The 72089-nt window shown below is 32.3% G+C and overlaps 4 protein-coding genes and 1 pseudogene across 4 annotated transcripts; 3 read left to right on the plus strand and 2 right to left on the minus strand.

Annotated features, from left to right (window-relative positions):
- The first annotated feature begins 2758 nt into the window (after positions 1-2758).
- Positions 2759-4237, plus strand: LOC114745684 (1-aminocyclopropane-1-carboxylate oxidase-like; annotated as a pseudogene).
- An 8921-nt stretch (positions 4238-13158) lies between these two features.
- Positions 13159-16317, plus strand: LOC114745688 (1-aminocyclopropane-1-carboxylate oxidase 1-like). The gene is made up of 5 exons (XM_028933851.1): positions 13159-13201; positions 14835-14894; positions 14983-15208; positions 15333-15664; positions 15965-16317. The coding sequence occupies exons 1-5, from the start codon at positions 13159-13161 to the stop codon at positions 16315-16317; spliced, it is 1014 nt and encodes a 337-aa protein (XP_028789684.1).
- Positions 16318-30616: 14299 nt separating this feature from the next.
- LOC114745685 (1-aminocyclopropane-1-carboxylate oxidase-like) lies at positions 30617-31579 on the minus strand. Its single transcript, XM_028933848.1, has 2 exons — positions 31245-31579; positions 30617-30914 (listed from the first exon to the last, which is right to left on the minus strand). Exons 1-2 carry the CDS (start codon positions 31569-31571, stop codon positions 30636-30638), a joined length of 606 nt encoding a protein of 201 aa, XP_028789681.1. The 5' UTR covers positions 31572-31579; the 3' UTR covers positions 30617-30635.
- An 87-nt stretch (positions 31580-31666) lies between these two features.
- On the minus strand, positions 31667-32408 carry LOC114745689 (1-aminocyclopropane-1-carboxylate oxidase-like). Its single transcript, XM_028933852.1, has 2 exons — positions 32304-32408; positions 31667-31897 (listed from the first exon to the last, which is right to left on the minus strand). The coding sequence occupies exons 1-2, from the start codon at positions 32406-32408 to the stop codon at positions 31667-31669; spliced, it is 336 nt and encodes a 111-aa protein (XP_028789685.1).
- An 8923-nt stretch (positions 32409-41331) lies between these two features.
- On the plus strand, positions 41332-42988 carry LOC114745686 (1-aminocyclopropane-1-carboxylate oxidase-like). Its single transcript, XM_028933849.1, has 4 exons — positions 41332-41436; positions 41524-41750; positions 41843-42176; positions 42701-42988. The coding sequence occupies exons 1-4, from the start codon at positions 41332-41334 to the stop codon at positions 42986-42988; spliced, it is 954 nt and encodes a 317-aa protein (XP_028789682.1).
- The last annotated feature ends 29101 nt before the right edge of the window (positions 42989-72089 follow it).

Here is a 72089-nt window from a genome sequence, read left to right on the forward strand (position 1 = left end):
ATGTTTTTTTTGTAGTGTTATCCACATTTGTAAAAGTTGAAGTAAATTTAAGATTTCATGTCGTTATATCTACAGCCAACATAAAAAGTCTTTGTTGCAAGTAACAATAAGTCAGAAACCTCTTCAACTTTCTACGTTCTTATGGAAATGGTATAGTTTCCTTTTACAACGTAGGTTATTTATCAAAACGATGTGTATGTAGTTCTCACGATGGTTTTGATAGTTTTCCATTTTTCTTGTTTCACTCTGCTTCCCATCGTGGCTCCCTACCTCACTCCAAACTTTCTTTTCCCTCACATCACCGTGTTTCTCCCAAGTTTCCGGCATCCCACCATAGCCCTCCGTCACTGTCGTTGTCATGTCGTCGTCAATATTGTGAGTGTTTTTTCCCGTTTCTTTATTCTTTTTGTCGCATCTCGATTGTCTTTTTTTAGGATGTTTGGTTCATTGAAACTACAATGGATGATGTGGGTAATGTTTTCTTGAGTCAGAGACATGATTTTAAAATCTATTGGATGCTTTTATGGGTTAAAATGTTTGTTGGGGATTGTTTGATGCAAATTTTGACTATATGACATTGGAATTTGAATTTGTTGTTGTCGGCATGGGAAAAAAAACCTACTTTTTATTATGGGGGTGATTGAAATAGTCGTGAGAGCTTTAGTTTTGTGATTTTTTTTTTGATGTTTAATGCGTTTTATTTTATTTATTTTTGAGATGTATCTTTCGAATTTTTGAATATTTTTTATTTGAGCAATGCGAAATCATTTAATTTGGTTAGTTATTTGTTTAGCTAAAAATTTTGGTTCTTGCATGCAAAGTTTTATAGTTAACTGACTTTATTTGAGTTACTATTTTGAAGTCGAAACTTTGACTCTAAAAAAAGGTTTTATTTTAAAATAAAATCGTGAAATTACAATTAGTGTTTAATTATAGAAATAGAGTCTATAGGATTGGAAAACTTAGTTATTTGTTATGGTGATTTTTGAAATATTGTGGACTTAGGTTTGTTGGATTGGAAGGAAACTTAAAGTCATTATTTTGGAGTTGTATTGGTATAACAATATGAATATAATTTAGCTTTTAATTGTTGAAAATAGTCTCTTATTTGTTACTATTAGTTTCTAGTTTATTTGTGTTGAAATTTTGAAATAAGTATTAGTCAATAAATTGACTTAATTAATTAATAATTAATTATTTGATTCAAATAAAATAATATTTGAATTATATATAATTGAGCCTAACAATTAGGCTCGTTAGCTAGGTACTAAACAAAGTAACATGGATGAAATATAGTAAAATTAGCAAGGAGTAAGAGGATCTAGTTGAAAGATTTTTTGAATTCGTTCAATAAAATATGCCCTCATGTGAATTATTCAACCAAGAGCCGACATAATATTCATGTGATAAGGGATATCTAATTTGTGATAGGATAAATTCGAGGTATATAGATTTGATATAATATGGTAGGATTACAAGGATTTCTTTGTCCCAAAAGGAAAAAGTTGTGAATGATAACATGAGTAATAATGGAGGATATGATTAAGAGTCCTTCATGCAGTTCTCTTGGATATTTATGAGATGTATTATTTACTCTTGGATATTTTAAAGTTGGCGAAAAAAATTGAAATTTAGTAAAATGGCCCAAAATCCCGCATGATAGTTTCAGGACCGAACTTTAAAAAGCATACCACTTTTAAAATATACCGGCTTTGCAAATCAATCACTACGAGCCAAATTTAGTGTAAAAAAAAAATTAAATAATCGAATAAATCACTTTCTTACGTACCGCACTTGAAGATTTCATCGAGGGATGATGAATATATATTTGCGCCATGTATGAAAAGATTTCACCAGCAAGTACACTCTCGCCCTGTGTATGGGGCAGTTTTTAGAAGAAAGCTGTGATTCTCAATAAAGGCATGTTTTATCTTTTCATCAAAGAAGAAAAAAACTAGACCGAACTGGTCGGTTCAACCGGAAAATAAGTAAACAAGCTAGTGGTCTGGTTTGGCTTGGGTAATAATTTGTCCAGGAGTTGAATTGGTATCGAATCGGTAAAAACTGGCGTGAACCAATAATAAACCGGTTTAAATGGTTATGTTGTTATTTGTCTTATTTTTTTCCTATTTAGCTCCTAATATCTCAGTCACGATAGATTTGAATGAACTTACATGATAATTTTGGTATAAATGATTATTAATTTTAGTTATTGATGAATCATAAATATCAAAATTCTTAATATTGTTGTACTTTGTTATTATTACAATCAAACTATTGTTATATTTTCTTATATTCTGTTATTAATGGTTATTAATGTTATTGTATTTTGTTATTTTCAATTAAATTATATTATTTTAATATTATCAATTTGATCTCGAGTTAACACCAGCCTGAACAACTGATCCTTGAATTACTACTTAATTGGTTTATTATCTAGTCCAGTTTTTTGTTTCTTGCTTTTGATGCAGTATTTAATGTTATTTGGTACATGTGAAATGCCCTCCTAGGTCCTAACCAACATTCCCATATAATGTAAAATCATTTTAAAATAACGTTTGTTATGAGATAAAAATAGAAAGTGACACAAATGCAAAACAATTTTATTATTCTTCCATCTTTTAACTAACATATATTGGTTTCAACTTTTAAATAGAGAGCAATGGCTTCCACTAACCACGTACAGAACATCTCAAGCGATAAACACGAGGAATCAAGTGAGCTATAAGCTTGTATTTCTACCTCTCAAACCAAGCCAATGGCTCTCCGTCAATACACCTTACTTTCAAACGCTACTCTCTTCAAAAACAAAATCGTTCCTTCGCTTTCAACAATAAAGAGCTCTTGTGTTTCTTGTTCAGTCCAACGCAGGGCTTCTTACATTATCGCTTTTGGTCAAGATAATACTTCTCGTCGATCTGCAAACTACTTCCAACCTTCAATTTGGAACCACGACTATATCCAGTCGTTAACAAGTGATTTTGTGGTATGATATGTACTTTATAGCATTCATATTATTTCCTTGTTTTATGGGTAATATATGTTTATATAATATAGGTTTTATAATCCTTAACAATGAAAAAAATGTGAACTTTCATTTTACAGGAAAAATCATATGCGGAAGAAAGTGACCTACTAAAAGAGGAAGTAAGAGTAATGCTCTTGAAATTGGAAGATTCAACGGATCAACTTGAGTTTATTGATATCTTGCAAAGACTTGGAGTGGATCATCATTTTGGCCTTGAAATAAACAACATCGTAGAAAGTATCTACAAGAATAAGGACCCCTTAGAGCAGGTCAACAATTTATATGTTACGGCTCTTGAATTTAGACTCTTGAGACAACATGGCCATGATGTGTCATCAGATATTTATTTCATTCTGAAATCACTAAGTTTTATTAATAATATACTTGTCTTTATATGCCATTAAATATTGTTTTATTTACATGGGTGTCTCCAGAAGTATTTAAAAGATTTGTTGATGACAAGGGCAACTTTCATTCCATCCTTTTGGCACAAAGGTTGCCAACTACCCTTCTTGCCCTAACCCTAATCTCGTGAAAGGTCTTCGTGCCCATACCGATGCCGGCGGCATAATCCTTCTCTTCAAGGATGATAAGGTTAGTGGCCTCCAACTTCTCAAAGATGGCCAGTGGATTAATGTGCCTCCCAAGCGTCACTCCATCGTCATCAATCTTGGAGAACAAATTGAGGTAATAAATCATACGTTCCCTCTAATATTTGATATAAGAGCTAGATAAATAACAAATTTTTTTAATATTAAGAAAATTGGTTAGATTAGTTATTTATATAATAGACGTATATTGATTTCTCTAGAATACTCTTTTTAGTTACGTGCATTATAACTATAAAGTTAGTTGTATCTTTTTTGTGCAATGCAGTAACTAACTTTGATCCTTGATGGTCCTTTTGTTTTTTCTTGAACAGGTAATCACAAATGGGAAGTACAAGAGTGTGGAGCATCGTGTGATTGCACAAACTGATGGTACTAGGATGTCCGTAGCTTCATTCTACAATCCAGGAAGTGATGCCTTATATTTCCGGCACCATCATTGATGGAAGGAAAGGAAGAAGAGACCAACGGGCAGATTTTTTATCCAAAATTTGTGTTTGAAGATTACATGAAGCTTTATGCTGCTCTCAAGTTTCAAGCAAAAGAGCCAAGATTTGATGCCATGAAAGCTATGAGTTCCAGTACCACCGCAACAGCTTAAGGAGGGAAATCACTATTTAGTGATTTGGGAATGGGAAAATAATTAAGGAATAATATACACAAGAATAAAAGAAAAAGCTTAGAACCTAGACCTTTTAATTATTCACATTCTTGCTATTGTGGGTGTTGATTTTTGATTGCTTGCACTTGTGTCAGTGATAAACTCAGTCAATAGAAATTGCAATCTCTTTCTTTTTTGGTTGGTCAAATTAAGAGCTCGTCTAATGAATATAATAATCTAATAAAAATTTGAAGTTATGCTTCTAAAAGATAAACATGTTTTCCCTACATCGAATGAGATTTTGAGGAATTAATTGAGATTCGGTTCATCTACAAACTCATCATATTTGAACATGTTGACTTGCAACGCGTGTTCCAAGCAGCTTTCGAAAGGAATGTTTTTAAGTTTTTTGGAGGTTGGTCACTTTCATAACATTTTGTTCCAAACGAAGGAGAGAGAGTGCTATTTTTCACTTAATTTTATTGATCCAAAATGTGGGCAAACTTGATGGGAAAAGTTTTCATCACTTGATGATCTCTCTTGCAAATGACATCTTCATAGCCATGGGGATTGGGAGTCTTAATGTAATGATCACCCTCACTAATACAACGAATAAAGAATGGAAATACTGGAGATTAAGCACAAAAATGAAACTAACTGTAGCCCTCTATAGAAATTCATGAAATGAGCACATACATTAGTAGCTCATATAAGCTACAAGTCTAAAATTTTTCAACGACTTAGGCCTCTATAGTTTCTGGACCCATTCCTTTCCCAACCCATATTTTCTATGGGCCCATAATAAAATTTGGGATCATTTATCAAACCAAAAAGGCGTTAGTTTGCTTTCACATTCTTCATGAAATCTTCCCAAATTCTGCAAAAGGAAAACCACTTTTAAGATACCTATAATTTTCTTCAATTTTTAATTTGATGCCTGTGAGCTTTTCTTTTCATATTAAATCATTCACTTTTACTTTCTTAACACAATTAATTTTTGCATATGGTCTAATAATGTTAATAGAGTAAAGTTATAGAGATTAATGGCGTTAAAAGAGTAAGATTAAAATATTAAATAAGGAGTAAAAACACACAGATACTAAATTAAAAATGGAAGGAAACGATATATGCCTCAAGAATAGTTTCCCCTGCAAATTTTCCCATTATCTGTAGAGGTGCTAGAACTACAAACCATAAGTAGGTTTGAGGCAGTTGTTAAAGCTCACAATATACATATACTGGTTTGATGGTTTATAAGCAGAAATACATTTCATAAAAGCCCGAATGAAAAACTCGAGGACTTGACGAAAACGAAAGAACAGGAAAAGAGTGGTGAGGGAAATAGATTGAACAACTTCGTTTGGTTCTAATAAAGAAAATAATGTCAGAAATTGTTCAGAAAACTTTGGCCAAAACCCCAAAAAAAAAAAAACTACTCAATTCGATTCTCTTGATATTTATTCATGTTCATTACGTTTTCATTTTGTACGGTTAATTTTTCTTTTACCATTCTTCAAGTTGACTACTCTTTTCCCAAGTTGCCTTCGTTGAGTGGATGCTCTTTAAGTAAGTCCGCATCTTATTTGTTCGGCTCCCCACTCTCTCAATTAGATCAAATCTTTCTTGGTTTTTTTGTTCGTTTGTTTTTTGGGTATGTATTTTCAGCGCATCTGCTATTAAATGCTTGGTTCAGTGAGTCTTCGCTCAATATGTGAAGTTTCAAATTTGCCATCTCTATTATGAATTTGATTTGACTTGTGGGTCAAACAAAGAATATCGTGATGATTTGAAATTTAAGGGGCTGTTATGGTTGGTCGCAGGTGTGCGATAGTAATCCTCAATGTATTATCATAAATAGTTTGTTTGGTTGGACTTACTGATAGTGAAAAAAATTACATTGGTAATAAAGATTGCATATTTTTCGGTATTGTCTATTCACAGGAGATCTCTAATGAATACTCTATGCAGGAATGCAACCTTTATGTCTACTTTGTCCTTACTAAACTAGGTAAAAAGACAATATTTTACCCTCAAAATAATAAATTGTGAATCATCATCAAAAGCCCTACTACGCAGAAGCTTCACAGGGAGGTTTATAAGCATTTTCCCAACGCATCTAATTTCAAAGGATTTCATCAGAAGTCGATAAATTCTTCCCCCCCCCCTGGCGGAGCAACAAAGCTGATAGCTTGTCACTATCCAAACTTCATATGAATGATACAAAAAGCCTATCAAGTTGCAGAAATGCGAGAATAGGTAAACCTGGAAACAAAAAAGGAGCAAAATAGCAAGAAGGAATAACACATGAAAAAATCCATAAAGAGACAACTTTGAATTTGATAATGATGAAGTACAAAGATGCATATTGTCTTAGCGAAGAGAGAGGAACTTTACCAGGGTACTCCTTTCTCTCTCCCTCTTTTGACTCTTCAGAGGTGGTGGGAGCTCCTCTCGTCAGTTGGGCAAGCAGTTTTCAAGGGATCTCCCTCCCCGGCTCTGACTGGGGGAGGACATGTCCATCTTTGTGTTGTTGTTTGTCTTTCTTTGCATCTCCTTGGATTTTTGATGGCGGTATCTTTGGTTTACGTGGTATTAACCAGGCCTGGGGCCTCCAATGGCATGAGATCTCTCATGGTGGCTTTGATTCGTGTTTTTGGGGGGTTGGGTTCAGATGATAATGATCCTACTCCTTTATTGCTACATCTTTCAGAAGATCATTTTCCGTTATTGGTGGCAACGAATTCAAAGGATACACGACCATTTTGTTTGCTAGGCAATCGTTGGTAAGGAGCTCCTCTCCTTTTTCATCCTTTTTGCTGGTGGTTGTGGGTGTTTCTGCTTCTATAAGGTCTTCTCATGGAGATTCTTCTTCAAGCAGTCTAGTTGTGTTCTTGCAAACAAGGGGTGGGTCCTTTATGGGTGGTTCTTTGAAACCCTACCATTTTCCATGGAGTTGCTGCCGGAGATTCTTTCTAAGTTTTCTTTGAATTTTCTTGTTCTCTTGGGCATCTTTCCTTTTTGCAAACCTTTGGTTGTTATTGGGCTTTGTACTTGTCTCTTGGATATTAATGAAAGTTCTGCTTTCTGGTTAAAAAAAAAAAAAAACCTAAGAGAGAAGAACCATAAAGCGAGAACCCATAAAAAACAAGGGCAGACCATTAATTCCGTTAGAAAATTGTCCTCCACTAAGAGAGGAATTATGGAGCTGGGTTGAAATCTTGAAGAAGCTTTTCTGAACATTTAAGGGTTTGAATTATTACTAAGGGAAAGTACTTTTACAATATATTAATTTTAGTTAATTATTAAAAAAAATAACTAATTGCACCCCTCTTAAAAAACATACCAAGCAGTATCCTTGTTATTAATATTACATTACATTTTCATTGCATTGCATTACATTGCTAGGCGCAATGGGATTGAGGGAAACGGACCCTAAATTTGGCTATTCTTTATACATTTAGCTCATTAACTAGCAACAACTAGTAATTCATTTCTTTTTAAAAAAAAATTGCAACGGGAAAATCTGACGCAAATTGAATTTATGACGGATTTTGCTGGCGCACCGGCTGCTGATTTTAATGCGTTTGTCACAAATTTTCTTGCTACGGATTTTATGAAACATCATACTTTACACTTTTTTTTGGACAAAAACATAGTTTGCTGTTTTTGGTAGGTTTTTCAGTTTATTTATTTTAAATTCAAATTGTGATTTACCTAGGTGGACCCGGAATTTGGCAAGACAATGCAACTTTTGTTGTTAAAAAGGATCAAGAATGCAATTTTAATTGTTTACATTGATCGCCTTCCATGTTTGCGTTTGGGAAAGTATACGTGTTTTCTGATTAGCTGTTGTTTAAAATTATCCCATAAAGAAAAAATAGTAATAATTTCAGGTTTCAAAATATAAATGACTGGGAAAACATTCATACTTCAAATTTTTTCAGACAGATACGTTAACATCCACTTTTTTTTTTAATGAAAAGCAAAAATGATATTAGTAATTAAGCACAATTAGTTTCTTCATATATGATATAAATTGCAAAGGAATTATATATATATTAACTGCTCTCTTATTATTAAGATTTTTTTAATAATTATTTTATGAAAAAATTAATCTTTTGGTCCTTCAAATTTTAACCCAGTTATAACTCAGTCCCTCAACTATAATTTGGTGTAACTCAATCTATGAACTTTTACTTTGCTTGTAACCCAGTCTTTAATCTTTTCACATTTACTAGTTTAATTTTGATCCTAAATAATTTATTTTTAATCCTTAAATAATTATCCTACATGGAAAAAATATTATTTAACACCATTAAAAATTTCACACATGTCATCCAACTTAGCTCATATGTGTTTAATTAATATTTTAAGGGGGAAAAAAATCAGCTCATCGTGTTCTCCTTCCTCCTCACCGTTCCAGATGAATTTAGATGCTATACATTTGCATGTGTGTCTCTGGAAAGTTAATGAGGAAAAAAAAAAAGACTCCAGGAGAGAGGGAATAAGTGGATGTGACTCTGTCTATAATTGAAAGATTAACTTATAAGTGAATTAAAATTAAAAGGACCAAAAAATTAAAATTTTTTTCTTTAAGACCTCATAATAATTTTTTGGTTCTATTTATAGGTATTGAGAGAAATTTTTTATATGGATGTACAATTTTACCCCTCATTTATTATTGTGTTAACTTTTTTTACATGAGGTATAACGTATATTAAATAGGAATAAAGCTGAAAAGTTATTAAATTTTAAATGAGAGTTAATGAAGTTTAAGATTTTCCTTGATTTATATGAAATATGCTAGAAGTGTCTTATAAATAGAATCAGAGGAGTATTTCTTTGGAATAGTAAAAAAATTGGTTTATAGGTGCATTATTATACATTAGTTACCCCCACCGAAAATACATTTATACGTACATATATTAATTAATTATGCAAATTCAGATAGGCAGGACGCAGGAGTTCTAAAGAATGAACGTGAAGGAAAAAAGTGAAGAAACATAATAATATATAAAAGAATCTCATGTCCCTTGTAATAGAAATCTAATTTGCACAATTAACTAGTCAGAAAGTACTGCGTGTTCATGTCATTTCATCACGTCTTCTCATAAGAAGTTGTCCAATAAACACGAAAATTTCCAAGATCATGATCTCCTCCCAAGTTTACTTTTCTTCATATAAATTGAACAACTGGGGAGTTATTATCCAGAGGATAACACGTACATTTTATTGAAAACGTGTAAGTGGCAAATAAAATACTTTAATTAGAGGGAAACTTAATTATTATTATCTTTTTAAAAAATAATAATTTCATAAAATCGTTGCATATTTAAACAATTTGAGCATTAATAGATCCGCTTCATATTAACTGTCATTTCAGAAACTTAATTATGATTTCTCAAAAATAATAATTATCTCTTTACTACACTGCACAAGAATACTTGAAAAGCAACATTCAATGTTGCAGAATGTGAGTGGCCTATGGAGGAGGAAAATTATTGCGCTGGTCAACTCTTTAACAGCAACGAGGCGTTCAATTTGTATTACCCAACTTTTTATAAGTTTTTCAACAACATCTACCTCAAAATTTTAAAAAAATTCTCATATCAAATATGTATGATTTTTTAAATCTGGTTCAAAATCTAAAAAAAAAAAAAATCTAACCCTTACTCACTATTTTGATCATAACTTTAAAATTACACATCATTTTTCAATAGATCTCGTTACATTATAAATTAGACTCAAGGAGCTTAGGCTAATTTGAATTTAAGTTGAGAAAGTTATATCTAATTGAAAATTACTCTGTTTAGTGTATCCAAAATAGAATGTAACAGTGTGTTTGAGTAAGATGCAATAAAATTCAAATTTTGTACGAAAGTTAAAATGTATCGTGCATGAATTCCAATTTGTTTATACAAATTCCAATTTACATCAATAAATCCATAGTTGAATTTTAAGCTACGACAACAAAATGAGTACATTTAAATTTGATGCAAGTGAATTTACATTTTTTTTGTTGTCTAGATTCGAATTTGATAGAAGAACATTTGAATTTTCAGCATCAAAGACAATTTTGCTTACTTCTTTCCTAATCATATTGAAGCTTAAGTTTTATCAGACATAACTTTATCAATTTAAATATAAATCAGGCAAATGACCTATCACTAAAAGGCTATTTAACTCTGGTTTTCAATGAAATAAAAATCCATTCAAAAATTTGAATTTGATCTACCTCATGGCTTGGAAATGAGAAGTTTTGAGTAGAAAGTGAAAATCCAAATTGGTAGAGGTGACGAGAAATATAATGACAAAAAACAGATCATTAGAAACATTCACAATTACAAGCATTTGAAAGGAGTTGCTACCAGAGAATATTGGAAAGAAGTATAATGACAAAAAATAAACGTCATATTTGCATTTATATTTATATTATTTATTACTGTTATTTATTTTTTTGAAAAATTAATGTTTAGAGTATTTTTTATGAAAATATATGATGATTTTTACATTTATATTGATTATTTATATTTATTTATTTAAATTATAATTCATCATATTTTTTATTAATTTAAATTTTTGGATTATTGAATTTTTTAATAATATTAGTATTCTTTATGTTAAAAAGCATTTTTTTTTAATAATTTTTTTCATTAAGGGTAACTTGGTAAATTGCATAATTTTCTAACCTATTTTCATCCAACCAAATGTAAAATTTTTCATTAACCCATTTTTTATTCCAATGCTTACCAAACATGCAATCATTCAGAAATTTTTCATTCCATTCCTTTCCATTTTAACCAATTCTTCCTACCAAACAAGCCCTAATGTCTCAAGGAAGGAATATAATAACTGAAAAGTCCTATAATAGCTTAGTAGCATGCCATAACAAATTTCAATGCAGAAAATCATAATAGATTTATGCTGCTTAGTAATTACATTTCTTTGTTTAGAGAACTCATAGTAATTCTCTCTGTAAAGAATAAAATTTAATTAGATGAGGCATTATGATTAGTAATTTAAAGCAGGGAGAATTGTTGTAAAGTTTGCGAAAGAATATAATTACTAAAAAGTTTCAATAATAATAGAATAGTATGCAATAACAAGTCATAGTATAGGAAAATGACAACTACTAACTTATTATTTAACCTTTTTGGTAATTATCTTTTTCTTAGGACTTTATAGTAATTCTCCTTTTAAAATAGTAAAAAAAAAATTTGGTTAATAGGTACTACTTCTGATCCTTGATATAAGGGCTAGTTGATTAAATTGAATAGATTAAGAAAACTAGTTAAGTTAGTTATTGATAATAAACATGTGTTGTCTTCCATAAAATACCTTTACTAATCATGTGTATTAGTTATAACTACTATTTGATGAAACCTTTAATATGTACAACTATTACAAGGATTGCTTTCAAAAAGAATTGACAAATATTAGACATAAAATGAATTAAAATCTTATATTTAAGATCAAATTGAATGTTAAAGTAGCTTTTATATTAAAAACTGAAAGTAATATATTATTATATACTTCTCTAGTTCTTAATGTAAGACCTATTTAACTAATTTGATTAGATTAAAGAAGTTAGGTAAGTTAGTTAATTATAAGAAATTTGACATGTTTTTTTTTTAAAACACCATAATTATCTTTCTTAATATCCTCTTTATCTCTTTTCTACTTGATTATGGTTGAGAGAAATCTATAGGGGTAATTTAGAAAAAATTAATAAATATGATAAATAAATCTTATATTTAAGACCAAAATTAATTTAATAATTAAGTCTTTATGTTAAGGATCAGAAGTGTATTAATTTCCTCTATCAAAAATACATTCACACGTACATATATTAATTAATTACGCAAATTCGGATAGGCAGGAGTTTCAAAGAATGTATAAGGAAAAGGAAAAGGTGAAGAAATATCGTAATATATAAAAGAATCTCATGTACCTTGTTATAGAAATCCAATTTGCACAATTAATTAGTCAGAGTAAACACAGCGCGTCCATGTCGTTTCATAACTTCTTTTCATAAGTTGTCCAATAAACACGAAAATTTCCCAGATCATGACCTCCTCCCAGGTTTACTTTTCTTCATATAAATTAAACAACTAGCGAGTTATCCAGAGGATAATACGTAATTTTTTTTAATTATCATTATTTTAAGAAACTAATAATTTCATGAAATCGTTACATATTTAAAGTTTTAAACAATTTGAGTATCAATTGATCCGTTTCATATTAACTGTCATTTCAGAAACTTAATTATGATTTTTCAAAACTAATAATTATCTCTTTACTACACTGCACAAGAATAAACGCGTTAAACAGTGAGTTCCTGAATTTATTTGCGTGTCAATGTATATTCAATTTGGTTAGACGTGTGACCACCAAAGCATTGACCATTAAACGCAGTATACGAATATTTAGCATTTCACTTATTGTATTTAAGATTTTATATGACAAGACCCTTCGAAGGATAGTGACAGTTCAGATTATCGCTTTAACTGTTTGTGGCCTTTAAGAATCGTGACGCATCACGTACTAATCAAGCAAAAGCAAAGCCGGAAACGAACAAACCGACACACAGTAACAACAATCATTAATTCATTACAGTGAAAACTCATAGAACATTGAATCAGAACCCAAATTACGAGAAGAAAATTCAACAGCGTAAAAAGACGCTCTCCCTTGGTCAGCCAAAGCATTTAAGTCATGCTTCATGTTTTTTAATTCTTATCTATTTTGTTTTATTTTTTGCTCATGTTTTTCGTGTCTAACGCTGACCCTGAGCTGCTATACACACACACACCCACACATGGATTGCCAATTCGCATATAAACCAAGAAACATTTCTTAGAAAGGAAGAAAAAACAGAGAGAGAGTGAGAGAGAGAGAGTTTTTAATTTGAGTGTTTTGAAATGGAGAACTTCCCAGTAATCAACTTGGAGAAACTTAACGGCGAAACTAAAAAAAAAAAAAACAGTAAATTACCAGCAGTCATTATTTAGTGGTTAAAAAAAATCGCTACAAAACTAAATATTTTTAATGGTTATAACACAAATAGTAAGAAATCTACAGTGTTTTGACTAGAAATGATGTTGACCCCTATATTTCTAACGGTTTTGACACACCCGCTAGAAAATGACTGCCACAATTGTGGTGCAATTTGGCACGAAATTGGCGCTATATTTCTAGCATTTAATTTCTAACGGTTTTGTTACTAGAACAATTAGATATACTTTCTAGCGGTTTAAAAACCACTAGAAATTTCATTAAAGTTTCTAGCAGTTGTCCTAGAAACCGCTAGAAATAATTTATTTTTCTCAAGGATTTTTCATAGAACCACTACAAATATCACAAGAAATTTTAAAATTTCAAATTCAGATTTCCCTCATAGTTGACAATTTCTAACGGTTATTAACCGTTAAAAAATTCTTACCGTTACCCTCTTTGAAATTCAAATTTTTCTCTGACTTCAACATTTCTAGCGGTTATTAACCGCTAGAAAATTCTTACCATTACCCTTAAATTTGGTTTAGTTTTTTAAAAATAAAAAAAATTACAATTTGTAGTGGTTACAGAACTGTTAGAAACTAACAGAACTGCTAGAAAAGATATAAAACCATTGTAAATAGTAGACAACTGCTAGAAAATTCTTGCTGATCTCCATAAATACCATCTCAACTCCTCATTCATTTACTCCATTTCTTTTCCTTCCTCTCCTCTTCTTCTTTATAATTCTCTCTTTTCTTCTTGCTCTCTCACATGATAGTTTTTCTCTCTTATTTATATGGTAAGATGATATTTATTTTATAAATCCTAATTTCTTTTGTTTATCTTTATTTATAACTTACTAACATATTTATTTATCTTTTTCTTTCAGATTTTTCTTCTTTATATTTGTCATGCCCTCCTCAACTAATTCAACCACTTTTCAACATAAAAGTTAAGGTTCAACACTACAAACTATCCTATCTCCAATTCAACTATCTTATTAAATTCAATTCAATTGACACAATTATAATTTAATTACTTTTTATCTATCACAAAATTGAAATATATAACATGTAATACATTGGTAAATATACATATTAACATAATTCTCTAATATAATATATTTAATGATTTTTTAATTAATAATATTATAGTTTATAATAATGAAGATTTTGAATTTTATTTTTTTCATCTGGAATGAATTTTGTAGCGGTTCAGAAACCACTAGAAAAATATAAAAAAAAGCAGGAAAAATTTCACAAAATTTAAATTTGGTCCACTTGGCGCCAAATTTCTAGCGGTTAATAATTGCTAGAAAGGTTTGGTGACAATTTGAAAATTTTGTTTCCTAACAAAATAAAATTTCATACACAACTTTCTAGCAGTTCTGTGAAAATTTTCTAGTGGTTTTGAACCGCTAGAAATTTTCTAACGTTTTGACCATATTGTGTAACAGTTCCTTTAACCACTAGAAAACTATTTTTTACACTTGATTTTCTGGCAGTTTTTCTAACCGCTACAAAGGTTGTTTGTAGTTGTTAAAACCGCTAGACAAGTTGTAATTTAACTGCTAGAAAATACACATTTTTTTTGTAGTGCAAGGAGAGACAGGGCACAATGGAGAAAATTAATGACGCTTGTGAGAGTTGGGGATTTTTGAGGTACACATACACCTTGGGATATTTATTATTATTATTTTTGGTTAATTTTGGAGGCAATTATTAAATAAATCTGATTGTTTTTCTTGTAGTTGGTGAACCATGGAATAGCCCATGAACTTTTGGACACAGTGGAGAGGTTAAATAAAGAGCATTATAGGAAATGCATCGAAAAAAGGTTTACAGAGTTTGTAGAAAGCAAAGCCCCAGATGTTGAAGCTGAAGTCAAGGACATGGATTGGGAGAGTAACTTCTTCTTGCGTCACTTACCTGACTCAAACTTGTTTGAAATCTCAGATCTTACCGAAGAATATAGGTGAGGAATCAAACTAAAGGAAACAAGAATGTGTTATATATATATATATATATATTTTCATATATTACTATATACACGTGTATGTATATATATTTTGAACTATATAAATTCAAATTAAATGCAGGAAGGTGATGAAGGAATTTGTAGAACAAATACAGAAGCTTGCAGAGGAACTGCTGGATTTGCTTTGTGAGAATCTTGGACTAGAGAAGGGTTACCTCAAGAAGGCTTTCCATGGATCTAGAGGACCAAATTTTGGTACAAAGGTTGCCAACAACCCTCCCTGCCCTAACCCTAATCTTGTGAAAGGTCTTCATGCCCACACTGATGCCAGCGGCATCATCCTTCTCTTCCAAGATGACAAGGTCAGTGGCCTCCAACTTCTCAAAGATGGAGAGTGGATTAGTGTGCCTCCCATGCGCCATTCCATAGTCATCAACCTTGGCGACCAAATTGAGATAATAAATCATATACTTCATCTGGATTTTAATATAAGAGTTGAATAACTAATTTTCTAAAAAATGAATAGATTAGTTGTGTAACAAATATATATTGGTTTTCCTATAATTATATCGTTTCTATTCATGTGCATTTTAACTACCCGTTGATAAAAACCCATTAATTATGTGCAATCACTAGAGACTTATTATCATGTTGTTTCTCCACTGGCATAGACTATAAAGTAATTAGTTGTATCAAATTTGGGCAATGCAGTATCTAACTTTGATCGCTGGTGGTACTTTTGTTTTCTTGAACAGGTAATCAAAAATGGGAAGTACAAGAGTGTGGAGCATCGTGTGATTGCACAAACTAACGGTACTAGGATGTCTGTAGCTTCATTCTACAACCCAGGAAGTGATGCTGTTATATTTCCAGCACCAACATTGATGGAAGGAAAGGAAGAAGAGACCAACGGCCAGATTATTTATCCAAAATTTGTGTTTGAACATTACATGAAGCTTTATGCTGCTCTCAAGTTACAAGCAAAAGAGCCAAGATTTGATGCCATGAAACCTACGAGTTCCAGTACCACTGGAACAGCTTATGGAGGGAAATCACTATTTGTTGATTACTTACGTACTTGTGCCAGTGATAAACTCAATCAATAAAATTTGCAATATCTTTTTTTCCGTCAACTTTAGAGCTGATCTAAATTTGCAATGAGATTGGAGCTTGGTCTCTTTTTCAATGGTCATTTGAGTGGGTTAAGAGCCGAGCAAAATTCGTTGCCTCCTTCCATCATGACTTGGGCCTCGACAGTTTCTCGGCCCATTCCTTTCCCAACCCATAGCCAATAATAAAATTTGAGATAGATATTGACTGATTTTGCCAACGCTTTTACGAAGAATATACCTATAGGCCAATAATAGTCGCTCGCAACTGGACAAAGCAGATTCAAATTCTTACTGAAAGAAGTATCCGCATTTAGTACTTAATAGTGTCTTCAATAGGAATGCTTTTAATAGAAAACATCTATGGCTAAAAAAACAGCCTAACATTAGCTAGAGATTGTAGGAGATCAGACCATTTATCCAACCAAAAAGACATGCTATTTTGCTTCCACATTCTCAATGAAATCCTCCCAAATTCTGCTAAAGTCTTTCCATGTCTTTGAAGAAGTGCTGGAACTACAAACCATACGGATAGTAGGTTTGAGGCAGTTGTAGAAGTTCACAATATATATTTATATTGGTTTACGAGCGGAAATACATTTCATAAAACCTTGAACAAAGAACTCAAGCACTTGATCAAAACGAAAGAACAGAAAAAGAGTGGAGAGGCAAATATATAGATTTGAACAACTTCGTTTGGTTCTAATAAAGAAAATAATGTCAGAAATTGTTCAGAAACCTTTGGCCAGAACAAAAAACACAAAACTACTCAATTCGATTCTTTTGTTATTTATTCATATTCGTTACGTTTTCATTTTGTATGGTTATTTATTCTTTTACCACTCTTCAAGTTGACTACTCTTTTCCTTTCTAAGTTGCCTTCGTTTTTTTTTTTTTTTTGGGTATGTATTTCAGGTCATCCTACTATTAAATGCTTGGTTCGGTGAGTCTTCGCTCAAAATGTGAAGTTTCAAATTTGCCATTTCTACTCTATTATGAATTTGAGTTGACTTGTGGGGCAAACCAGGAGTATCATGATTAGAAATTTAAATTTGGCTATTCTTTATACATCTAGAATTAATTAACTAGGTATAGCTAGTAATTCATTTTTCCCAAAAAAATTGCAAGGGGAAAATCTGTCACAAATTGAATTTATGACGGATTTTGCTGGCGCACCTGCTGCTGATTTTAATTCTGTTGTCACAAATTTTTTAACTACGGATTTTATTAAACATCACATCGTTCACACTTTTTTTGGACAAAAACATAGTTCACTGTCTTTGGTAGGTTTTCCAGTTTATTTATTTGGAATTCAAATTGTGATTTCCCTAGGTGAACCCGGAATTTGACAAGACAATGCAGCTTTTGTTTTTTGAAAAAGATCAAGAATTATGTTTTTGTTTGGGCAAGTATACGTGTTTTCTGGCTAGCTTTTGTTTAAAATTATCCCATAAAGAAAAAAAAATAATTTCAGGTTTCAAAAGTATATGATACTATTTGATTGCATATAAATGACTGGAAAACGTTCATACTTCAAATTTTTTTTCAGAAAAATACATTATTATCTACATATATTTTTTATGAAAAGCAAAAATGACATTAGTAATTAAGCATAATTAATATCTTCATATATGACATAAATTGCAAAGGAATTATATTTGTATATTAACTACTCACTTATTATTAACATTTTTTGGTAATTATTTTTTTTAGGACCTCATAGTAATTCTCCCTTTAGAATAGTATAAAAAATGGTTTATAGGTATATTATTATACATGAGTTACCTCCATCGAAAATACATTTACAACACATATATTAGTTAATTGTGCTAATTCATATAGGCAGGAGTTTTAATAAAACAAAAAAGGCAGGAGTTTTAAAGAATGAATGTAAAAGGAAAAAAGTGAAGAAATATCATAATGTATAAAGGAATCTCATGTACCTTGTGATAGAAATCTAATTTGCACAATCAATTAGTCGGAAAACGCTGCTTGTTCATGTCATTTCATCACTTCTTTCCATAAGAAGTTGTCGAAAATTTCCAAGATCATGATCTCCTCCCAAGTTTACTTTTCTTCATGTAAATCCGGAAGACAACGCGGAAGTTTTATTAAAAACGTCCAAGTTGCAAATAAAATACTACCTCTGAACTTTAATATAATAACTAGTTTAATTTTTAATTTAGTCATAAATATAAGACTCCAGTCTATTTTGTCTTTCATTTTTTTTTCAATGTAGTCCTTGTAGTAATTGTACATGTTAAAGGTTCCATTAAATGGTGATTTTAACTAATACACATGATTAGTAAGGAAAGATAACACTTATTCATTACAAATAATTAACCTAACTAATTTTGTTAATCTTTTTAAATTAGTCAATTAGATTTTATATTAAGGACTGGAGGTAATATTTTAACTAGCACAGAAACTTAATAATAATTATTTTTTTAGAAATGATAATTTCACAAAATTGTTACATATTTAATCAATTCGACCATTAATTAATTGATCTGCTTCATGTTAACTATCATTTCAGAAACTTAATTTTTATTTTTCAAAAATAATAATTAGGGTTGATATAATCTTTCATTCCTTAAGTTTGCACGACTTTTGATTTTAGCCTCTGAAATTTTAAATCTTAAGTTTTGGTTTCTCGAAAGACAAAATAATTGAAGTATTTATTAGATTATAGGAACTAATATTTTTAATGGGGAAGAACTTGAGGGAATAAAACTTATGGTTTGAAATTTAACATATTAAAAAAAAACAAATTTGAGGGACTAAAAATTGTATTAATCCTAATAATTAAGTCTTTATTACACTGTACAAGAATAAACGTGTTAAACAGTGAGTTTCTGAATTTATTTGCCTGTCAATGTATATTCAATTTGGTTAGATGCGTAAGCACAAAAGAATTGACCATTAAGCGTAGAAACATGAAAAAATTATATATATATATATATATATATATATATTCTTAGCCAGTTCAAACTGGTTTCCGATTACCCAGTTTTGCCAATATTTTTCTGATAATTTTAGACCGTTTAAATCCAATATTTACTGGACTAGTTTTCGGAAGAAAAAACCCAATCACTTTAACGGGTACTTGCACGAAAATATTGCTTTGGATGGTGACTTGTTAATAATACTGCCTACCACTGTTGAAACTAAGTTCAGGTGTTATTCAAAATAAGAAAAGCATCTACACAGCGTATTGAGATGGAAACGTGTATTGGAATGTGCAAAACATGAGTTGGTAGTATGTTTGAAGACAAATGCTTATTTGGATCAACTTTTTCTCAGTCTAACTTATGGGGGTAAAAGCACCATAGCCCGTAGAAGCCACAAAATGCTGCGTCGGCGGTGGAGAAGTCGTTTTACCGTTAACAGTCTTCTGAAAATTTTATCAGCTCTTATCTACCCTTTCTCTTTCTTCCCTCTCACACCTCTTTCCCATTATCTCTCTGGCTCTTAATCTACCCGATCGTCTTTTGTCGTTGGTCTTCAGCCATTTAGTTCGTGATTGCCTTCCTATTCCTATTTCTCGCCCCAAAAGAATGATGATGGTTGCTGTATTTTTTGGAGTCTGTGGCGGCTTATGGTGATGATTGCAACACCTAACTTTCTATATACCAGTAGGGTCCACTTAACATCTGTGGATCACTAGACACCAGTGTTCTATTATAGAAAATGACAAATTTTTTTTTTATATATATAAATACTGACGAGTGATTCACACACTTGAACCCTACTTCTGAAGCACGTATGACAGGCACACAGATTTAAAATAATACTACTATTATATAAGTTACTACCCTGGTCATTCAGGATAATGACCCTTACCTGAGCACTGAAAGTACACACTCCCTTAAAGAAGGATACAAAATAGTATAATTACTAGTAAGTGGGGGTTACTTGCTCTTAAACATCTAATAAGTCAGATAATTAAATATCAAAATAATTATTCTATAGGTACAAAAGCAGCAGGCATTCCTGCTCTTCATACAAGCCCACCTTCAGCACTTATGACCTCCTTACTCTTGGAATTGCTTGCTCTAGCTGTATAATATAGGAAGGGAGGGTGAGATTCGAACGAATCCCCGTAGTAGTAATTTCCATCAAACAAATGTGCAGATTACATAAAGCATGCAAAACAAGTTAAAGTGGAACATAACCTTGCAAGCTAATGCAATTAAGCATTTATGCGCAATGACAGACAGACAAGCTGAATAAATAATGCGCAAATAATTGGCAATCACTGCCCCATGTCTATCAGCTACACGTGATCACGGCTAATAATCCATGCAAGGAATTAAGGATTACACGTTCTCATGCTTTAGAAAAAGCAATATGGCACAAACAGACATGCAGCAATCATACACAAGTGTAAGGTAGGAAAGAACTACTACCTGAACCTTCTGCTTCAAAATCAAACCTTACTTGTTTCCTTTCTCTTAGCTTCTTCGGTAGGCTTTTGCAGATATCAAAACCTATTATATTAGTAAGGGTAGGTTAATGCTTGATCCAACATAATTTATAAATTAAATAACTCTTTAAATCCCAATCTCTTTCAATCTCTACCCTCACTTAATAGTTAGTCATCCTGGAAAATTTTTCTTATTTAAACTATTCTCTTTGAAGGGTTTCCTTCCTTATCTCAATCCATGCAGTTACTTTACTTAGTAACTGGTCATTTTGGTCAAAAATACTATTTTTATTGATTATATTTGAAGGCAAATAATGAGTTCCCTATACTTAATCATTCTAATCTTATTGAAATTAAATCAATTAAAATTCAACTCTACTTCTTTTACCAGTTTGGCCAAGACACACACCCAAACTACGCGTACTTACCTAAATTCCCATGCACCCATAAATATTTTCATAATTAACTAAACATCATTCTTAATCTCTTAGATCCCAACTTAAACTTCCTTAAACAAATATCTAACTTTAAGTTTATTTGGCGACCAAATAGCCATTAACTTTAATTCTCACATCCTTCAATCTTTAAAACTTCCCATTATATCTATTCTATAACCACTAGTCTATTTCCTTACTTCTCCATATCTTAAATTCATGGAAATCACTTCACATTGTATTAATTCATTTCTAACTTTAAACATCTACCCATCTAATTCCTTCAAACTTTAACATTCCTCAAACGACCTTTCTTAAAACCTCTAACAATAGTAGTTTCGAAATACCTTTGAGCCATAATTTTGAAATAGTATATCAAACTAGCTTCAATTGGAATACCTAACTAACATTTTAAAACTTCGTGTTTGAATTTCCGTCAATCTCATCCTCAAAACTCAAAATCCCAAACTTCAAACATCTTGTTGATGTCCATTGGCCGAGGCAATATATATTTATATTCCTCCTCAATTACTTTTCCTTCCATTATAATCCCACGGCCCTTATATATAAAATATAACCAGTGCAAATTCCTACGTAAGTCATATATTACTACATATACTGAAACTATATGCATATATATATATATATATCAGTTCGGTCTCCTCTCCAAAACGGTCATCATCTAACCAGCGACTATTTCCCTAGCTCCATGAATTCAAGTCTCACGACAGCAACAAACACACACACACACACACAGGCTTCTGTTCTCCCCATTCAAACAGATCCAAAATCACTATCCTACATTTAACACAGCTAGCTAGTTATATACATATATATATATATATATTTCAGAAGTCGGCCAACACGGAGCATATATATATATATATATTACTCCAGCACGTTACCCTCCAAGTCAATAACACACATAAAATATATATATATATTTTGCATCTTCCTCGGTCTCTTCCTCCAAACCGTAACCAACCTTAAACAAAAGATTTCGCCGCCGTTTATAAACAGCAGAACCAAACTCCCAAAGCTTATAACCCCTGTTTCGGTGACTAAAGAACAGAGGAAGTAACCGATGCATATATAGATATCTATTACTTCTTGTTAACTCCAAAAACTCACAGCACAAAGTATCAGAATAAAGAGTTTGGCTCCAAAGATCACCACTCTAGCTTCGTACAGCCATAGCCCAGAAACAAACATCGACATACAACAACGAAACTCAAGCTTGCAAAACTACACCAGAGTTCGGCCAAAACCAGAATAGAAACAACAGCAAGAAATCTCACATGCACGCCATAAGACACACTCCATAACCATCAACAAACACCGTTCTTTCATCATCATTGAGTTTCAGATTCAACCAAGATTTTCTCTCACTAAAACGTATCTCTCTCTCTCCTTGACAACACCAGAAACATGACCGAAACCAGAAAATGAAGACAGTGATGGACATGTGAAGTTCACCTTGACAGTTTAACCGGTTTGCAAGCAGGTGTAGCTCCTCCGATCACCACCTCCATCGCCAACTTCTTCCTCTCGCTCTCCGTCCTCACTCTCGGTCCGTCTCTATTTGTCTCGTCTCTCTCTCTTTTCTTTGGACACTGACTGAGTGAAGTGCAACGCGTGGTGATCAGCTGTTACATGGAGGAGTGAATCAGGTGGCAAACAAAGAAGGCAGCACGTGTACTACATGGTTGCTGAGTCATTTTGCCCTCCTAATAATTATTCCTCCAATCCTATCATTTCTCCTATTTTTCTGAAATATAAGATATATCCAGAAATTAAACCAAAATATCCTGAATGGATTTTTCTTATCCATCACAACTGGTTATCCTAAAATTCTCAGATTAAATATAAATCTCTAAGTATTTTTCCATAATTTTCAGAGAAAATAAACCATTCTTCTCTTAAAATTATCTATTAAAATTATTTAAGCCATTTTTGGGGAAATACTTTTTCCAAAATGTCTCTAAACCCTAAAAATCATTATTCCATAATTTTCCCCCTTTATTTGGCAAATAAATAATTTTAATAAATTTTTCTCTTTTCTACTCATTCTAAATTATAAAATTCGGGGTGTTACAATGATTCAAGAGGAAGAGAAGGCGAAGGTGTATCGAATGAAGATGGAGGCGGGGGACCTCCCATCTCCTCTAATTGCCCGATGGAATTTGAAAACAATTTAACCCTCATGCTTTCATTTACAATGTGCCGTTTTTGTGCTCATTCACTTTTATTATTGTTTTTATTTTTTCCTGCTTTGCATTTTTTTCTTTTCTTCTTTCTTCAAAGACCTGCTTCAGTGTATTTTGGATGTGGGGATGTTATTGATGTTTTTCCAATTAAATATATTTAATTAACTAAAATGTATTTTCAAAATTTTCCTGATAACAATTATTTTCATTTTATAATTTTAATGGCTCTAGGATTATTACATTATATGCATATAATAACTGACTTTTACTCTAACTTAAATTTGTAAAAGTTAGTTTTGTCACCATTAATCCAAACACACCTATAGTTGTTGTTTAGCACGTGCAATTTCTATATTATGTTCAACTCCTTTGGTTCAAGTTTTGCTTTAGAAAACCGAATATACCCTAAATTAGGTTCGTTTATTCCCTTGAGACATATGATTCACAAGAAGTACATAGGAGCAGAAAAGTAGTCTCATTCCAGCATTTGTCCCTTTGGGAGAAAAGTAAGATGGACTAAGTTCATGCATTTTTCTTATATGTGTTCTATTTTTCAAAAAGAAGGCCAAACATGTGGTTGTTGGTAGGATTTAATTTGATTCTGTGCAACCTTAAAAAGATTTTTACCATTATGATTCAAATCCATTGCTTTTCATCATTCACGCCATCCGAAAGATGATATGGATCACACAGGACGTGAAAAATATCATTCACAAGATTATTATGAATTTCCCAATGTATTTCATAAACAAAACTAACCCCTCTTTTCTTTGCTCTTAGTTGAATCAATATTATGCTAACCTAGAGAACAAACGCACTTGTAAGTGTTCTCTGAAATTAAATATAGGTATGTTGGTTTATAGGTTGATCACTTTACTACTTGTTACGCTTGTGGTGAACGCTAGGCGGCAAATAATTCTCATAATTTCCAAACGTAGCTTTGTCAAGGTGGTTGATTGTGATGTTTTCCCGCTTTCAAACTCACTACTCTACCCAAAGTACTCCCTACAGTCCCACATTAACCCTCTATGAGCAAAAAGGGAAGAAAATGGTATACATAGTGGAATGAATTGGACTGCTTTTGGCTTAACAATGACATATCAGTTTTGTAGGACTTAAGTAGGGGTTGTGGAAATGCTGAGCTTATTTTGGGAGTTTATCAAGCAAAAGGGATGTATCATGAACCCCTGTGTCATTAGTTCTTCTTTTAAATTAGAGGGACAGACAATAATGGTATGAAATTACAAACAAAATTGATCCCATAACTTTTCACTGACAAAGAATCTTTCATGACACTGGACTTGTATTGCTTTTGTTGGGGGTGTTTACTGGAGGTTTAAAGGAGTGGATTGACGTTGGGTTATGAAACTAAATCGGATTTAAACCCTTGAAACCTTGAAATTTTGACTTTTTTCCTCATGAAACCCTAACTCAGGTGTTGAAATTAAACTAATTGGATTGATAGGTGTAATGAGTCCTATATCAAGAGGGCTACTTTGAAAGAAGAACATTATTATAAAGCCTGGGGTTTCCCAACTCCAACAATTAGCTTATGAGATCAATATAGTTCTTTCAAGGACTTCTGCTTGCTAATTGTAGGCTTGGGATGTTAATAGATGTTAAGGCTAACTTAGAAATGATCTTTGAGCTCCGATAGTTGTTATATGTTCTTGAAATTATATGATATGAACCCATACACGGGCATGGTCTTGTGTTATTTCAGGATCTATTTTCGACTCTACGCATACGGAGACCTCTTTCGGCCGTGGGTCACTTACTTACACTAGAGAGTTGATCCTTATGTACAATACATGAGAAAAGAACGAAGAATCAATGTAAGGACCTGTTTTAACAATTATATGCGAGTCTAAATTTTTTATATAAAATTGAAAATCGGGATAGTGGGGCTGGGATTTAAAAAATAAATAAAATCCTAAATCCTTGGTTAGAAACATGCCTAAAGAAGGAAAACTACTGCAAAATGTGTGAAAACTAGGAAGACATGAGATAACTTGTTTTGCCAAAAAGATGAATATTGTTATTTCTTGCATTAAAATTTATCATTTGCTTGTTATGGGACCTCACAGTACCTATACTTTATCAAGCAGTACAAATCATGGAGAAAAATCATAGACCTTTGTGTGAATGACCTGAAGCTCCCAGCAAGAAAAACTTGTTACTTCTTGCACTGGAATTTATCATTTACTTGCTATAAAATTTTTTATAATTAAATTCTTTTATTGGAGCCACATAGTGATTTTCACAATTATATACGAGTCTCTTGTAAGAAATTTAACGAGGTTCTAATCTGTATATTAAAAAAAGTGGTTAGTATATTACATCAAATTTGTGGATTTTAGTATATTTATATCTGTACATTTTTATTTTCACATTACTACCAAATCTTGCGAAATGAGCATCCGCCTACCAAGCAATGCAAGCGTACTTCACCAAACTGAAAAAATATAATATTCATTTCTAGTTGTTTTCTTAAGACTCTCACATCAAGCCCACCACTATAATCCTAGTCCTTGTTGGATGTAAAATAAATTATTATCAACTAAACCAACTTTTATTTTCTTTTTATTTTATGCAATACGTATGCATTGATTTTACCAGACAAGATGTCAAATGTATTAATGAAATATATAATTTATAATAAAATTATATTATTTATAAATTATGAATAATACGATTTATTTTTTGAAACTTTAAGCAATATGTCCTATTTATAAGTCAATCTGTTTCACTGGAATTAAGCAAAATATATCTCGTTAACACTGTCTTAAGATTTAAAGACTTTACAACTTTACTTCTATTTAATATATATTCTATCTCAAGAGTTTAAAGTATACACAATAATAAATAAATGGTAAACTTGTATGTTCAAATAAGAAGTTTAAGATGTAACTCGTATAAGACCAAAAAAAATAATCTCTATCTGCTTTGTAAATATGTTGGTGATTTCTAAATAGCTCTATAAGTGTTCTTTAAGTCTGAAAGTATGTTCTGATCCTGATGAGCTCCATCATCCAACTCATCTACAGTTTTTGTTATAAAAAATAAAACAGGATGAAGTGTATATGGAGGCCGACCTAAGTTCGTTCTTTCTTTCTTTCTTTCTTTCTTTTTTGAAAAAAAGGGTATAAGTGGAGCATCTTCCCAACGATTTAGTATACTATTCATACAGTACTACTTTATATTTGTTGGGGACAATTATCTTTATCTGTTACTTTCTAAGTAAAATGGTCCACTGGACTTTCTTTTCCTTTGAGAATGACTACACAAAGTTCTTAGGATAATCAAAGGGGATATCCATATATATTATTTTGGAAGTAACCGCCTTTTTTTCTTTTCAAATAAAGACTTTATTTAAGTTTTAAAGTTTCATCTTTTGTTACTTCACCAAAACGTTTGATTTGATCCAGAATAAATGATATTTGAATGTCGGCATTATAAAGGATAAAATAAATTTGCAAGTAATAGATTTTGGGGGAGAATTACCATATCAAGGCCAAAAAATATTGGGACAATTACTATATGAATGTTTTAATAATGAAATGTAATTACTAAGGAGTCCTATAATAACTGAACAGCATGCCATCACAAGGTTTAACATAAAAAATGATAATATGTTTGTGTTACTCATTTGTCATGGGATGTTTTAGTTATTACATTCATTTCTTAGGATTGTCTGATAATTCTTTCACTAAAAAAAAATTGACTTTCAGCGGCGATTTTTTAGTAGTGACTATAACTGAAACTTATTAGTGGCAACAAAACACTACTACAAAAAAGACGTTTTACAGCAGTTAAAATAACCTTTCACAGTTGTTTTGAGAGCGATGTATACACCACCGATATGAAGTGTAGAGGATTTCACGACTGCTGTGATATGGGATTTTTCACGACAGTTATATAAATAACTGCCTTGAAAAGATTTTTTTTTAGTTTATCTTTCATCCTATTGATCAGGATGGAACGGGAGAACAAAGTCCTAAGGCAAAGAGGTTTGAGAATCAATCAACTAATAACCTATCACTAGTCAAAAGCATTCTGATAGAGCAAAAGTATATCCTTTCCCTGCCATCATAGTGCTACTTAGCTTCACCTTCAACCACTAGACCGAAGCCACTAAGATTTAATGAAGGTAAAATTAAAGACCTAGATCTGAGAAAATTCATGAATTTTAGGTTGTCAAACTTCGATTTACAAAATGAGAGAGACAAAAATCGGATCTATTCAGGCATTCAAGTATCAAAGTATGTTTAAATAATGAGAGGAGAAAAAATTAGATCTATTTAAACTTAGAACAAACATCATATTTTTAATATAAAAAAAAACAAACTACAAAAACTATGAAATCCTCGGAAAGAATGGAGGAGAAAGGGCATAAAACTCAAAAATAACAATAAAAAGGATGACGCGACGGTGACGGCGATAGAGATGGAGATAGAAGAACATGGTGAAGATGATAGAAGTAAGGGACAAATGCCGGCAAAAGTAGGAGGAGGCAGAAAATTGAGTGGAGATAGCAATAGAGGACCATGAGCTTTGACTGTGAAAAGTAAAAACTATCACACGATAGATAGGGTTTTAAACTTTTAATAAACTTTTTAAGGCGGTTTTCTAAAAAACCGCTGTAAAAAAAAACTTTTACAGTGGTTTTTAAAAAACCATCATAAAAGAACTTTTCATAGTGGTTTTTTGGATAGTGAAAAGTAAAATTCACTTCCATATAATTACAAAAATGCCATTGCCATTTTGTTTACAGTGTTCTCCTTGATGACCATCGTGAAAGCTTTTTTTTACAGTGTACATGAAAGTCATTGCTAAAGACCTTTTTAGCAGTGACAAAAGCCTGCCAGGTGTCACCACGTCACCCGCCACCTCATCTATGCCACGAGTCCACACGTCAACGCACCATGTCACCAACTAGATATTATCACTATAAATATGACTTTTCTATGGTTCGAACTCCTGACCTCCTCATTATACATCCCTTCTTCTTGCCACTAAACTGAAATAAATTTGATGATAATTGTTATAAATCAAATATATATAATAGTAATAAAATATTAAAATAGACTTTCAGTGACAACAAAACAGTCGTCGCTGAAACTACACTTTAGTGATGACCAAAAATGTTACTGCTGAAAATGACCTTTTTTGTCACCCCTAAAGGCTATTATATTAAATATTGTTAAATAATAATATTAAATATTTATATTTAATTTTATTATTTGATTAAAATATTTATTTATAATATCCATTTTGTATAAAAAAATATAATTCATACAACATAATTTGTTATATTTTTTATTTCTAATTATTTAAGCTATTATTTATATTTATAATTGTGAAATATGAAAATAGCATATAAAAATAATACCTCTCCAATCCTTAATATAGGACCTAGTTATTGAGTTGATTTTGGTACTAAATATAAGACTTATTCATCAGATTTATTAATAATGACACCTTAAATTATCAACACATACTCATTAATTAATATTTCATTACAACATTTAAATAGTTTGATACAAAATATATCATTTATAGTAACAAGTGACATAAAATACAAATGTGTCTATTTTTTCAAAATAAATGAATTACTTTCTTTTGCAACAAATGATGTTATCATTGTTTTCAACCCTTCATAACTTGTACCTTCCTTTATGCTTCTTATTCTTACACTACTCTCAACATATTGCATATCATCTTTTTCATCATCATTTAGAAACTTCTTATATGAAAGAAACAAAATACGTGCTTTCCGAACATACTTACCATTTGTAATGTAAACATACCATATAGTTATCATTAACAAGTCAAGCAACTAAATTGACAATTATTGCGGGCTGTGTTGAGGCCACATTTTTCCATTCCATAGCATAGACATTCTACCTATAACAACCTTCATCATTTTCATTCATTGCCACTTAATCATAGGCAAACACGTCAAGCCACCAACAATATACCTAAAAATAGAGTACCTTTTATTACTCTACCCACCCATAATGAAACCTAACTTAAACTATCAACATAGCATAATGAAGAGGGAGATGAATGTTACAAATCAAAAAATCTGTTGAGACGATAAAGAGGGAAAGTGTTTTGACTTCAAGAAGGTGATGAGGAAGATGATCGATGAAATCCATTTCTTTAATCTGAAATTCTTTTGTTTCTTATGGATCATTTGGAGGAAGATGCACAAAAATGACCCTATCTTTCGCTTTCTGTTTCTCAATCATTAAAGATAGAAAAGTAATTATAGCTTTGCATTCTTTTGCAATGAAGTCCCCTTGGAACTTATTGTCTATTTAATTTGTAATTTATGTGGGACCTTTCTGCAGTATTTACTCTTGTTTGGGACCTTAGTGCCATTTTTCCATGATTAATTTGCTCAGTTTTTGTTTATATGGAATGGTTGGCGCAATCCAGAACTTCCCACACATTACAAGAGGACGATATGTCGTTCTCTCTCTCTCTCTCTCTCTCTCTCTCTCTCTCTCTGTTCTTTTTTCTTTAGTATTCTTACATTGGCGTAAATGGTAAATAACTTTAGTTGGTAACATATTTTAAATACATAGTTATATCAAAGCCACAGTTGAAACTTGGAAGAGACAATTTGCAAAGAGGGCCCTCCATGTGGACGTTTGCGTTCTGAAGACCTATCAGTCAGGCTCCACATGGTACTAAGAAGGAGAAAACCAATATTAAGAGAGGGACAAAAAAGTCAATGTGATAAAATTGGAATCAAATCAATCATTTTTTGCCGACATCAAAATAAATCAATTTGCATCAAATATTTACTCTTTTTCTTTTTAGCAAGAACATTTCTTCTTGTTTTCTGCTCTTATTCTAGAGTTGGATATTTCCTCTGATTTATCATGACATTATAGTGTGTGTGACATGAATACATGCAAAAAAAAATTGTTTATGCTGCAAAATATGCTGAATTTTCATCGAATTTAATATTTCTTGAAACCGCTGAAATTAGAGAAACCAGAAATCCAACATTTGGGAAAAGAAAGATATGAAAAGAATGCTATCTTTTATTGATAAATTCATGGCTCACTGACAATGAAGTACAACCAATCAAATTCAACCACTATAGTAAGAATGTGAATAAGTAAACCAAAAAAAATCCCTGATAGTGATAACCCTTCTGTTTTATTTTTAATTTGTGTGTATAATTTCTTGTATATTGTTCCTTTTTCCGAATCAGGTACATATATTTCCTTCTTAAGCTGTTGCGGCAGTGGGGTTCGCAGCTTTCATGGCATCAAACCTTGGCTCCTTAGCCTGAAACTTAAGTGCAGCATAGAGCTTCATGTAATCTTCAAACACAAATTTTGGATAAATCTGTTTCATTTCTTCTTCCTTTCCCTCAATCAATTGTGGAGCTGGATGAATAAAAGCATCACTTCCTGGATTGTAGAATGAAGCTACGGACATCCTCGTACCATTTGTTTGTGCAATCACACGATGTTCCACACTCTTGTACTTCCCATTTGTGATTACCTGTTCACGAAATCATCAAGACATGATTAAATTAAATTTAGAGAGATAAAACATAAGTTGGGTCCCACCTGCGTTATCTTAATCTCTCTATAGTTGCACAATCTGCTGAATTGTTTGTGATGATACATATCAAGTTGTAGTACATATAGGTTTGTTTTGAATGGAGGGGAAAACGGGAAGAAAATAAGGAGGGAATAGCACGAAGGACTGCTACCAAAAGTAGCAAGAAAATTTACTATTTTTGGAAGTTTTCCTTCCTAATATTCTTTTCTCTCTATTTTTCTAATTAATTAAGGAATAAAGTTTTATGGAGATATTTATGTTTAATACCTCAAGTTGGTCACCAAGATTCACCACGATCGAATGGCGCATTGGAGGCACATCAATCCATTGGCCGTCTTTGAGAAGTTGGAGTCCACAGACCTTGTCATCTTGGAAGAGAAGGATGATGCCACCCGCATCGGTATGGGCACGGAGACCTTTCACGAGTTTAGGGTTGGGGCAAGCAGGGTAGTTGGCAACCTTTGTTCCAAAATTTGGTCCTCTTGACCCATGGAATGCCTTCTTGAGGTAACCCTTCTCCAGTCCAAGATTCTCACAAAGCAAGTCTAATAGTTCCTCCGCAAGTTTTTGTATCTGTTTTGCAAATTCCTTCATCACCTTCCTGCATTTAATTTGAATTTATATAGTTCAGTATATGTACATATACATGTGTATATAATAATATAAAACACATGTTTGAGTTTGATTTTTCACATGTATTCTTCAGTAAGATTTGAGATTTCAGACAAATTTGAGTCAGGCAAGTGACGCAAGAAGAATGTGCTTTCCCAATCCATGTCCTTAACTTCAGCTCCAACACCTTCTAATGCTTTGCTTGCCACAAATTCTTTGAACCTTTGCTCCATGCATTTCCTATAATGCTCTTTTGTTAACCTCTCCACTGTGTCCAAAAGTTCATTGGCTATCCCGTGGTTCACCAACTACAAAAGAAAAGCAATCAAATTTTATTTAATAATTGCCACCAAAATTAACAAAATAATAATAATAATACTCCCTCCATCCCTTATTATAAGAAACAACTACTACAACACAGTTCAAAATATTAGTTAAAGTTAGTTAAAAACAATAAATGTGTAAGATATATACATAATTTTCTAATTATATCCTTCTTTGTAAAGAGAATATGTGAGAGATACTTTGAGTAGAAATTCATTGCAGAGATATAATAAGTAGCATATATTTAATGGAGCTACAAATAAAAAGACTAGTTTAAAATTTCAAACAAAGAGAATTTATTTCTTATATTTAGAAACACTATTATGAGAGAGATTGTTTCTTATAAAAAGGAAGGGACGGAGTAATAAATATGCAAAGATGTATATATACCTCAAAAAATTCCCAATTCTCACAAGCGTCATTAATTTTCTCCATAGTGGCCTGTCTCTCTTCACCATTAAGCTTCTCCAAGTTGATTACTGGGAAGTTCGCCATTAGAAAACAGTCAAAACTCTGTTACTTTCTTTAGTTTCTGAGCTATCTTTGTGAGTTTCTATGCTTATTTCCAAGTAAAGTGTGTGGTATTTATAGAAAGCAGTTCAAAGACGAGGAAGACAGCAGGAAGCTACACTAAAGAAAGACATTAATTATGACTTAAACGCTTACATAATCTGACCGTTGAAGAGATTAATTTGCGTCGTTGAATTTTCCACTGATAATTTGGTGTCTGCTTTAACATTACTGTGTTTTTAATGTGATGGGTTTTTTGTTTGTTTTGGATGATCTCACTGTCCCATTTCTTGGAAAGTGGCAAAAGTTAAAGCGGTCTAAATTTGTCTCAATTGATTCTATCGAGGTGTCTAGTCGAAGAAGAAATCATGGACACGCAAGCAAATTTGTAGGGGCATTTAATGATTAAGCTTTACCTTACGCGTGAGAAAAGTGAGTTGGTAAAAATAATTCAGGTTCAGATCAAATGTCAATATGAATATAAGAAAGAGTTGGTATTTCTTTGAAAGTAAAAAAATTTTAAAAGCGTGTTTTTTAAGATATAAAAATTGTTTACATATTCAAATAAAATAATATAACTTGTTATATTTGTAATATTAATATGGAATAAATAAAATTATTTTATTTTATATGTTTAGGTGCATAATTAATTGACATGTTAATTAATTCCCCACACTTATAATGATAACGGTAAATAAATTCCTTTTAAGAAAAAAATGAGACCTGATCAAAAGAATAAACAATAAAAAGTTATCAAAATATGAAAAAGCTATCTTATCCCACTAAGATATTGAAATTTTTTCTTCTCAAGTTTGTCTCAGTTATTAATTTGGTCGCTGAAGTTTATATTAATTAAGTCCCTAAAGTTTCCTAACGTACACGATTAGTTCTTATAGTTTTAAGACATATAATTGTCGACACACATTGGCTAATAAGTGTAATCTGAGAAATGCGGTAAGTGAATTTGTGATGAAAGTCAGTTGAAGAGCTAAATTCAAAATAAAATTTGTATTTGTATCTTTGATTAATGAATGAGATCTCTTGCAGTCTATAATTATAAGAGCCCTTTTAAATGATGCATGGCTAAATCTTGTCTTGTTGCTTGACTTAAAAAGAAGCTAAGAAAAAAATGATTGTTATTATTATTAATCATGTTATATATTCTCATTGCTGTATAATATTTTTACACAGGTATTAATTTTAAAAGTTTTGCTAAATCTAAGGCTATCCATAGCTTCTTGAATATTTGCATATATAATTATATATGACCAAGAATTTAAAAACTATACCAATCACTGAATTGAGCAAACAGTGTTTCAACGGTTAGTAATCATACCGTGATCATGATTAATTTTATATGTTAAATGTAGCATTAAAGGGAATTTTTTTTATGGGATTTAAAGGGAATATTTTATATAATGTTATATTGCAAAATTAAATTTATAGGACGTGTTTAAATTTTTAAACTTTTTTATTGTTAAATATCATTTATTAATATATGAAAATTAAAATCCGATAAGATGTGACGGTGTCTTCTCTTTAATTTAGCAAAATAAATACTTTTTTTTAAAAAAAATATAATTTAAGAAAATCAAAATATTTTATACATTAAAAAATAAAAAGGATATAATTTGGACATGTAACATTTGAATAATGTATGCAACTATTTTAAAGTTCATAGTTTTATGATAAATATAAATATATTTGCATATTTCCTCGTAGTTTTATTTTTTTTATTGATTATAATGCATGATATGCATAAAATATAGCTTAGAAACATGACAATTTTTTTAAAAAATATATAAGAATATAGCCAGTTCAATCTGGTTTCCAATTACCCAGTGTTGCCAATCTTTTTCTGATAATTTTGGACCGGTTAAATCCAATATTTACTGGACTATTTTTCTTAAGAAAAACCGCAATCAGTTTAATGAGTACTTGCATGAAAATCTTTCTTTTGATGATGACTTACTGGCTAAAACAATATGACGTTATTATTACGACTTTTACTAATAATACTGCCGACACTGCTCAAGTTCAGGTGTTACTCAAAATAAGAAAAGCATGTACGCATTGTAGTTATTACCCATAACATTTGTGAGATTCGCTAATATGGGACTCATAACAGAGCACACCTCTTGAGAGCCGATGTCTCTAGCAGCACCACTCTAAGGCAACTAGTCCATTACCCAGCAATTTCACTCTACAGCAGTACACTCAGTCTTCTTACCAATCAAAACCCTTCACAGGTAGCCCCTTTTGGTTGATCGACTCTCAATGAAAGCACCAATGTGATGGGCATAAGCCCAAAGAGAGAGTCCAATCCCAAAAGATTAACCTATTAGGAAAGAGAGCCCCTTGAATTTATAAACTGCACAACACTCATGAGATTCCCTAATGTGGGACTCATAACACTTACCACCTGCAATTTCTATATTTTCTTTTTTTTTTCTTTTTTGCTAAAGCATTAGTATCCTTCTATTGGAGACAATTCTATTTGAGGCACTGTCAATCACTAAATGTAGGCATCTCTTCTAGTAGGGATTTGAATCTTGGTTTGTCATGTTATGAGGTGCAATTTCTATATTTTCAATCCCTTCGGTTCAAATTTTGCATTAGAAGACCGAACTAATATACCCGAAATTAGGTTTATTTATTCCCTTGAGCCATGTGATTCACAAGAAATACATAGGACCAGAAGAGTAGTCTCATTCCCAGCATTTGTCCCTTTGGGAAAAAGTAAGATGGACTAAGTTCATGCATTTTTTTTATAAATGTTCTATTTTTAAAAAAGGAGGCCAAACACGTGGTTGTTGGTAGGATTTAATTTGATTCTGTGTAACCTTAAAAAGATTTTCACCAACATGATTCAAATCCATTGCTTTTCATCATTCACGCCATCCAAAAGATGATTTGGATTACGGAGGTTGTGAAAAATATCATTCACAAGATTATCATGAATTTCCCAATGTATTTCGTCGACAAAACTAACCCCTCTTTTCTTTGCTCTTAGTTGAATCAATGTTACGCTAACCTAGAGACCAAACGCACTTGCAAGTGTTCTCTGAAATTAAATATTGATATATAGGTATACAGATTAATCACTTTACTACTTGTTACGACGGAAACGCTTGTGATGAATGCTAGGCAGCAAATAATTCTCATAATTTCCAAACTTAAGCTTTCTTAAGGTGGTTGATTTGTGATGTTTCGCACCTTCAAACCCACTACTCTACCCAAACTACTCCCGAGAGTCCCACATTAACTCTCTAAGTTTTAGAAAATAAAATCTGGATTTCACAGTGCCTATGAGGAAAAAGGGAAGAAAATGGTATAGTGGAATGTGTAGGACTGGTTTTGATTTAACAACGGCATGAGTTTTGTAGGACTTAAGTAGGGGTTGTGGAAATGTTGAGCCTATTGTGGGATTTTATCAAGCATAAGGAATGTATCATGAACCCTTGTGTCATTATTTTTTTGCTTTTCGTTTTGAATTAGTTGAATTAGAGGGGCAAACATCAACGGTCTGAATTACAAGGAAAATAGAACCCACAACCTCCTACTCATGAAGAATCTTTCATGCTACTAGACTTGAATTGCTTTTCTGGGGGTGTTTATTGGATGTTTGAAGGAGTGGATTGGCGGTGGGTTATGAAGCTAAATTGGATTTAAACCGTTGAAACCTTGAAATTTTGACCCCCCCCAATGAAACCCTAAGTGTTGAAATTAGACTAATTGGATTGATGGGTGTCATGAGTCCCATATGGGGAGGACTACCTTGAAAGAGGAACGTTATAAAGCCTTGGGATTTCTACATGATAACAGTTAGCTTTTGGGATCGACATGGTTCTTTTAAGGACTTTGCTTGCTAATTGTAGGCTTGGGTATTAATAGATGTCAAGGCTAACTTGGAAATGATGTTTGAGCATCCATCGTTGTTATATGTTCTTGAAATTATAAGATATGAACCCATACACGGCCATGTTCTTGTGTTATTTCAGGATCTATTTTCCACTCTACACATACGGTGGCAATTTGCGTGCGTGCGTCACTAACAATACACAAAAATAGAATGGAGAATCAGCTTAATGTCTCAAGGAAGGAATGTAATAACTAAAAGCTTAGTAGCACACAATAATAAATTTCAATGCAAAAAATGATAACAGGTTTATGCTGTTTACTTGTCTTTGAGACTCTTTAGTGATTATATTTCTCTTTTCGAGAGCTCATAGTAATTCTCTCTGTAAAGAATAAAATTTAATTAGATGAGACATTATGGTTAGTAATTTAAAGCAGGGAGAATTGTTGTGAAGTTTATAAAGAAATATAATTATTAAAAAGTCTCAATAACAATAGAGTAGCATGTCATTACAAGTCATAGTATAGGAAATGACAACTACTCACTTATCATTTGAACTTTTTAACAACTATCTTCTTTTCTTGGGACTTCATAGTAATTCTTCCTTTAAAATAGTAAAGAAAAAAATTGGTTAGTAGGTATTAGCCTAATCCTTAATATAAGAGTTAATTGGCTAATTTTGAGTAGATTAAGAAAATTACTTAAGTTAGTTATTTGTAATAAATAGGTGTTGTCTTTCATAAAATACTCTTGCTAATTATATGTATTAGCTAGAACTACCATGTGATGAAATCTTTAATATGTACAACTATTACAAAGGCTATCTTTAAAAAAAAAACATACAAGTATAAAAGACAAAATAGATTAGAATTTTTTTATTTAAAACTAAATTGAATGTCAAATTAGCTGTTATATTAATGATGGGAGGTAGTATATTACTATATCCAGTCCTAACTATAAGACCTCATTTATAGACTAATTATAAGATCTCGTTTATAGTTTATAAATGAAGTTTTATAATTAGGACCGGTGGTAGTATCATACATTAAATACCTCCATCGAAAATACATTCATATATTAATTAATTATGCAAATTGGGATAGGTAGGAATTTAAAGAATGAACGGAAAAGGAAAAAGTGAAGAAATCTGTAATATATAAAAGAATCTCACGTGCCTTGTGATAGAAATCTAATTTGCACAATTAATTAGTCAGAATAAACACTGGGCGTCCATGTCATTTCATCACTACTTTTCATAGGAAGTTGTCTAATAAGCACGAAAATTTCCAAGATCATGATCTCCTTCCAGCTTTACTTTTCTCCATACAAATTGAAGAACCAGCGAGTTATTAATCCAGAGGATAACAGTAAATTTCATTGAAAACGTGCAAGTGGCAAATAAAATACTTTAATTAGATGAAAACTCAATTATTATTATTTTTTTCAAAAATAATAATTTCATAAAATCGTTTCATATTTAAACAGTTCGAGCATTAATTGATCGGATTCATATTAACTGTCATTTCAGAAATTTAATTATGATTTTTCAAAAATAATAATTATTTCTTGACTACACTGCACAAGAATAAACGTGTTAAACAGTGAGTTTCTGAATTTATTTGTGTGTCAATGTATATTCAATTTAGTTATAATTAGATGTGTAAGCACCAAAGAATTGACCATTAACCGTAGTATACCCATATATTTATTACTCTCTCCGTCCTATTTTATAAGCAATAACTTCCATCTCTCCCTTGTATCTAGATATAAGCAACATTTACAAGTTGTTTTAAATTTTTGTATCGAATCCCCTATTTTACTCTAATTAATTATTTATTTTAATATTCAATATGTTTATTATCTCATTTCCCAAACTATCATCTTTCCATCACACATTCTCTGGCTTCCATAATTCTCTTTATTATAATAATTTTCTTATTAACTCACTTATGCTCTCCCCCCAGAAATAAGGACATTTTAGTGAAAGAGCTTCTAATTTCTATATATTTATTATCTTTAACTAATTTTAATTAATATTTTAATCTACGTGATGAGTCACTTAGAAAAAAGGACGGAGGGAGTAGTATTTAAGATGTTTAATGACGAGACCCTTCGGAGAATTATTACAGTTGAGATTATCACTTTAACTTTTCGTCGCCTTTTAAGAATTGTGACGCATCACGTAGTAATTAAGCAAAATGCAAAACCTCAAAGGAAAAAATCCCACACACAGTAACGACAATTATCACAGTAAAAACGCTTAGAACATTGAATCAGAACCCAAATTATGAGTAGAAAATTCAACAACGTAAAAAGATCCTCTCCCATGGTCAGCCGAGGTATTTAAGCCATGCTTCATGTTTTTAAATTCTTATTTATTTATTTATTTATTTATTTATTTATTTATTGCTTATGTTTTTCGGATCTATAACAGACCCTGAAATGCTATATCATATATACATTTTTTTTAAAAAGCAAACGTAGTTTACTGCTTTTGGCAGGTTTTTCAGTTTATTTGTTTGAAATTCAAATTGTGATTTCCCTAGGTGGACCCGGAATTTGACAAGACAATGCAACTTTTATTTTTTTAAAAAAGATCAAGAATGCAATTTTAATTGATTAAAGCAAAAATAATAATTTATGAATGACCGGGAAAACATTCATGCTTCAAACTTTTTTCAGAAAAATACATTAGTATATACATATATTTTTTATGAAAAGCAAAAATTATATTAGTAATTAAACATAATTAATATCTTCACATAGGATATAAATGGCAAAGGAACTGTATATATATTAACTGTTCAATTATTATTCACATTTTTTATAATTATTTTTTTAGTAATTCTCCCTTTAGAATGGCAAAGAAAATGGTTTATAGGTATATTATTATACATCAGTTACCTCCGCTGAAAATACATTTATACATACATATATTTATTAATTATGCCAATTCAGGGAGGCAGGAGTTTTGAAGAACGAACGTAAAAAGAAAAAAAGGGAAGAAATATCATAATACTCCTCCGGTCCTTAATATAAGACCCTGTTTGACTTTTATTTTGATTCTAAATATAAGACCGCAATCCATTTTGTCTCTCATATTTATACATTTTGTTTTCAAAGTAGCCCTTCTAACAATGATAGTTCTAGTCAATACACTTGATTAGCAAGGATATTTTAGGAAAGACAACACTTATTTAGGACAAAAAACTAACTCAATTTACTTCCTTAATCTCTTCAAATTAGTCAACTGGCTCTTATAATTAGGACTGAAGGTAGTAGAACCTAATTCTTGAGTTGGTTTTGATCCTAAATATAAGACCCATTTCTCATATTTATCAGTTTTTTCTAAATTATCCCTATGGATACTCTATTAACCATAATCAAATAGAAGAAGGAGAGGGGTATTAAGAAAGATGTTTATGGTGTTTTAGGAAAAATGTGTCACTTTTCTTATAATTAACTAACTTAACTAACTTTCTTAATCTAATCAAATTAGTTAAATGGATCTTATATTAAGGACCGGAGGAGTATATAAGAAAATCTCATGTACCTGGTGATAGAAATCTAATTTGCACAATTAATTAAATAATTAGTCAGAAGACACGGCTTGTTCATGTCATTTCATCACTTCTTTTCATAAGAAGTTGTCGAAAATTTCCAAGATCATGATCTCCTCCCAAGTTTACTTTTCTTTATATAACATTCAACGAGTTATCCAGAAGATAACACGAAAGTTTTGTTAAAACGTGCAAGTTGCAAATAAAATACTTTAATTAGCAAGCTTAATTATTATTATTATTATTTTAAAAATGATAATTTTACGAAATCATTACATATTTAATCAATTCGAGCATTAATTAATTGATCCGCTTCATGTTAACTATCATCTCAGAAACTTAATTATGATTTTACAAAAATAATATTAGTAATTTTCATCCTTAAGTTTTTACCAAAATTCTGATTTTAGTCTCTCAAATTCTAAATTATAGGTTTGGTTATTTAAAAGACAAAATGATCAAGGTATTTATTAGATTATGTGAACCAAAGTTTTAAATGGAGAAAAACTTGAGGGAATAAAACTTATAATTTGAAACTTAAGTGACAAAAATCAAAATGAAGAAAAATTTGAAGGATTTAAAATTGTATTAATTCTAATAATTATCTCTTTACGACTGCACAAGAATAAACGTGTTAAACTCAGCTAAAAAAAAACGTGTTAAACGTGTCAATGTACGTTCAATTTGGTTTGACGTGTAAGCGCCAACGAATTGATGACCATTAAACGTAGTATGCCCATATTTAGTATTTACTTATTATTATTATTGTACTTATCCAGTTCTTAATCTAAGACCTATTTAACTAATTTGATTAGATTAAGAAAGTTAGGTAAGTTAGTTAATTATAAGAAATATGACATGTTTTTTCCTAAAACATCATAATCATCTTTCTTAATATCCTCCCTCCTTCTTCTACTTGATTATGGTTGAAGGAGTATTCATAGAGGTAATTTAGGAAAAATTGATAAATATGAGAAATAGATTTTATATTTAGGACCAAAATCAACTCAACAATTAGGTCCTATATTAAGCACCAAATGAGTATTTAAGATTTTCTATGAGAAGACTTCGAAGAATTATTACCGTTTAGATTATCACTTTAACTTTTTGTCGCCTTTTAAGAATTGTGACGCATCACGTATTAATTAGGCAAATGCAAAACATCAAAGGAACAAATCCCACACACAGTAACGACAATCATTACAGTAAAAACGCTTAGAGCATTGAATCAGAACCCAAATTATGAGTAGAAAATTCAACAACGTAAAAAGATCCTCTCCCATGGTCAGCCGAAGTATTTAAGTCATGCTTCATGTTTTTAAATTCATATTTATTTATTTATTTATTGCTTATGCTTTTCGGGTCTATCACAGACCCTGAAATGCTATATATATACACACACCACACACTTATTGGATTGCCCATTCGCACATAAACCAAGAAACATTTCTTAGAAAGGAAAGCAAAGAGAGAGTTTGAGTGTTTGGAAATGGAGAACTTCCCAGTCATCAACATGGAGAAGCTTAATGGTGAGGAGAGACAGGCTACGATGGAGAAAATTAATAATGCTTGTGAGAATTGGGGATTTTTTGAGGTATACATTTGTTTATGCATATTTACGGTTATTTATGTTAATTTTGGTGGCAATTATTAAATAAAACTGATTGTTTTTCTCTTGTAGTTGGTGAACCATGGGATAGCCCTTGAACTTTTGGACACAGTGGAAAGGTTAAATAAAGAGCATTATAGGAAATGCATGGAGAGAAGGTTTAAAGAGTTTGTAGCAAGCAAAGCCCTTGAGGGTGTTGAAGCTGAGGTTAAAGACATGGATTGGGAGAGTACCTTCTTCTTGCGTCACTTGCCTGACTCAAACTTGTTTGAAATCCCAGATCTTACTGAAGAATACAGGTCGAAAATCAAATTAAACGTGTTATACATATATTACTACATGCACATGCACATGTACATGTAATACTGAAATATATAAATTCAAAATGCAGGAAGGTAATGAAGGAATTTGCAGAACAAATACAGAAACTTGCAGAGGAGCTGCTGGATTTGCTTTGTGAAAATCTTGGGCTAGAGAAGGGGTACCTCAAGAAGGCTTTCCATGGATCAAGAGGACCAAATTTTGGTACAAAGGTTGCCAACTATCCTCCTTGCCCTAACCCTAATCTTGTGAAAGGTCTGCGCGCACATACCGATGCTGGCGGCATTATCCTTCTCTTCCAAGATGATAAGGTCAGTGGCCTCCAACTTCTCAAAGATGGCCAATGGATTAGTGTGCCTCCCATGCCTCACTCCATCGTCGTCAACCTTGGAGACCAAATTGAGGTAATATATCATATACTTTTTTTAGTCTTTACTATAAGAGTTAGATATCTAATTTGCAGATATTATAAAAATTAGTTAGATTAGTTATGTATAACAAATGTGTGTTGATTTTTTTTTTTATAATTATACTATTTCTAATCTTGTGCATTTTGGCTACCCATTAATAAAACCCACTTAATTATATGCAGTTACTAGAGATACTTTGGGAAAAAAAATATAAATTTAAGAAACAAAGTAAATTAAAGTCTAATATTTATATTTAGAGCTAGTAAAAACATATTGTCTAGTTTATATATTTAGGATCAGAGGTGATATAACATTCCAAGAAGCACAATTAATCGTATAATTAGTATCCTCTCCAACTATTGAGTCCTTGCAACTTAGGACTTCTATAGTTGCAGGTCCATGTGTCTGTCAAATGGGACCCATTCCCATGTTGTTTTAATTCTCCCGGCATAAACTATAATGTTAATTAGTTGTATCAAATTTGGGCAATGCAGTAACTAATTTCGATCCTTGAACAGGTAATGACAAATGGCAAGTACAAGAGTGTGGAGCATCGCGTGATTGCACAAACTGATGGTACTAGGATGTCTGTAGCTTCATTCTACAACCCAGGAAGTGATGCTGTTATATTTCCAGCACCATCATTGATGGAAGGAAAGGAAGAAGAAACGAAGGGCCACATTATTTATCCAAAATTTGTGTTTGAAGATTACATGAAGCTTTATGCTGCTCTCAAATTTCAAGCAAAAGAGCCAAGATTTGATGCCATGAAAGCTATGAATTCCAGTACCACTGCAACAGCTTAAGGAGGGAAATCGCTACTCGTTGATTTGGGAATAGAAAAATAATTAAGGAATAATATACACAAGAATAAAAGAAAAGGGTTAGAACCTAAACCTTTTACTTATACACATTCTTGCTATTGTGGGTGTGGATTTCTGATTACTTGCACTTGTATTAGTGATAAACTCAATCAATAGAAGTTGCAATCACTTCTTTTTTTGTTGGTCAAATTAAGAGCTCATCTAATGAATATAATCTCATAAGAATTTGAAGTTATGCTTCTAAAAGATAAACATGTTTTCCCTAAGATTGGGTTCATCTACAAATTCATCATATTTGACCATGTTAACTTGCAGCCTCTGTTCCAAGTAGCTTTCAAAAGGATTGTTTTTAAGTTTTTGTTCAAAGGTTGGCCACTTTCATGATATTTTATCCCAAACGAAGGAGAGGGACATCTATTTTTCACTTATTTTTATCGATTCAAAATGTAGGCAAAGTTGACGGGAGAAGTTTTCATCACTTAATGCTCTCTCCAGCGGATGACATCTTTATGGCAATGAGGATTGGGAGGCTTAATGTAATGGTCACCCTCACTAATACAATGAATAAAGAATGAAAATAGTAGAGATTAAGCAAATAAATGAAACTAATTGAAGTCCTCTATTGAAATTAATGAAACAAACGTCAAGCCACAAGTCTCAATCTTTTCAGTGACTTGGGCCTCTATAGTTTCTGGGCCCATTCCTTTCCCAACCCATATTTTCTATGGGCCAATGATAAAATTTGGGACCATTTATCAAACCAAAAAGACGTTATTTTGCTTCGACATTCTCCATGAAATCCTCCCAAATTCTGCAAATCTTCCAAGTATTTGAAGAAGTGCTAGAACTACAAAACATATAGTAGGTTTGAGGCAGTTTTAAAACTTCACAATACATACATACATACATACACACACACACACATATACATATACATATACATACACATATACATATACATATACATAGAGACACACACACACACACAGGTTTAACGGTTTATGAGCAGAGATACATTTCATAAAAGCCACCTGAACCAAAAACTCAAGGACTTGACCAAAACGAAAGAACGTGAAGCGAGTGGATAGGCAAATAGATTTCAATGCCATTTGGTTCTAATAAAGAAAATAATGTCAGAAATTGTTTAGAAAACTTTGGCCAAAACAAAAAACAGAAAAATAGTCAATTCGATTCTTTTGTTATTTATTCATATTCATTATGTTTTCATTTTGTATGGTTGATTATTCTCTTACCATTCTTCAAGTTGACTACTCTTTTCCTTCCAAGTTGCCTTCATTATTGGCATAATTAAGATAAGTCCACATCTTATTTGTTGGGGTGCCCACTCTCTCAATTAGGTCTAGTCTTTCTTGTTTCTTTGTTTGTTTTTGCGGTACCTATTTCAGGTCATGTACTATTAAATGCTTGGTTCAGTGAGTCTCCGGTCAATATATGAAGTTTCAATTTTACGATGAAAAGGAGGGTAAATGTGTAATTTTATCCCTGTTCTCATATGCATTGCTACTCATAATATTATTTCTCAGGTGAAATTTGACTCTTGATCCTTTTTTAGTGTAGTTTTATCTCTGATTTTTTATGCAATTTTACCCTATCCTTGTTGAACACAAAAAAAAAATATGGATAAAATTGCAGTACTAACAAATAAGATTATGAGTAAAATTGTACTTTTATTAAGAAAATAAACATCCTATTGCAAACTATTTTTCCGACCTATGAGAGTGTGGGAGGAGACTCTGTATGGAGATCCATTAAACGCTTTGGATGGCTTGTTGGATTTTAGGACATTGAAGAGCAAACTATTGGTCGCGTTAGATCTACTTAAAAAATAACTGAATTAATGCAATACAGTACATGATCCAAGTCGTATTCATTTTAGGGAGCCTCTCAAACAATCCTAAGTAACTAAGTATACAAAAGATAAAAAATTAACTTGGAAAGGAATTGATTTTCTTTTTAACTAACTACTTGGCAAAATTTAAAAGAATGCAAAATGAATGAGTAAGTAATTTTTGGATTTTTAGTTTATAAAATGGAAATAGATGAAATAAACGAAGAGAATTAACAAGTGATAACAAATAGAATAGCAATCCTCTAGCACAATGATTTAGGCTATCATTACTTCAGTTAATTTAAGAGTTAGCTAAATTCAAAAAACTCCAAGAGCCACCCCTTAGACTCAGTTTAATTAGAATAATTAACACCAAGCCACCTTACATATTAATTACTCACAATTAAACTGTTTTAGCGCAATGAGCTAAAGAGAATCAAAGAAATGTACTCACTCATAATCCAATAACCAAGCTACATTGAATTACTTCAAAATATTCTTAATAATCTCAATAGATTAACTGCCTCCTGAAAATGCAATTGGAATTAAAGATACTAAAAGCCCAAGGTTAGAATATAATTCAAAAAAGCAATATCCAAATTTCAACATGTAGATCATTATAGCACATCCAAACATTAATAAACTCTTTCTAAGATCTAGGAATCATTAATACAATGACGATGAATAAAAAATGGAAAAGCTGAAACTCCCCTTTCAACCTTCAAGTTCAAGCAGAGGATCGTGAAATTCAGCCACACCTCTGCATTATCGAAGCTCCACCGTATACTTCAACAACCAATGCCATAACAGAAAACGCAGCTGAAGGTGGATGAATGATGAAGGATAGGGTTTCGGTTGATGAGAAAATCGGACAGTAGGAAGGCGTGTCGAAACCAATGGATTGAAGGTTTGGGTTAATGGAATGGAATGGTTAGGCCGACGTTGAGTGGGGGAGGAATATGGAAGATGAGGAATCGGTGGAGATTGAGATATGGAGGTGTGATTTTGCCGACTGCTCTGCTTCTGTCGCAACGCCTCTGGTCCCTCACTGCCTCTCACGCTGTCGCACTCCTCTGCCACCAGGAAGATTCAGCGGAGATGAAGATTGGCGGTGAACAGAGGGGATGGGTCAATGCTATGCTTCCACCGTCGAGCTCCTCTGGTCTGCTACGCCGTTGGAATCCTCTGGTCCTTCTTTCGCTCACGCAGTCCTCTGGTCCTTTCGTTCTGTTCCTCCCGGATACCTCCGCGAAGATGATGATGATATGAATTTAGGGCGGACAGTAAGACGCACCGTTTTACTACCTGGCCCTCTCTTATTTCATTTTTTTAAAAAAAATATTTCTTTCCTTTTTCTTTTTTTCCTTTTCTTTTCTTTTTATTTTTTATTTTTAAGTCTTCCAAAAACCTACAATTAAAAATCAAAAGAAAGGTAGCATTAATTGTCCTTAAAGATCAATTAATCACAATTATGGCAAATTTGCCCCTTATTATGCACTAATTCAAGATAAAGCACTGTAATATGAATTATACTCAAATAATACAATTAAGGACCAATAATAATGACAAAAATCCACTAAAAAGATATGAAAATGCATGTAAAACAAAGATTTGTCAGATCACTCTATGGAATACCTCCTGGTATGCTATCATTAATTAAATTAATCATTAGGATGATATATATATATATATATATATAATTTCATTTGAAGTTGCTCCCTTGATTAAAAAAAAAAAAACCCTTTGAATATATGCAAAATAGGGAGAGTTAGGAAAAAAAATTGTAAATTTAGAAAACATAGTGGATGGAATGAGGATAAAAACAAACTCTATTAACTCTTATATTTGTGATCAGGGGAAGTATTATATTTTGTGTAGTACTTTGCAAAACTTGGTGGTGTAAATAGTTTTTGTCTTCTATTTTTCATAATTAGAAACAGTTTATGTATATGTTCATACAATTTGTAATGGATGATGTCCCTTCGAATTCTATTCACAGTTAGAAAATGTAATTAAAAGAAATCTATCGTGCTTCATAATGCTTTTGTTTAATCTAAAGCAAAAGCATCTTTGGAAGGCATGGTATAGGTCAAGCGCAGCATCAATTTGTTTTAATCTTGAGATTTTCGTACAAATATTTTTATTCACATCAACTTCATTCTGTGGATCGATTTAGTAGATTTTATAGGACCCATACTTGTATTTTATATAATCCTATGATGTTTAATTTTAAACAAATTATTTTGGTAATTTTTGGAATCTATAAAAATAAGATGGTGTGCACTATCAAGTGGAGAAGACTTTTATTTTTTTAAGAAAAATAATTTGCAAATAAAGAATGTTACTATCATCACATAATTTTTTCCATCTTCTGGACAAAGACAGGAAGGAAAGTAGAAAGTTCAAAATATTTAACGACGGGAAATTCAGCATATTAATTAACGAGTCTTCGGAAAGAAAAGTCATGGAACGTGACGTATATAGGAGTATTTGCTCAGATAGAGGAAGCAATTAATAATGCGTAAAATTCCAGCTGTATTTTCAATGACGTGTGGAATTGATATCTTAACGATTGGAGGATAAAATTCTCCATAAATTATCAATTAAATTAAAAAAAAAACAGATAATTGAGACAAGTCAAAGGATAACGTTGACCAACAAAAAGAAGGCAAAAGTGTACTTTTAACCTTCAAATTTTATACGAAGTGTCGTTTTGATCCTTCAGCTAGTTTTACAGAGCTCTTCGTCAATCCTCAAACCCAACATCATTTATCTCAAATGATATTTTTCCCAATCATTGTTATTTTAAAATTCTGAACTTACCTTTATTTTTTGTCACTCTGGGGTATAAAACACACAATTTCCTTACTGAGAGAAGGAGTGGAAGTGCCATTGAAACAAGAGATTCTAAGCTTCGGCAGTTTTTTTGCTAATAAGACCAATAACATTAGGGTTAGAGAAGTAAAAAATTACTTGATAAAAATAAGGAGCTAAAATTAAAGGCTAAAAGGAGCACTTTTGATTTTTTTAAAAAAATAATGTAAGCAGATGAATAGAAAACTTTGTACTTAAAGGTAAGTTGGTAATTGTTAGCTTTAAATGTTTTGATGATAACAAATTAAGTTTTAAGTTTCTCTAAATATTTTCTATTTTAATCGATCAAATTATTGAATATGTGTTAGATAATTGTTAGAGTAATATGTGATCATTTGCTGTTATAATTAATCGATCACGTGTTAGATAATTCATTGTGATAAATAACTTGTTAGATAAATAGGTTAACCGATCACGTGTTCAATCACAAATAGAAATGTTTGAGTGCAAGATATTGTAGCAAATTATCGATCATTTAATCGATAATTAGTTGATCGATAAGTTGTTAAAAGAAGGTTCAACTTTCTTTGTCTCATAACAAAAGGTTTATCAATCACCTGATCGATCAAGAGGTAATCAATAATAACTCAGATAATCGGTAAGGTTCCTTGACTTACTATTTTAAGTAGCTTATGAGCTATCGATTACATTACCAAACATTGATTTATCAGTAACCTGTTTGATCAAAGTTTTATTCTATTATTTTCTAATTCAAATCTTTAACGATCACTTAATTGATTAACTATTAATCGATCATCAAGCTATTTTTGTGCGCAACTGTCTAAGTCTTTTTATACTAGTTTCATATCACTTGTTCAATCAAAGCTTTATCAATGAAGTGTTCAATCATCATGACTAAAAGTTGTTTTCCACAGTAACTTGAAATTATCGATTAACTGATTGATCAAGCAATTTTTGATCATCTGATCGATCAATACATTATTTCTTCTTATCAAACTATTCTTTACTATGATTTTTCATAAAGCATATTTTCATTTTATCTTTAAGCTTTTCTCAGCCTTCTTTAATCATATTATTTTCTTTTTAAAGATACAAAGGCATACAAATTTGAAGGGAATAAACTTGCACAAAATTCAAAAGAACTTCACCTGCTAACATCACTTTGTTTGTATTTCATTATTTATTGATCACTAGTTCTATCATGGAATGAACTATAATTAACTCGATAAATGCATACATTAGTTAAGTCCACTTCTTTTGTAATTAATCGATAATATGATCGATCAAGGAGTTATTGATCAAGACATCGATCAAGCAAGTTCTTCTCACTTTCTGAATATCTAATGATTGATTCTATATTTTTCATCTGTTGTATAAATATCAAGAATCATAACCCTCTGTATTATTCATTTATATTTACTTGAAGAAGAAAGCTTACTTATGCCTAAGAGACTTCTGTAGATTACGAAGCACAATAGTTATATTATAGACTCAACCTATTGTGTCAGAAGCATTAATGGCGAACAACCGTTGTAACTGATAAACAACACAAGCGATCTTCCAACAGCTAGAAGCTCTTCAGTCTAACGAATAATTGAATTACTCCAACTATAAAAGTTGCAAAGAGCATTGAATGAAGTATTGAATACACGAGCTACCAACTGTTGAAATTCCCTATTGCATTCAATACTTTGTTTTTTTGAATCGAGCGATAGTGTTTATCACATATATACTCTGTAAGAGAGTTTATTATATCTTTTACTCAATTCTGAGAGTAACTCAAAAGTATAGACTCTTGAGGGGATTGTAACCTTATGGGTAATAAGGGAGAGTGACTGAGAGATTCAATTACTGTACTGAGGCACCAAGAGCTCGTTCAATCTTAGGGTAGTGGAAATCTCAGAGGCACTCTGAGGACTGGATGTAGGTCAAGTGGTTGAGACCAAACTAGTATAAACTCGTGTATCATCCTTCTTCGGCGAAATTTTCCAAACTCATCTCCACTGTTTTATTCGTTCAATTATTTTATTTAGTTAAATTTTTATATATCATCCAATTCACTCTCTCTTGGGTGAAGCTGCTACTAACATTTGGTATCAGAGCAGGTCTCTTTAATAAAGACTTAACCGTCTGAAGAGAGATCAAATGACAGGATTTGGAGATAGTGTGCTACCCGAAAGATGTTCAACGAAAAAATTGCAGGGCTTCAACAGAGAAAATTTCACCTTCTGGAAAATGAGGATGAAAATCTTTATAAAAGCTATTGAGTATGGTCTATAGGACATGATAGAATGCGGGAACTATGTTTTGATGAAGATAGTAGACAATCAATGAGTTCCCAAGAGTCCTAGCAAATATGATGAGAAAGATAAAAGGCTTATTCTACTGAATGATAAAAACAATCAACATACTAACCTATGTATTAAGCCAGAGAAAGTACTTTCGAGTTTCAAGCCTGGAAGCAGCAAAAGAAATATGGGAAGCTTTGGAGATTGCTCATGAAGGAACAACCGAAGTGAAACAGAGCAGAATAAACACTCTCACCACAAAGTTCAAACTTTTCAGAATGAAAGACGGAGAAAGCATCTGAGACATGAAAGTTAGGTTCTCACATCTCATTAATCATCTGAATGCTCTAAGCAAAAAGTACAGCCAAGAGGATCAAGTAAAAAAGATACTTGGCATACTCACCAAAGAATGGGAACCGAAGGTGACGACCATCGAAGAAACAAAGGGAGAATCAATTAGGTTAGTTGCTGCACTCTTCAAAAGTTTGGTAGAATATGAAAGTAAGCAAAAATATAAGGAGGAGATGAACTAGAAAAATCTCAAAGACATCATTCGCAAAACTCAAGAGAGTGAAGAAGATGATGAGGAAGATTTGGAGGATGAAAAAATGGGTCTCATGGTCAGAAGATTCAAAAAGTTCTATAGGAACAAAGCTGGAAGAAGATTCCAATCAAAACGTAAAGCCTCCACATCTCAAATTGAGTCTAAAGATTTGATAATATGCTTCGAGTGCAAGAAGTTGGGACATATCAAGGCAGACTATCCATAACTGTTCAGATCAAAAGATAAAGATAAAAAGAAAGAGAAATTCAGAAAGAAGAAGGCATTCATCACATCAATCTAGGGAGATAGTTCATCTGAAGAAGATGATAGTAATGATGAGGAAACAACCAACATCTGTCTTGTGGCACAAGAAGATGAAGATTCAGAGACTGATGACGTAATCATTTCTGAACCTTCTTATGATGAATTGCGATATGAATATAATACATTACATTCCAAATTAGTAAGAATAGCTAAGGAGTTGGTAAGCTCCAAAAAAAAGATAAAGACTCGAGGAACAAGTGAAGTAGAAAGAAGCTACACCTCCAACCTACACAAAACGTGAGCAGAACAAGAAGAAAATCGAGAAGCTCACCATAACCTTGGGGAGGTTCACAAAGGGTAACGAAATGCTCAGACTAATATTGGGAGCTCAATGCTGTACCGTGGACAAATCTGGAATAGGATATGATCCTACCACAATAAACAAACATGTATTTTGTAGTGGTTAAAATATGATGTTTTTAGCGGTCTTTGAAGGGATTGAAATCATCGGTTGCCAACGCAAGACGTACATTTCTAGGATCACTGGCAAAGTCTAGAAATTTCGCATCAAATGTTTTCCACGCCTCCAAATCTCATGCGTGCCTTAACCTGCCATCTGGATTTTCCTCAGTCACATGCTACCTCATGTGTTAAGCCATTTTTGATGACATATACATTCTTTGCAACCACGGTTTCAAAGAAAAGTATCTAAGTAAATGATGTGTTAAAAATTTCAAATATCGAATATTTAAAGACTGTACAAGTAACACATTATAATCAATTGTATTGAAAATTTCAAATATCAAATATTTAGAAACAAAACAAGTAACACATTATAATAAATTATACCTGAGAATTTTGGCTGGTTTCTTCTTCTGCGTTTTCCCTTTTTGTACCAACTTATAGCAAGACATCTTACATCTCATACAAATCTCCTTGTTTGCATCATCTCCCCAGTAAAACATACAGTCGTTTGGGCATGCATCTATCTTCTTGTAGGTCAAGCCAAGTTTGTTAATAATCTTCTTTGCTTCATAAAAAGATGGAGGGAATGTAGCTTTAGGGAAAGCATCTCCCAGTAATCCCAATAGTATGGACATCACCTTGTCAGTCATACCACATAAGCATTTGATATGATACAACCTCATCAAGAATGACAACTCAGAATACTTTGTGCACCCAGAATAAAGAGGCTTATCAGCTTCGCTTATGATGTCGAAAAATTCTCGAGCAGTTTCGTTTCTAAGAAACTCTGGTTGAGGCCCCTCTACTTCATCTTTGTTGGGATCCTTACTTTTGTGAATGCCAAAAGCATCACGCACAGTATCGTTCATGTCATCAGCTTCATCCACTCGAACTCCCATCCGTGAAACTACTGGAATTGACTCAACAACCATATCTGGTCGTTCCCTATTTAGTTGCCGAAATATATACTCTCGCGAGAAGGGCTTAAAGATCAAATGTTCTCTAACAATATCTCTGGGATGCCACTTCTTGAAATTACATTTAGGATATGGACACTGAATCTTACCGTTTACAATGGCATTGGCGAAAGCAAAATCTAAGAAATAGTTTAGACCAGCCAAGTATTACAGAGTCGACCGGTGCAAGTTGATCCACGACCTATCCATCACTAATGTTGCTCAAATTTCATGAACATATGACATGGGAAGCTCAAAGAGAAGTTAAAATGAATTTCAAATGGAGTTCTTCAGCTTATAAAAGAGGTCACCAACGGATACATAATGATGAATTTTTTTGTAGCGGTTTAGAAATTTCTAACGGTTTTAACAGTTAGAAATTTGAATTTAGAAGCATTTTCTAGCGGTTAGAGATTTTCTAGCGGTTTATAACAGCTAGAAGTTTCAAGCCGGGAGGAAAATTTGAATATGCCAATGGTTATTCATTTTCTAGCGATTTCTAATCGCTAGAAAATTTTTTTGGCAACAGTTATTTATTTTCTAGTGGTTTAGAACAGTTAGAAAGTTCGAGGGAGGAGGGAAATTTGAATTTCACTATAAGGGGGTCACTTTTCTAGCGGTTTCTAACCGTTAGAAATTGTTAACATTTTCTAGTTTTCTAGCGGTTTATAACCGCTAGAAAGTGTTCGTTAGAATAAATTAATATTTATTAAATTAAATTTTACAAAAATAATAAAATAATAAATAGGTATTAAAAGGTATCAATAATATATGTATGCATAAAATTAATAAAATTCCATGATATGTTAAATATTAAAATACAAATTCCAAGAATGAATTTTAATGTTAAAAGGATATATGTTTAGCATGTTTTATATGGTGCAACAATATATTAATTAATACTTGATATAAATAAAATTATAGAAATAAATAATAAAAGTAAACAAATAAACATAAAATTTAAGTAAATATCCATATAAAACATCAGATAATAAAATCCAAATCCAAATAAAATCCTACACAAGGAAAAGAGGAGAAATCAGGGGTGAGGGGCAGAAGCAGCATTATCATGATCGTCGGGCACTGGATCCTCCTGCTGGTTTTGCTGGGGGTGGGCAGGCTGCTGATCGTGCTAGGGCTAGACTAGCTGCTGGTTGTGCAGAGGCTGGACTGGTGGTAGGTATACATCAGGGATCTTGGGAATCGGGCTGTTTGGAGCGATAGTGATCACCACATCACGCATGGCCATAACAACTGCCTACAACTGGTCAAGCTGCAACTGGCACTGACAATCACACTCCTCCATCTTGTCCTCCATCTCTCACCTGATCTCCTGTCACAACTCGTTTGAGGATGAGGAACCCAGCCGCTTCACTTTTATGCTCGCCTGAGAGCTCCCTATAGTGTATGAAGGGCCAACACAACCCGAGCGGGACAACATAGTCGGTGTGGGTCCAAGATCGAGCCCACTAACTCGACCACGGTGCTGCGTTTGGCCATGACTAGCTAAAAATGAGACGGTGAGATCCAAGGTAGACCCTTGAGACTCACGCAGCTCGGTATCGACGTGAGTTATCCGCGCTTATCAAAATTAATATAAAGATATTAATTAGTATGAAATAATATTTATACTGTGATATGATATTAATATTTAATTAATTACTTACTGCCATCTCCTCAACCTCATCTGACGCAGGCCTGTATTGAGGTCTGTACAAAATCGATCACATCTCGGCATAGGTGGGCGTGTATCTCTGCTCTTATCATGTCTTTTCCCTCTGTAAATAAAATGAAAGAAATTATTAATTACAAATTAAATACATATACACTTTTAACAAATTCTTTTCAAGTACTTACAATCTTGTCATAGGTGATAGCAAAGCTCCTGGATCTAGCCCTATGACGTATTGTCTGCTGCCTGACACTCCCAGTATTTCTCTGGAAAATAGCCGGAAACAAAATGTAAAAAAACTAAATTAAATTAGTCAAATTGGACAAAAAATAAAAAAATTATAATTAATGCAATATTATCATCCCATTTGCTCAGCTGACATCCTAAAATAAACATAACTCGACCAGTCTTGCTCCGGGACTCTACCAGGTACATCTGTCAGTATCTCCTGCAGGGGCCTCGTCCCGTTACCTTTCTTCTCCCGCCATAGGTCAGCCCTCCTGTTCTTCCATGCTACCCCAAATCTCTTGATTGTATCTGCCCTCAACTCCTCTTCCAGTATAAATTTACTCTGTAATTAAAAAAAATAAAGAATTATATTCATTTTGCTATTATAAATAAAAAATAAATGAAATAAATAACAAATTATAATCAAACAATTAAGCAATTTAAATAAAAAATATATATTCATTTAACTAATTTAAAAATATTATAAATAAAAAATAAATTACATCAATAACAAATCATAATCAAACAATTAAGTAATTTAAATAAAAATATATTTTCAGTCAACTAATTTAAAATTATTATAAGTAATAAATTAATGAAATAAATAACAAATTATTATCAAACAATTAAGTAATTTAAATAAAAAAACATATATTCATTTAACTAATTTCAAAATATTATAAATAAAAATAAATTACAGCAATAACAAATCATAATCAAACAATTAAGTATTTTAAATAAAAAAATATTTTCATTAAACTAATTTAAAATTATTATAAGTGTTAAATCAATGAAATAAATAACAATTTATAATCAAAAGTTAAGTAATTTAAATAAAAAATATATATTCATTTAAGTAGTTTGAAAATATTATAAATAAATTACATCAATAACAAATCATAATCAAACAATTAAGTAATTTAAATAAAAATATATATTCATTCAACTAAATTAAAAATATTATAAGTAATAAATTAATTAAATAAATAAAAATTTAAATACAAACAATTAAGTACTTAAAATAAAATATATATATATATTCATTTAACTAATTTCAAAATAGCTGTCAAATTTAAAAAAGTTAAATAAATACTTACCCTCAAATTCTACTTCATAACCGATCTGGCGTCTGGGAGCAGGATGTTGCTCAGTATGGGAATTCTTATTCCCCTAAACCTACTTCTCTTCCTCGTCCTCCTCCTCACTAGCATCACTATGGAGTTGCTCATCTCTCGAGAAATGAACCTCCTCAATCCGCTGGATATCACCATGCTCCATGAAGCTCAAGATATCCTCCTCATTCAGATCGTAGTCATGAATGCTTGGGAATGGCTCACCAACATCATGACCCCCACCACCATGATCCTTGCCAGGTCCTGCTCTCTCAGGATCAATCGGTTTCTTCTCTCCTCGACGACTCATCCTAATAATAGCAAATAGCAATTGTAATGAAAAGTATATTTTACAACTAACAATTATTAAAAATAAATAATTATATTAAATAATAATTATTTCTATTAACTCTAAATAATAATATCAAATAATATTAATTGAAAAACAGATATTCCTATATTTAAATTTGTCGTTAACTCATAAAAAAAAATATAACTACTTCTATTAACTCTATAAAAACTAGCCTACTATAAAAAAAAAATTTCTATTAACTCTAACTAAATTAAGGTAGTATATCAAACTTAATACAAAAAAATAATAAAATAAATAAAAAACAAAAACAAAAAATATTTATAAATAAATTACTATTCTTACCTGGAAATATAGATCTGCAACTGGATCTGGATTTGGATATACTTCGTGGAGAGAATTCGGTAGAGCTTCGCTTCAATATTCGCTAAAACAGTGAAAATGACACGGTGGGAGGGTATATATAGGCCGTGAGTTTCTGGCAGTTTTCGAGAAACCGCTAGAATTTTCTAGCGGTTTAAATAAAACTGCTAGAAATTTCTAGCTATTATATTGCACCACCACTTGCATTCAGCCACGTGCCACAACTCCTTAGGAAAAATAAAAAATTTCTAGCGGTTTTAAGAGAAACCGTTACAAAGTTGGTTGCATTAGTAGCGGTTTAGTAATCGCTAGAGAATAAAACGATGATTTGCATTCTCTAGCGGTTTTATCAGCAAAACCGCTAGAAATTAAACACTGAAAGTATGGCGCCAACTTCGCGCCAAAACGCGTGAACAATTGTGGCGATTACTTTCTAGCGGTTTACTACTAACCGCTTAAAAAGTCTAGGGCCCACTCGGTTTGTGGTCAAAGCACTATGAAGTTTGTTTGAAAATCGCTAGAAATTTTTGAATTTGTAGCAGTTTTATTTAATCGCTAGAAATGTACCGCTGCTAATTCAACTTTTTTTTTTTATAGTGTACTCAAGGCAAAAGAAAAGGAAAGAAGAAAAGTGGTGAACGATCATATTTGACATTCTTTAGAAACCCTATTCATTCTTTTAATCCATTTGTATTATGTTCCAACTACAATCGTAAGGGCCATACAACCTTTTCTTGTCATCACAAGAAGAAAGGAACCTACGGGATATTAAAATGGTTGCCCAAAGGTATATATGTACCATGGATAAACCAGACTAACTAGAAAAGACCCAAGAAGGTATGGGTACCTAAAACATGATTTCTATGCTGTAGGTATGTTTTAAAGCATCTAGAACAAACAAGTGGTATATTAACAACGGATGCTCTAGACACATGATGGGTAATAGTGATAAATTCTCAACACTCAAACATAAAAAAGGTGGTAAAGTGAGCTTTGGTGGAAATCAATCTGGAAGAATAGCAGGAATTAGAGAAGTAGGAAGTGACAAAGGAATGAAAGTCGAAGATGTGTACTACGTTGAGGGATTATGTCACAACCTATTCAGTGTTAGCCGGAGTACCAACAAGAACAACTAGGTAATCTTTGATTCAGAAGAATGCCTGATCATTGGCAAGAGCTCCAAGAGACAGTAACTGCTATACTATCTAAATTGATTCTAAAATCTCTGAAAACTGCTTTGTTTGTAAAAATGAAGAAAGTTGGCTTTGGCATAAACATCTTACTCATGTTAATATGAATCAGCTTTCATAATTAACAAAAAAGGATTTAGTTATTGGTTTGCCTAAAATTCATTTTGAACATGACATTATCTATGATACTTGTCAGAAGGGTAAACAAACAAATTCTTCGTTTAAATCAAAGAGAAAAGTCTCAACTGAGAGACCACTTTAAATGCTTCACATGGATTTGGTTGGTCCGTCAAGAGTCAAGAGTTTTAGTGGAAACTTGTATACTTTTGTGATAGTTGACAACTATTCAAAATTTACCTGAACTCTATTTCTTTCCTCTAAAGATGAGACATTCAATGCATTCTTTGTTTTTACTAAAAAGGTCCAAAATGAGAAAGGTATTTCTGTTGTGTCAATCAGGACTTATCATGGAGGAGAATTTGAGAACAATAAATTTGTTGACTACTGTGATGAACATAGGATCAATACAACTTCTCAGCACCAAGAGCACCTCAACAAAATGGAGTTATGGAAAGAAAGAACAAAGCACTCATGGAGATGGCCAGAGCAATGCTGAATGAAAAAGGAATCTCTCAAGTGTTCTGGGTAGAAGCTATGAGTACGACATGTTACATCTCCAACAGAGCATATATTAGAACGTTGCTCAGGAAGACTCCTTACAAGTTGTACCAGGGAAGGAAACCAAATTTAGCCCATCTGAAGGTCTTTGGAAGCAAATGTTACATCCATAATGACAACAAAGAAAATCTCGATAAATTCAATCTAAAGCTGATGAAGGTTTATTTCTAGGATATTCTAATCGCAGTAAAGCTTATAGAGTTTTTAATAAAGGAACTTTTACTATTGAGGAATCAATTCATGTTGTGTTTGCTGAAACTGAGTCGATGTCAAAACCTTAGATGATGACGCTGATATTGTTCAAAGTTTTAAAAAATTGAGTCTAAACAAGTCTTCGAACAAAATACCTTCTGTAGAAAATGATGAGAATAAAGATAATCAAATTGAAATGTTTTCTCAAGATAATCTAGATCAACTTAAGGCTTGGAGACATAACAAAGACCATCCTCTAGAACAAGTCATTAGTGAAGTCAATAAAGGGGTTAAAACCCAGAGACAAGTGTTCAATGAAGTACGTTTCTTTGCATTCATCTCAAATATTGAACCAACCAGTGTTGACAAAGCTCTATCTGATGAATTCTGGATAGCAACAATATAGGAAGAGCTGAACAAATTTGAAAGGAGTCAAGTTTGGGACTTAGTACCCCAACCTAATAACCATCTAGTCATAGGCACCAAATGAGTATTCAAGAATAAGCTTGATCAATCTGCACAAATTATTAGAAATAAAGCCAGATTAGTGGCAAAAGGCTATAATCAGGAAGAGTGTATTGATTGTGAGGAAACATATGCTTTGGTAGCTAGATTGGAAGTTATACGAGTATTCTTAGCCTTTGCCTGTATAAAGGATTTTAAACTTTATCAAATGGATGTTAAAAGTGCATTTTTGAACGGTTACATTATGGAAGAAGTTTTCATTAAACAACCTCATGGATTTGAAGATCCAAATCTTCCCGATCATGTTTACAAACTGAAAAAGGCTTTATATGGTTTAAAACAGGCATCTAGAGTGTGGTATGAACGACTTAGCACTTTTCTTATAGAAAAAGGTTTTGAAAGAGGCAAAGTTGAGGCAACACTCTTTATTAAAAGAAACAAGAAAGAATTGTTAATTGTCCAAATTTATGTAGATGATATTATATTTGGTGCTATTGATGAAGATCATTGCCAAGAGTTTACTAAGTTAATGCAGGGTGAATTAGATATGTCAATGATGAGAGAATTGAACTTCTTCTTGGGGTTGCACAGCAAACAAAAGAAGAATGGGATTTTTATATCTCTAACGAAGTATCTCAAAGAACTCCTGAAGAAATATGGGTTGGAATAAGCTAAGAGTATACATACACCTATGAGCTCAACCATATCCTTAGATGTGAACAAGAATGGTAAGGATGTGAATCTAACTAAGTACAGGGGAATGATTAGTTCACTACTCTACCTCACAGCAAGTAGACCAGACATCCAATTTAGCATAGGGATGTGTGCTAGATATCAATTAGCTCCCAAGCCATCACATGAAAAAGTCATGAAGATTATCCTCATGTATCTTGTCAGAACACCAAATGTGGGAATATGGTATCTAAACAAAGAAGCAGAATATCTAATGGGATACTCAGATGTTGATCATGGAGGATACAAAATAGATAGAAAAAGTACCAATGGACAATGTCAATTGTTGGGAGGCTGTTTGGTTTCATGGTTAAGTAAGAAACAAAACACAATAGCCATATCCTCTACAAAATCAAAATACGTTGCTGCTGCTAGCTGTTGTGCTCAGATTCTATGGTTAAAACAACAATTACAAGATTTGGGAATTAAGTTGAAAGAGATCCTAATTCTGTGTGGCAACATGAGCATAATCAGTCTATCAAAGAATCCTGTTCATGATGCCCGAACCAAGCACAATGATGTTCAACATCACTTCATACAGGATCATGTTCAAAAGAAAGATGTGAAGGTAGAATTCGTTCCTACTGAATATCAAATCACAAACATCTTCATAAAGCCTCTCGACCAACAGAAGTCCAATTACTTCAGACAAGAACTAGGAATGGTAAATCCCAATGAGTTGTAAGGAATTTTATATTAGTTCTTTATTTTGAGTATTTTGATTTAATGTTTTGATGATTATGAAGTTAACTTAAGTATCAAAGTGGATAGAAATTTGCTTTGCAGAAAACTCTGTTTTGATGTTGGAAAACAAAGGTTAATAGAGAAGGCAATGTTTGATAAAAGCATTGATGATTCTGCTTCAAAAATAACTCAATTTATCGATCACTTGATCAATAATTGCAAGTTATTGATCAACTGAGGGCATATAGAGGTGACAAGAAGCAAAATTATGCATAACATGTTTGATAATATATTTATCGAACAAATGATAGATCAACAGTAAAGGAAACTCATGGTCAAATAGAAAGGCAGCCAAAAAGAGACCAATTAAGTTGACAAAACTCATATAAAAGATATCAAAATATATAAAAATAATTGAGTTTGTCAACTCCCCCACACTTAGCCTTTTGCACTCCTGGGCAAAACTTCATTAAAGAAGAATTCAATAAAGAGACTCAATGCAAGCAAACATAAAACTAACTAAGCATGAATGTGCAATTAACTCAAGCAACCTTTATTCTTAATTAATCAACAATTATAGAATACTTCAGTGCAAAGAAATTAACACAAGAAACATAGCAGGATAAAAGAAGAGAAGCATAATAGAGCTCACATAGGGTACAAGTGTTTCACTCATCTCTCAAATGGGAAAAATTTCACTCAATCCACCTAGATTAGCACCTACCATAAGCTTGTAGAGATTCTAATATCTCCACTACTAACATACCTTAGACTCATGATCAAGGGGACTTGAAGGGTTGTAATGTTGGAAACTATGGCCAAATGAATAAAATGGACTAACAAATGAAATGCATGAGTAATAAAGTATCAACTCAAAGTGAGCTTAAGTACAATCATAAAAGAACACCAAAGTGCAGATTTTAACCTTTTGAGACAGAAATCATTGCTCTTCAAACCACCATGGAATGCCTTAATTCAAATTTATTCTTTTGTTGCAACTTATTTTCTCTTTTCTTTTTTTTTTTTAACTTTCTTTCTTTGGCTTTTTCTAAACATTTTCTTTTTTTTTATTGCCTTTTTCTATTTCTTTTTCTTCTTCTTCTTTTTTTTTTGTTTGGCATCCAAACCCAAAAAAGCAAAGATATAGACTTTAATGATGTACTTTTCAAAATGAAAAACCAAATGTAACTCATGCAAAACACTTGCTAAAAAAAATAAATGGAATGAAAGTGAGGGCTCAAAGGGGTGAACAAAGGTTAAATGAAGTGGTTTGTGTTTGGGTAAAGGGTTTAGAAATGAATGCCCCTATCATCTTCACAAACCTAGGTATTAATGCAGCTTTGAAAAAGAATCTAGACAAGTTCTAGAGGTTAACCAAAACTAGGTGAAAATCACACAAGATGAGAAAATATATGGCTCAATAATCCTTCCATTAAGGCTTTCTCCAAGATATTTCTTCCTTATGGATCAAGCTATGAAACAAGATTAATAACACTGCACCAAAGGCATTCTACTATACTAATCAACTAAGAACAAAAACCACTCAAATCAAATGCAATCAAACTCAGCCGTGCAATATTCACAAGCATTGTTCAAAAAGATTTTTAAAAGAGATGTCCAAGGATTACAAAAGTCAAGTCAGCAACAGAGAGAACATCAAATAGCCCATATAGCAATGCAAAACACTGAGCCGAATGAAAATAGGAGGACATAGAAACTAGCAGCAAAATTCTCAAGCAAGAATCACTTTCAAATCATGCGATGCAATTCAGAAATCAACCAATAAGGCAAAGAAGAGGAGCAATTATAGCAGCAATACTTAGGAAACATGTGCAAATCCAAAGGCAGAATTTTTTTTTTTCCAAGACAGCTCAACAACTTAACAACAATTTCTCCCCCACACTTAAATTTTGCATTGTCCTCAATGCAAAATCCAAGGACAAGGTAATGACAAGAGAAAAAGAGGATCAATAAGGGAGTAAACAAAAACAAGGTTACTTTTCTACTAGAATAGCTCGCCCACACTTATCCTCTTCAATAATTCAATTAAGCACAATTAATCGATGCAAAGTTAAGAGAAAATAAGTGAGGAAAGAGACAACCTTGTGCTTAAAGCGCCTTAGACTCTTAAAAGAGAAATTCTCATCAATAATGAGAAACATGAAACTTAGCAAAAAGGATTGCTCTTGATGATTGCACTTTCTTGGTGGTGGCTCAGGGTCAATTGAAAGAGGTCCAAGAGCATATGGTGGAGTTTGGTGTTGAGGAGATCCCTTCCAATTATGTGCCTGCACAGAAAACAAGCTAGCAGCAGTACCAAATCTAACAATATAGACCTCGAGAGATTTCAAATAAAGTAAAGACATTTTATGATTTAGACTCTTCAAATAGCTACAGCATCCAAGAAAGTCAATGATGCTCCCATCAGTAGGAGTCAAACAATCATTTAAAGTTTCGAAACACTTAGGTTCATGTGACGTGGAAACTGAAGAATCCAACTGACAGTTATTGGAGTACAGCACATCACTATCACATTCACAAGGGTTGGGAGGTAAAAACATGAAAGCAGAAGAAGATTCATGCAGAATACTACTATTAACATAGCTAACTAAATCAGGAGGCAAATCACAAGACAAAACTTGTTGGAAAGACTCATCTACATGCATAATTTTGTCAATCAAAATTCCAGAGTCTTTCTCAACAATACTAGAAGCTACTAACTTAAAGGAATTATCATGCATTTGGTTCTCAAGGCAATGATCATTCTCACATTTGTCATCAATAATTGCACTCAAACAAGATTTAGCAACCTTAATGTTCTCATACTTATCAATAACAGCACTTCCAACACTAGGAAGAGAAACACAGTTGGCATGTAAATCATCACACAAAACAGCATCTTCATCCAAATCACTACCACTAAGAGCAATAAAATGAGTATTAGCATGTTCAAAAACATGAGGGGATTCACAGACAATTTCTTCATCCACCTCAATATCACTCATATTATCAAAAGCTTCAACAGGAATAGTAGTTATAGTACAAGGGTCAATCTCCTCAAGAAGAGGATCAATATTACCTGATATAGGACACAAGTCCTTATGAGTTTGTAGATGTTCTTGCCTCATCTCAGTCTCTTGCATGAGTGAATTTGGATACTTTGATTCATCCTTCCCCATCCCAGATTCAATTTGCGCTATATCACTCAAGAACTTTCCCAATGCACTTTGACATTCTTCTAACTCTTCCTCTGATTCCTTAGAAATTCCAGATATTTCTACCTCTTCAAGTAATCCATGGTAATATGAATTTAAGCGGTCGTAAGCTTCTCTTAAAAATTGTATCTGTTCCTTCTTAGGAATAGTAAGAAATGGGTCAGGTTCATTGAATTGATATTCATGAGATTGGGGGAGAGAATGGTACTTGGATTGGGACGAGGGTTGGTGGTAGTATTCATATGGAAAAGGAGGTGGTTCTTGGTGGTGTGCATATGGTAGAGATATATGATTAAAGTATGGTTGGTGAGGTTGGAGTGATGGGTTAGGTGATTGATGTGGAGGATGGTTCATCCAAGAAGGGTCATGGGTATAGATATGGTTAGGCATTTGAGACTCTAGCTGAGCTTGGAAGGAGTCCAACTGTTGTAACAACTCTTCAATCTCTTGAGAACATGTTGAATTAAAAGGTGCTTCATTCCATGTACTATTTCCTGCAAAAAAGTGAGAGTGCGAGGGTAGATCATGATTGCTATTAAACCAAGCCATGAAAAACAAAAAACAAAAAAAAACAAATGCAAACTACTAAAAAAAAAACTAACAAAAATGAAAACTAAAAAGGCTCAACAAATGAACCCCAATCAAGGCTACTTGACACTTAATTACTAGGGAACCAATTTCTTGGCTCCCCGGCAACGGCGCCACTTGAAGTTAACTGCCCTTAATTGTCGCTTTAGGGTTACTCCAAAAATTAACCGAATTAATGCAATATAGTGCACAACTCGGGTCGTTTCACTTTGAGGAGCCGAAAACGAAATTAAACCCTAGTAAATAAATGCAAGTAACCTAAACTATAAAAAGAGATTTTTGATTTTGAAAAGCTGTTAATTAAATACTACGAATCAAATTGAAATTAAAATACTTTTTTTTTTGTTTTTATATAAAAGTGATTAAAATGAATGGAGATTAAAGAAATGAAAATGAGACACACAAATAATACTGATAAAAATCAATCCTCCAATTCAGCAATGTAGGCAATCATCACTCTAAAAGATATGGGAGTTAAAAACAATGAATTAAGAATTATAATTAAGCTTTTAATCCAACAACCAAGCCACCTCGAGTTGCCACAAAATATTTTCCTAAAATTCAAATTACTAACTGCAACCAGAATAGTAAAATGAAATTAAGGATACTAAAAACCAATGCTCAATTAAATTCTTAGATTCACAACAATAGACTTAAAGCTAGCAAGAGACAATATGATCCAAGATTCTAAGCCACCTTAAAAAATCACAATATATTAACTCCAAAATCAATACAAATGTCATAACCACAACATCATAATTGAAATCAAAGCTATAAACAGCCCAATGTCAAATGCTTAAACAATAATCCAGTCACAATAATCCCCAAATATAATCAGATTAAGCAATACAATTATCCCAATAATTAGAAAAACTATCCTAAGACCTAGGAATTGTTAAACAATTATTGAGTAGGAAATTAAAGCAACTAAAACTCCCCTTTGATGATCCAAGCTCCTGCCATTATTGTTGAATTAGAGAATTAGGAATTAGCCACGGTTTGCCATCAAATTCGCTGCAATCAGTATTTTTGCTACAGGATCCCATGGAAGAACACTGTTCACGCTGAATGGTCTTGCCGTCACTGGTCGTCCAGCGCGTCTCGCCTCACGTCGCCCCGCGTTGATTCTCTCTGCCACCAGAAAGATTCAACGGGGAAGATGATGAATGGTCCCCTCGCGCGCCGCCCAGCTTGCTCTGTTTCGTGCTGCGTGTTCGTGTGTGTCTCTCTTCGGCCTCCCCTGTTTTTGTCTCTGTTTTCAGCGCCGCTTAGCTCTCCTCGTGTTCTCCCTCCCTGTTGCTCTCTTGCGTCTCCCCCTCCTCAAAAGATGAAGAATAGATGATTATTAGGTTGGGGCAAAACGCAACGTTTTGCCCCCTAATTATTATTTTTATTTTTTATTTTTTTATTTTTCTTTCCTTTTTCTTTTTCTTTTTTTTATTTTTTTTTCTTTATATATTTTTGAATCTTCCAAGAACCTGCAAGCAAAATTCAAGGGTAAGGTAGCATTAATTGTCCTCAAAAATCAATTAGTCATAATTAAACCAAAATATGATAATTTTGCCCCTATAAAATAATAATTCAAAATAAAATTAATTAAATCAATTAAGGCAAAAAAAGACCAATTAAGTTGACAAAACTCATATAAAAGATATCAAAATATATAAAAATAATTGAATTTGTCAATGATGTTCAACATCACTTCATACAGGATCATGTTCAAAAGAAAGATGTGAAGGTAGAATTCATTCCTACTGAATATCAAATCACAAACATCTTCATAAAGCCTCTCGACCAACAGAAGTCCAATTACTTCAGACAAGAACTAGGAATGGTAAATCCCAATGAGTTGTAAGGAATTTTATATTAGTTCTTTATTTTGAGTATTTTGATTTAATGTTTTGATGATTATGAAGTTAACTTAAGTATCAGAGTGGATAGAAATTTGCTTTGCAGAAAACTCTGTTTTGATGTTGGAAAACAAAGGTTAACAGAGAAGGCAATGTTTGATAAAAGCATTGATGATTCTGCTTCAAAAATAACTCAATTTATCGATCACTTGATCAATAATTGCAAGTTATTGATCAACTGAGGGCATATAGAGGTGACAAGAAGCAAAATTATGCATAACATGTTTGATAATATATTTATGGAACAAATGATAGATCAACAGTAAAGGAAACTCATGGTCAAATAGAAAGGCAGCCAAAAAGAGTAAGCTTTATCTTGGATCAAACATTACTTAATCGATAATATAATCGATCAACTCAAATAGGTATGACTTCTTACTACAAATTTATTGATAACATGTTCGATCTTTGCTTGTTTGGTAATGTGATTGATAATTGTTTATTGTGTTCTTATTATTCTTCAAGATTATCAATCAATTGATCGATCATGGCTTGATCGATCATCCTAGGCTTTTTAATGTTTAGAATTTGAAATTCCCTCGTTAGTTTCAGAACCCAAACTCGATAATTATCATCCCTGTTTCTTAGCAATAGTTAAAATCCTCACTATTCCATTAAATTTCTCATTGATCACCATTTGAAAACACCACCCAAAACTTTTTGATTGCTCCAAACCTCTTCAATCTCACAAATCACCGAACACTTTACTAAAATCTTCTTCTACACCGAAAATGGTGAGAGTAAAGCAACCAAGTGGTAATTGGGAAGAAAGCTCAGAAAAGCAAGTCCAATCCACAGAAACCACTCCCTTGAGCACCAAGAAGAGGTATAGACAAAAAATGAGGCAAGAAACTTCAAAGAAAAGTGGGACATTGAAAATCTGAGAGATATAGACATTGAGCTTTGCACAAAAGAGACCCACTCGCTCAAAATGAAAATTGCCAGTAGTTTCTGAAGAATTAGAAATTGAATCTAATGATGAGGTCTCAGTTTAGAAAGCTATGGATATAGCATTAAACATTGCAGTTCCCAAGCAACCAAGGCAAAAAAAGCATAGAGCTAGTTAAGGGGCATCTCACAAAATTCTTGATCAAGTTAGTCCCTCTTAGTCTGCTAATGATTTCTTAGTTGGAGAATTAGATAAAAATGATGATATGGGCAATTTTAAAACTAATTTTGCAACAAGAAAATTTTGTCCAGTAGTAGTTGTTGATTTGAAAAGTTTAAAAACCATTTGAAAAGTTTAAAAACCAATGAGAAAACCAGATTGGATTTATTGGACCCATTAGAATATTATGAAAACTGGTTAAGTATTAGAGAAGACTATTGCCCTAAAGTAGTTAAGAGATTCTATTACAACATGAAGGTAATAGAAAAGTATGATAAAAAAGGAGATTTGGTGCAGAGCAACATAACAACCGAGCTTAGAGGAAGGACTATCATTCTGACCTCAGCAAAGATCAATGAGTTACTGGGAACTCAAGATCATGTTTGACATGAATGCTGTAGAAGCCTATAAGGTCTTGTTGTAGAGTGATGATTACCTAAGAGAGCTGAGTTTCCCACCAAAACAGATGTGTGATTATTATTGAATAATGCACTACATATACTTCAGAAGCACAGTGAACAAATCTAGAAGCTTCTCACTTGAATCGAGATGATTACATTCTTCTGGCCAAAATCATCAATGGGGAGAAAATCAGCATAGGGGAACTGGTTTTTAATGAAATTAAGAATTTCATTTCTTTCAAATCCAAGTCTCCCCCTATCCCCTATCCTCAACTGGCCTCATACTTCTTCCAGGTGCATAACATTGCACATTTGGAACCTAGGAAAGCTAAAGAGACATTCCCATTTTTGGGATCAATCAATTGAATAAGATGAGAATTCCAATACCCTTTCATCCCTCCCAAAAGCAGACATAGACAGATAAAGGGAAAGGGAAACAACTAATGGCCAGCACTTCCAGAGCTCAAGATGAAGATGAGTCCACTGATGATCCTACTCAGACTTTTGCACCTTCATTTCATGGGAATACAATTTGAGAGTTAGTCTATTTTGAGCTTTAAGAGTTTGAGAAAAGGTTGTATGCCACTGCTAAAGAATATGGGGCGGTTTCGGATAAGAAATTCAAACAGGCCGTGGCAGTGTTAGAAAGGGAAGTTTCTCAGAGATTTGATATTGTGGATAAGGAACTTCAAGCTCTAAAGAAGATGGTTGCCTCACTTTGTGCCAACTTCTCTGGTCCTAGTACCTCATTCTTATATGAGGACCTATTCTCTCATCCGCCCTCACCTTCATACACTAAACCTATACCAATCTCAAAACCCATACCAATCACCACTGTCCCTATATCTTCTGTCTCACTTGCCATTATTCCAGTGCCTCCACCTCAGCCTTAACCCTTACCTCCTATCTCTTAAACTCTCATGTTTCACAGCTTCTGCCTTCTCATATCCCCTTTACCTTACCTTCCTTTTCCTCTCCTTCTACTTCCTCTCTTGATGCTGACAAAAAAGGGGAGAAGAATTCTTATGGTTTAAACTAGATTTAATTTGTTTATTTCTGTTTTTGTGTATTTATATTTTAATTTTGTTGTTTTTAAATCTTGTATTTTGAGATTGTTGAATTCTGGAATATTATTTACATGAATTTCAGCTTCTGCAAACTTCCAATTTACTGTCAAGTTACAGTTTTTAAAGTATCAACTTTTGAAATCTATGAGTTATTCTAATCAATTGCTTAGATTCCTATATCTTAAATGTCCAATACTTTCTTATATTTTGTCATCATAAAAAAGGGCGAGAATGTAAGATTTAAGTGTTTTGATGATAACAAATTAAGTTTTAAGTTCTCTAAATATCTGCTATTTTAATCGATCAAATTATCAAATATCTATTAGATAATTGTTAGAGTAATATGTGATCATTTGCTGTTATGATTAATCGATCACGTGTTAGATAATTTATTGTGATAGATAACTTGTTAGATAAATAGGTTAACCGATCATGTGTTCGATCATTAATAGAAATGTTTGAGTACAAGATATTGCGACAAATTATCAATCATTTAATCAATAATTGGTTGATCGATAAGCTATCAGAATAAAGGTTCAACTTCCTTTGTCTCATAACAAAAGGTTTATCAATAACCTGATCAATCAAGAGGTAATCGATAATGACTCAGATAATCAGTAAGGTTCCTTGACTTACTATTTTAAGTAGCTTATGAGCTATCGATTACATTATCGAACATTGATTTATCAATAACCTGTTCGATCAAAGTTTTATTGTATTATTTTCTAATTCAAATCTTTAATTGATCACTTAATCGATTAACTATTAATCGATCATCAAGAAATTTTTGTGTGCAACTGTCTAAGTCCTTTTGCACTGGTTTCATATCACTTGTTCAATCAAAGCTTTATCAATGAAGTGTTCGATTATCATGATTAAAAGTTGTTTTCCACATTAACTTGAAATTATTGATTAACTGATTGATCAAGCAATTTTTGATCATCTGATCGATCAATGCATCAATTCTTCTTATCAAACTATTCTTCACTATGATTTTTCATAAAGCATATTTTCATTTTATCTTTAAGCTTTTCTCAGCCTTCTTTAATCATATTATTTTCTTTTTAAAGATACGAAGGCATACAACTTTAGAAGAAATAAACCTTGCACAAAATTCAAAAGAACTTCCCCTGCTAACATCATTTTGTTTGTATTTCATCATTTATTGATTACTAGTTCTATCATTGAATGATCTATAATTAACTCGATAAATGCATACATCAGTTAAGTCTACTTCTTTTGTAATTAATCAATAATATGATCGATCAAGGAGTTATCAAACAAGGCATCAATCAAGTAAGTTCTCACTTTCTGAATATCTGATAATTGATTCTATGTTTTTCATCTATTGTATAAATATCAAGAATCATCACCCTCTCTATTATTTATTTATGTTTACTTGAAGAAGAAAGCTTACTTGTGCCAGAAGCATTAATAGCGAACAACCGTTGTAACTGGAACACAGGCAAGCAATCTTCCAATGACTAGAAGCTCTTCATTTTAACGGATAATTGAATTACTCCAACTATAAAAGGCATAAAGAGCATTGAATGAAGTATTGAATACATGAACTGCCAACTATTGAAAATTCCCTATTACATTCAATACTCTATTTTTTTGAATCGAATGTCAGTGTTTATCACATATATACTTTGTAAGAGAGTTTATTATATCTTTTACTCAATTTTGAGAGTAACTCAAGAGTATAGACTCTCGAGGGGATTGTAACCTTATGGGTAATAAGGGGGAGTGACTGAGAGATTCAATTATTGTACTGAGATACTAAGAGCCCATTCAATCTTGGGGATTTAGTGGAAATCTCATAGGCGCTTTGAGGATTGGACGTAAGTTAAGTGGTTGAGACTGAACCAGTATAAACTCGTGTGTCATCCTTTTTCAATGAAATTTTCCAAACTCATCTCCACTGTTTTATTTTTTCAGTTATTTTATTTAGTTAAATTTTTATATATCACTCAATTCACCCCCTTCTTGGGTGAAACTTCTACTAATAGTAATGTCAATGAAGAAGTAGTAGTCTATAACAAATTTCGCAGTTGTTGATAATCATTTTTGGCCAGAAATCGCTTTGCAAATTTACTCAAGAGTGAAACCAATTTCCATAAGGGCTTTCTTTGAAAGTATCTTCTTCATTTCCATTCATCGACTTCTAAAAATAATATATCAGTTGATGTCCACATTCTTTTTTTCCCCCCTTTTAATAGAGATCATACATGCTTGTAGCAGGATTTGTTGATCGTAATGGTTCTCTGAAAAGTCAGAGGAAAGATGAGGAAAAAAAGTTATGCACAATGTCTTATGTTTACAATATTTTTTTAGGTTTGATTCATCTTCACATTTTTCAATTTTAGGATGTAAATTGAGTTTACTAGCAAATTTTATTCAGATACAATGAAAACTATTGAGTATGGTTTTTACTACTAGAACTCAAGTTAAGGCAACAATAATTTTTACAAAGTGATAATTTGACTTTATCTCTGTATACACTCAAAGACAAATACAATGAGTTTGATTTTGTGTTTGTTGTGTGTTATGTCTTCTGGAAATGCAATGATGGTGAGGAGTATTTATAAACTATGAAGTGATGCCTTAGAGAGGTGTCTCTTGAGATAACATATCTAATTAAAAGTTAGAACTCTGTGTTGGTTTATGAATCAATGTAGCTTTAATAGATAAATGTTATTTAAAATAATATTGTCATGAAACGCCACATTTTTTTAGTTTATGTAGAGTTTTCTTAAATAGCATAGCCTTTAATCAAGTGGTAGTTATCACACATTTGATTATAACTGACAAACCTATGTTTTTACATGCATTTTCATATATTTTTTATGGGTTTTGTCAACTTAATTGATCCTTTTAGTCTTAATTGATTGTTAATTGATTTAATATATTTTATTTTGAATTATTATTTTTAGGGGCAAAATTGTCATATTTTGATTTAATTATGATTAATTGATTTTTGAGGACAATTGATGCTACCTTATCCTTAAATTTCGTTTGCAGGTTTTTGGAAGATTTAAAAATAGAAATAAAAAATAAAAAAAATAAAAATAATAATAAAAAGAGGGAGCAAACGTTGCGTTTTGCTCCCCCTAACCTACCTACCCTAAATTATTCAATTCATCATCTTCATTGGCGTAAGAGGAGGCGCACATGAGAGGACCACGAGTTGGCGGCAGAAGAAAAAGAAAAGAGGAAGAATGAAGAAACAGCAGCGTGAAGGAAGAGGATTTAGCATGAGCTTCCACAGCGAAATCACAACCCCAGCATTCATCTTCTTTGTTCTTCATGGTTGAACTGAATTGGTTTGTTGGAGCTGTGGTTGTGATCGTTAAGAGTAGCTAAATCCTCCAATTCTCTAGAGCAGTGTTTATGGCTTGAACTTAGAGCTTTAAATGGGAGTTTCAACTATTCCAATCTTTATTTCTTTCATTGTAATTGTGATTTCTAGGTCTTAGAATGAATTTTACAATGTTTGAATGTGTTGTGATGATTTATATTTGTATTGAAATTGGTTGTAGTTGCTGGAATCTTTGATTAGCATTTGACATTATGCTGTGATTAGCTTTGATTTCTTTACATTGTACTGGGTCAGACTATGTTTTGAAATTATCGTGACTATTCAGTGGTAATTCAAGGTGGCTTGGTTATTGGACCAAAAATGTTAATTGCTTTTCCTTGACTCTTTTTAGCTAATTGTGTTGAAACAGTTTAATTGTGAGTAATTAATATGCAAGGTGGCTTAGTGTTGATTATTCTAATTAAATCGAGTCTAAGGGGTGGCCCTTAAAGTCTTTTGAATTTAGCTAACTCCCAAATTAATTGAAGTAATGATAGTCTAAATCATTGTACTAGAGAGTTGCTCTTCCATTTGTTGTCACTTATTAATTCTCTTTGTTTATTTCACTCATATCCATTTTATAAATTAAAAATCTAAAAATTATTT

The sequence above is a fragment of the Neltuma alba genome, unplaced genomic scaffold, assembly GCF_004799145.2.
Source record: "Neltuma alba isolate B1F8T4 unplaced genomic scaffold, ASM479914v2 tig00004754_pilon, whole genome shotgun sequence".
Lineage (NCBI taxonomy): Eukaryota > Viridiplantae > Streptophyta > Magnoliopsida > Fabales > Fabaceae > Neltuma > Neltuma alba.

What these genes read in the sequence shown, in the direction of transcription:
- LOC114745685 (XM_028933848.1), bottom strand. Translation starts at nt 31,571, where the DNA reads ATGAAGGAATTTGCAAAACAGATACAAAAACTTGCGGAGGAACTATTA. An exon ending in ATCTTGGTGACCAACTTGAG is followed by an intron (nt 30,915 to 31,244) that starts GTATTAAACATA and finishes TTTCGTGAACAG; the next exon opens with GTAATCACAAATGGGAAGTA.
- LOC114745689 (XM_028933852.1), bottom strand. Translation starts at nt 32,408, where the DNA reads ATGGCGAACTTCCCAGTAATCAACTTGGAGAAGCTTAATGGTGAAGAG. An exon ending in AGAATTGGGAATTTTTTGAG is followed by an intron (nt 31,898 to 32,303) that starts GTATATATACAT and finishes TTTCTTTTGTAG; the next exon opens with TTGGTGAACCACGGGATAGC.
- LOC114745686 (XM_028933849.1), top strand. Translation starts at nt 41,332, where the DNA reads ATGGAGAACTTCCCAGTCATCAACATGGAGAAGCTTAATGGTGAGGAG. An exon ending in GATCTTACTGAAGAATACAG is followed by an intron (nt 41,751 to 41,842) that starts GTCGAAAATCAA and finishes TTCAAAATGCAG; the next exon opens with GAAGGTAATGAAGGAATTTG. An exon ending in ACCTTGGAGACCAAATTGAG is followed by an intron (nt 42,177 to 42,700) that starts GTAATATATCAT and finishes ATCCTTGAACAG; the next exon opens with GTAATGACAAATGGCAAGTA.
- LOC114745688 (XM_028933851.1), top strand. Translation starts at nt 13,159, where the DNA reads ATGGAGAACTTCCCAGTAATCAACTTGGAGAAACTTAACGGCG. An exon ending in CTTGGAGAAACTTAACGGCG is followed by an intron (nt 13,202 to 14,834) that starts AAACTAAAAAAA and finishes TTTTGTAGTGCA; the next exon opens with AGGAGAGACAGGGCACAATG. An exon ending in CAACCTTGGCGACCAAATTG is followed by an intron (nt 15,665 to 15,964) that starts AGATAATAAATC and finishes GTTTTCTTGAAC; the next exon opens with AGGTAATCAAAAATGGGAAG.